The sequence below is a fragment of the Cryptomeria japonica genome, chromosome 10 (assembly GCF_030272615.1).
Source record: "Cryptomeria japonica chromosome 10, Sugi_1.0, whole genome shotgun sequence".
Taxonomy (NCBI): Eukaryota; Viridiplantae; Streptophyta; class Pinopsida; order Cupressales; family Cupressaceae; genus Cryptomeria; species Cryptomeria japonica.
Genome location: NC_081414.1, coordinates 289,668,830 through 289,740,918, shown reverse-complemented (window position 1 = coordinate 289,740,918; position 72,089 = coordinate 289,668,830).

Sequence of the window (72,089 nt, the reverse complement as noted above, 5' to 3'; positions counted from 1 at the left end):
AGTGAACTGATCATAATGTGGCCTTTCATCTCATTGAGCATCTCCCTTCCAATGTAGTATATCTACTCCCTCCTGTAGTCAATAGCAGCGCGATCAATCGATACCTCATAGTCTCTCCTTTGATAGGTAGGCGGAGTATGTGCTACACATCCTCTAGAGTGACCATCATCTCTCCCACAGGGAGGAGAAAGGTGGAGGTATCTACATCCCATCTCTCCATCAAGGCCATCAGCATCGTAGGGTGGAACTTGATGGCGGGCATGGTCATCACATACCATAGACCTACTGCACGTAGCAACTCTCTATCCTTTGGTGTAAGCCTCAGAGTCTGACTCTGGAGGCTCCGAAATGTATGGCTGACAGTTTGCTCTCGCATGTAGGGAATACTCTGCAAAATGAAACAATCCAATCATTAGTAATCGCTCATTGATCATCATCATCTAATCAAAAACATCATTCTATCTATTCTAAACATTAGACGCCTAATCCCATGCAACCCTTGGTCACCCCAAGTAGGGACCAGAGCACCCTGGTAGGATGGGGGCACTCCTCTAGGACCAAAGTGCCTTGGGAGGACCAGGGCACCTAGGTGGGACTAGGGTGCCTAGGGAGGACCAGGGCATCCTTGTGGGACTAGGGTGCCCAAGGAGGACTAGGGCATCCCTATGGGACCAGGGCACCCTAGGAGACCATGGTGCCTAGATAGGGGGCATGCGCATGATTATTGATGTTGACATCATCGACATAAAAGTCAAAATAAATAGAAAAGCTAAAAAAGAGTCAACGAAAGGTCAACTCACCTCATCGAGTGGTCTATCGATTAGGACGACCTGACACATGATGTCCATCCGCGTGGATCATTCGGGTTGATGTCAAGGCATGATGGTTGACGTGTGGGTTCCTCTTTAATAATAGTCCAGAAAGTTAAAAAATGACAAATGAAAGTGTCACTTTCATATTTATGAGGTATGCACTTTTTCATTATTATAATTTTAAATTAAGAAACCCTAATTTCGCTCTTTTCACTTAATCTATCATAACTTGAGCTAGGGAGTTCTGATTTTTGCACTGTTGGTGGTGTCAATATCATGAATTCACTCTCTTGCTCCACACTTATTCCATGAAATGCTTTGATGTACAATCGAGCCTTGTTGTGAACATGTTTCATCAAGGTCTTTATCACAATTTTCTGTGGTAAACATGATACCTTGTTTCACCTCACTAATAAGCAAGCTGAAACATCGGAGGCATATAGCTACCCGCGAATTTCATTACGTTCCTTAGTAAGCATTAAGTGATTTTGTGATCTAACATGTGTTTTTGTAGGGTACAGTTCCTAACTGTGTACTACAGATACCGTTGGGGGCTTCGTCCGACAACTTATGGATATATCCTTTTTCAACTAATATTTACTTTTCTGTACTTTAGCTTTCATATGCATGTAGTGTCATATGACTGCTAAAGTGGGGGCTAAATGTAGCATCATAAATTATACACCCTTTCTAGGTTGGTAGAATTCCACGCTTGGTTTAGCACCTGCCTTTGTGTTTTGCATCTTGCATTTCTAATTCCATTTAAGCATTTAATTAATTAATTTAATTAAATCTAAATTCATATTTCATCACTTCACACATTATAAAGTTGGGCCCTTTACCTTAAGCGTGCCCCTTTTTTATTTGATTCCTTCAAGAAATCATTAAATCATAAACCCTAATTATGTCCTATTTCAACCTTTAAGGCTCGATTTCACATATCAAAACATCTTGAAATCAGCTATAACTTTGGGATTCTCTCTAATATCATCATATCTAACGGCCCTGAAAATTTGGTGAAAAGTTGGTTGGACCAGGTGCAAGTTGCACCTAGTCCACGATATTTTCCCCAAAATTTTGGGAGCATAATTCTATGATATTATAATGCCTAACCCCAAGAAATTGGTGAGAAGTTCAAATCCTAGGTCGGCCTAAAGGTGAAATTAAGATCTAGGGTTTCATACATAAGATCTCTGTTTCTTTTGAGGAAGATTAACTGATGCACTTCAACAAACTTTGAAATTTTGAGGGGAATTTTTGATAGCTATGGGCAGTGTTCAGGGAGGATTTTGTTTCTTGCAACAACGTTTTTGTTTTTTGATGACATGATTTACATTTATGGCTGCTCCCTTTGTCACATCCTTTTGTGCTCCAAAACAGCAATATGGATTGACTAACACACATGTTAGTCTCGGATTTGAGGGGAATATTTTACAGCTACAGACAATGTTTGGAGAGGATTTTGTTGCTTGCAGTAGAGTTTTTGTTTTTTGATGACAATATTTACATTTATGGCTGCTCCCTCTGTCACATCCTTTTGTGCTCCAAAATGACAGTATGGATTGACTAACATGCCATAACACCATTCTCCTGAGTCATATTTTGGCATAGTTCCTTAAGGGCATTTTTCTCTTCATCATCCTAATTTTGTAACAATTCTTTCCTTTTGTCTTGAGAAGATGACAACCTCTCTTTCAGGGTAAGAATGATTTCTTTTACAGCTCTCAGTTCATCTTTTGTTGAATTCAGCTCATCTTGCAACTTCATGTTCTTCAATCTTTCAGCATACCCTTATTCAAGTGCTACTTCAAGTTCTTTCTCTATACTCATCTCCATGGATTCTGGATTTAGGATCTTCCTCAAGCTATTAGACTTATTATGAGGCACCAAGCTCTGATACCAATTGTTAGAATCCAATAACACTGAGAGGGGGGGAGGTGAATTAATGTTCTGCTAGTTTAAGTATTTTTAGCCTTATTATTAGATCCACTTATTAACCAATATGCATAAAAGGAAATAACAACAAGTAATAACAATGTAACCACGATGATCAACACCATAACATATAAATTTATATGTGGAAAAACTCAAAGAGGAAAAACCATGATGGGATTTGTGACCCACAATATCTATCCACTGGCCAGTTGAATAAATATTACATAAATGAGGGGCCTGCACATGTAGGAAGACACACTTCCTAGAGCTCATTGCTCAATACAAAGGAGCCTCACTGACTATAGGATCAAAATGATGAATTACAACAAAAATTTGAACTCTGAAAGTGCATCTGCTATGCTAGATGTGTTCTGGTTGAAGCACAAACTATATCGGTTAATACTTCTACTTGCCTTTACCGGTATTCAAGTTTTCTTACCAATCCCTTGAACAAATACTTAAGACTGATTACATATTATTACATTCGCATAACATCTATCTAGATCTTGCTCACACAATTGCATATATCCTATCATATCCCAAAATGATCTAATAGACCGACTTATATACCCTTACATACATGAATGCCTTATGTCGGGTTACAATCATATTACACAAGATAAAAGACATGCTGACCCAAATAAAACATAAAACTATATGACCGTTGATGATTCCACGTTTTCCAGATCAATCTCTTATGTTGACCTTAGAATACTAGTTCCAAGTTTGTTGATTAACATGCCTACCGATTCCCTGAATGCCGATGATCTGAATGTCGGTGCCGGTTTCCTTGATTACCGGATCTTCAATGAAGTGTGTTTCCATCAATGACAACACCTAGAACCTGGATGAGTGTCAATTGCCAATAATCTCCCCCTTTGGCATTGATGGCAACACTCATGTGAAAAATGAAACAATGCCTATTGTTGTTCCGGTTCTAGTCCAAAAACTGATATGAGATTACTCCCCCTAAGCTATACATTACTTCTTATACACATTTTTCTCCATTGAAACTTTTCACATCCAACCTCCCCCCCTTTGACAGCAATGCCAAAGGCCGAGGAAATCAGTATCTAATGAATTAAATTCTGTACAAAAGAATTGAGTAAAAACTGATATTACCGGATCAAATGTGCTTGAACACATCTGGATAAGCACTCTTCAAGAATACTAAATAAGTATCCCATCCCGCCTTCATTGTTCTCAAAATTGATACAAAACTGTTGAGAATATAAGCATGTAATTCTACCTTAGTAAGGGTATCTGGAGTTGGTTTACCCATCTATTCCATAAATTCCCGCTTATGAAGTAACAAAGTATTTAACCGAGGACTTACTAAGCCTCTCAATTCTCTGGCCCGCTAGATTATCTAGTCCTTATCCTTCTCCAATGCAAAGATTTCAGATTCAAGGAGCAAAATTTGACCATCCACTATGCTGGTCAATGATTGAGAACCATCAAAACTATTTACAATCTGCTCAATTTTGTCTCTGGCTGTCTTTATTCTGTTATCCAGGTCTACTGTTAATTTTATTGTGTTAGTGAAAGACCGATAAATAATAGTACATTGGGTAAGTGCTTCATCAATCCTCTTTATTCCATCAGACAATGTGAGGCCCTACCCTGACCCATCCTATCTTTTCAGTGATTTTCATTTGGAACTATTATGGATGCTTTATTTTTATACATTATGGATATAGAACTTTATATGGTCCCACGATTTTGATAACATTGATATATATTGATGCTTCATTTCTATGCTTTGAGAATATAAAATTTTATATGATCCTAGGATAGGGTAACATTGAGACGATGTATGTCATTATTTGATTTGGAGGACTTTAGTATGATGCTAGAAATATGTTTACATATCTTATGAATGGATAAAATTATGAGGATTATGATGAATTGCTTATGTGAATTGCTTTGATATGTGGCAACTATTATCTATGATGTCAATTCTATGCAGAATGATTGTATTGTATTCTTAATTATGTGTTTTATATTATATGAGGCAATTGGAAAGTACTAATGTTTAAATTGAGATGCGCAGGAAATTATCCATGTGACCATGTAAATATTATGGAGAATCAAGCCTAGGCCTATGTGCATTCGTAAAACCAGGGGTTGTCTATTTGGAGAGACAACACCCCATATGTATTGTATTTTATTCGTAAACGTAAAATGTTGCATGATTGTAAATTGTATTTATTGAATTGTTTAAATCATTCAAGGGACAATTGCCATGTGTGTATTTGTGATGTGGAATTATTTTGTAGTGTCACTTGACACCTATGTTGTATGTTGTGTTGGCAATTGTCATGTCACCTTTTTGGAAAGATTCATTTTTGTTTAATTGTTATAGTTCCTAATTATCCTTGAAGAAACCAAGAAATCTAGGTTAGTGAGCCACAAGGAGGGTCAACTCAGAGTTGACCCGTAGGTTAACTTTAGGTGGAATTTCTAAGGGTTAAATCAACTCCTAGAGTCAGTTTTAGAGCATTTTTATTAGGCCTCATGGGGTACCTATGGGTGAAGGCAAAATTTGGCCATGTGTCTTTCCCCTAGGGGTTGTTTAACCACCCAAAAAAGTGGTTTCCCAAGATGGACGAATTTCATCTATAGGAGTGCCATCCTTGGGTAGGGAACCTTCTTGGGTTGTGTCATTCCTCTTCCCCATTTCTTCCCTCTTCTTTAGGTACCTTGGTTAGGGAGTGTATAAGACCTAGGGAAGACCAACCAATGGGAGTCCCTCACTCTATCCAAGAGGTTGAAAGGAGTGAGAGAAGCCTTCTTAGGCTAGAGATTGAGGCTTAGTGAGAAAATCACCCACTCTCCATTTTTGCAGATCTTGGACAATTTTTGGAAAAAAAAAAACCAGTTTAAGGATAGGAAAAATTTGGCTAAGTGTTGTAGAAAAGATTGTGAATTGGGCTTCTCTTCTCCAAGCTTTCCCTAGAATACCCTTGGCAGATTTCAAGGTTAGTGTTTTCTTACTTGTTCATTTGAAAATCTGTTGGTAGAATGCTTGAATGTATATGTTGTATCTTGCATTGTATTTGTGAAAGTTCTATGTGACTCTTTTTCTATTTTTGTTTATGCATTTTGTTGTGTTGGGAGTATCCAAGACTATCTTACCCTTGGGAGGGCAAAATGGTCTTGGGGGTGGAAGGCATATGACAGCCTTAGAGTGAGAGGCTCTCATTATGAGAGTGATCTCAAGGGTTTGTCCATGTGACACTTGCTGCATATTTGTGTTATTTCATTTGGGGGTCATAAGGGGAGCAAATATGGCATGTTTTCCTTTTGGGGGTCATAAGGATGTGGGGGTTAAGAATGAGTTTTGGTTGCATTTTCTTGGATGCCATGAGTTGGCTGTGAGTTACTATCTAGCAAAATCTCCTCTAGGGTACTTGATCCACTTCCACCCTGGTTAAACATCACATTATGTGATGAAGTTTCAGCTTGGGAAGGGAATATGTTGTTGTGTTTTGTTTTCCCCTTGTCTGTTTGTGTTTGCTTGAGTGTAACCTGTCTAGGACTTGGTTCTCCAAGCTCAGGGGTGGCTTCTAGTAAGCCTAGGTTGGGAGGTGAGCACCCCATGGTCACAACTCTAAATTTTTAAATGCAGGTTGCTTGGGAAGGAGAGCTAGGAGTTGTTGGTTTCAGTTTAGTTCCAAAAAAAAAATAGAATAGGAAAAGCAAAATTGTATTTTGTAGTAGAAATGTAAATAAGGAGCTTTATGTTGTTTTTATTTCTGCATAAAGAAATGTATTATTTTAGTTAAGTCCTTATCCTTTAGGGATGAAAGACTAATTGGGTATTTTACCCATTTGTAAAAGTGACTTATTGTATTCAGATTTTTCTTATAAACAATGCACTTCATTTTTTAGTTGAAATTGCAATTCATGAATAAATGTATAATAGAAGAATAAAAGTTTCTGCATTCTTTTTTTTGTATGTTCTAAGTTTTTTCTAGAGTGTAATATGTTGCTATCATTTGTTTAACTCTGTCATTTATTTATAAAAAAAAAGAGATGTAGAAAGTATAAAGGTAGTAGTAGGGAGTAGTAAAGATGAAATGTTAGTAAAATTAAATTAATCACTTAGTTCCAGTTATTTATTCATTCCTAAAACAGAATATGGTTAGATAATTTTAAAAGTTCATCTCTAAAGTTATTGTAAATGATTTCGAGGCTTACGGAGTTGCTGTTTTAACTTTTAAATTCTGTCATTTTTTTTCCTCTTTAGTATTGCAGAAAATGAACCTAGATGTAATAATTTTTATGAAATGAACTATATGAAATATTTAGCATGCTATGTATTTTAGATACTGTCATAAACTCCTAATGTTGCATATTAAAATAAATCATACCTAGGAAATGAAACATAAAATCATTGAAATGCTGCCATTATTTTATCAACTCTTGCAAGCTTTAAAACAAAAAAATATGTATTATTGTAGAAAAAAAAAGGATTGCATGCTAGTGTATAAAACTACTTCAAAAAAATCCTAACCCTAAGAACTGGATATGCATTGTAGTTTATATATATATATATATATTAAATAAATAAAAACAAAAAAAAAATAATAAACAAAATGAGGGGCAAAGGGCCGAACCACTGTGTGTTAACACAGTGGATGACTCACGGGTCGAGCCACTGTGTTTACAGATAGTGGACGACACGGGAGGTGCTGCCACTATGTGTAGACACAGTGGATGGCCCACGGCTGCCACTGTGTGTGCATATAGTGGACGACATCGCTGCCACTGTGTGTACGCAGAGTGGCATCCGAGGGAGCCCACGCCACCACCTCCGCCACTGCAACCCCCTTCCCCCTCCTTTGGCCTTCGCCTTTCCATGGCCGCCGCCGTGCCCTAGTTCGGCCCTGCACAAAACACACATGACATAAGACACAACACCAAAAAAAAAAACCCTAACCCAACTCAGATAGGGTAAAGGGAAATAGATGAAGTTTAAATTTGTTTTGGGTAAAATATGCAACCCTAATCCAAATTCGGATTAGGGTTTGCATACAAATAAAAACAAAAGAATATTAGGGTTAGCCTTTAATTTAAAATTAAAAGAGAGGCGGGGAAATGCTTTTCAAATTTTGAAAAAGATTTCCCCCATATAATTTTATTAAATTGAAACTCCTTATTCGATTTGGAAGAGAATTAATTTTAATATAGTCTATTTTATAAGATTTAAAAATGGAAGATTAATGTTATATGGATACATTATTTGCATAGTTGATTTAATTTATTCAGTGAGGGAAACTATATAGTTATTTAATATATTCGATTAAATATGGACGTTAAGTTATATTTAAAATTGGAGAAAAATTTATAATTGAAAATTATTAATTATTTTTATGAATTTTTAGCCCTTGGGGCCAATGTTGGCTAGATTCATTATTTTGTCAAATTTAAAGGTTTAGGGAAATATTAAAATTGGATTTATTTGACAAATGACATTGTGGAAATTGAACCCTTATCAGTTAGATTTAAATAATGAATTTGCATGCGTTCGATTAATTAATTTTAAAATTAAGATAGCATTATCATTGTTTGGTCGGGAATGATTTAAATGCATTTGAGATATCTAATTATCCCTCGATTTTAATTAGCAGCAATTTAATTAAGATAATTAGATTAACTAACTAAATTGCGACAACCCTCTTGGGATTAATTAATCTCCATTAATTAATGTTGCTTATTTGAGTTGGTTAATTAATCCAACCTTAGGAAGAAAATCTATTTACATCTTAGTTAAGACAAAACTCTATTGATTTCTTTTTAATGTAGATCATTTTGTGAGTTTATGTTGTTCAAAAAAAAAATTGTTCCGTTTTTAGCCAAAAATTTTGGGCATGACATTTTGGTATCAAAGCAAGGTTTCCAACACTAGGAACCTTTCTGCATTATGTTTCGGTTTAATTATTTAATTAATTAAATTTTTTCCCTGAAAATTATTTTTTTATTTTATTTTTCGTTTTATTTTCTCACAAGGATGCCCCCGATTATGCGACAAGCTCGCAAGCATGGAAGGTGTCCTAAGCGTACACATATGGCACGCGAGGATGTTGATAGGGAGGAACCAGTTCCAGAAGGGAACCTGGAAGCCCCTCCCGAACCATCGGTTGACCCAAACTGAGACATCTTATTAGCACTTCAAAACCTGATTGGGATAGTGCAGGATAGGCTTCCAGCAGTTGACCGTCATTCAGAGAATTAGAACTCAAGGAGCCATAGGTCAGTAGATAGGGAATGAAGTAGGATTCCACCTCCTAATCCCATAGAGGGTCAGGCTGAGCACGAGCCTGAGTCTGTTCATCTACCTAGACCACCTCCGGTAGCCGCACCTATTTATATTGAGAGGACACGTCGAGAACCAGGGGATCTGATCAGAGAGGTTTTGTGCCTCTAGCCACCATCTTTTGGGGGATCTACTGATGGGGTAGAGACTGAGGCTTGGCTTTTGAGCCTAGATCGGTGCTTCACATTGCATTCTTACGAAAGCAATCTGAAGGCACGAGTTGCAGTCCACCTTCTCAGATCGATGGCCTCCACATGGTGGAAACAGGAGGAATTCAAGTGTGGTCTAACTGCAGACACCCTCACATGGGAAATATTCACAGAGAGGTTCAGGGAGAGGTACCTGTCAGAGCACTTCATGCAGCGTAGGATCAATGAGTTCCACGACCTCCAGTAGAAGGGTCTCTCAGTGACCTAGTACGAGAGAAAGTTCATTGAGCTCCTACCTTATGTAGAGTACTTGAAGGACGAGAAGCTTCTCGTCAATCGATTTATCAGGGGACTTAATGCCGAGATAGTAGGACCGGTGAGGATGGCTGCTCCAGGGAGCCTTTCGGTTTTTGTGGAGAAGGCCTTGATAGCCGAGGAGATCCAGGCCAGGCCACAAGATACAAGGGATCGGTTTCAAAACCAAAACCCGACACCCCAGTCTTTCAGGTTTCATAAACCCCATTGGAAGGGCAACCAAAGAAATGCATCAGGGTCCTATAAACCCCCTCCTCCACCGCAGGCACAACAAAGTCAGAGGTAGAGGCCCCTTCAGGGACAACAGGGCTTTAAGCCCAAGTAGTGGCAGTCACAGGGTCCTAGATGTGACCAGAGGGCACAGGGTACATACACACCTTTGGCATGGACTCGATAGTCCTCCAGAGGTGGGTACAATGGTTCTAGCAGGACAGGTGGGTAGCCTTACTCTAGGCCCCAGGGCACATAGTTTCAGGCACACGTTGCTTGTTTCACATGTGGAGCCATGGGACACATGGAGAGAGAGTGTCCACAGGGTTAGATGGTAGGTAATCAGAGGATGGCAGCATCGGAGCCTACAGTTGGAGATATGGGCAAGTCCCATAGGGTCTTCGCAGTGGTTGACAATCGCCAAGCAGAGCACCAGGCCACAGTCATTGAGGCTGCAGGTATGATTACAGGTATTGGTATTTCTATATTATTTGACTCAGGAGCAACTGACTCCTTTATATCTCCATTGGTTGTGGAGCGTTGCGGGCTAGTGGCAGTTAGGCAGGGTGTCAGTTGGGAAGTGGAGTTAGTATCAAGGGCTAGAGTGTTAGTGGATTCAAAGGTTAGGGGATGTCTGCTCCAGATTGGTAATACCACCACCGTAGTAGACCTTAGAGTTATGCCACTCGGATCTTATGGCGTCATACTTGGCATGGATTGGCTTTATGCCCATAGAGCCAAGATGGATTGTCACCTGAAAAAGATCAAGTGCGAGGATGATCATGGTGCTCCCATAGTAATCACTGGGATTTAGAGACCCGTGTCTCTTCGTATGATATCCGCTATGCAGCTTAAGCGGAGCATACGAAAGGGATGCCAGTTGTTTGCTATCACCATCAGTGATAGAGAGGAAGACAATGAGAAGGAGCCTTCCATAGATGATCATCCCATCCTTGAGGCTTTTACAGATGTGTTTCTAGCTGAGCTACCTGGTATGCCACCTAGCAAAGAGATTGACTTCCACATAGATCTAGTATCAGGAGCTGAGCCAGTTTCGAGAGCACCTTATAGGATGACCACACATGAGCTTAATGAGCTCAAGATGTAGCTAGAGGAACTTTTAGAGAAGGGTCACATTCATCCTAGCATCTCCCCTTGGAGCGCACTAGTCATCTTTGTGAAGAAGAAGGATGGGTCCCTTCGGTTATGCATGGATTATAGGCAACTGAATAAAGTAACCATCAAGAACAGCTATCCCTTGCCCAAGATTGATGACTTGTTTGATCAACTTCAGGGTGCTAAAGTGTTTTCCAAAATAGATCTGAAGTCAGGGTACCATCAGTTTAGGATTGTGGAGAGTGAAATCCACAAGACTGTGTTTCACACCAGATATGGCCACTATGAGTTCACTGTGGTCCCATTCAGTCTTACGAATGCTCCACCTATATTCATGAGTCTCATGAATGGGGTATTCCGCACCTTCCTCGACCGATTTGTGATTGTGCTCCTCGATGACATATTGATATATTCTTAGAACGAGAAGGAGCATGAGGAGCATTTAAGGTAGGTTTTGCAGTGTTTGAGGGACAACTAGTTGTTCGGCAGTTTGTCGAAGTGTGCTTTCTTTAGATCAGATGTCAAGTACCTGGGGCATGTTATATCCGATGATGGGATCTCAGTTGACCCATCAAAGATCAGAGCTATCATAGATTGGCTAGAGCCAACCAATGTGATAGAGGTCAGGAGCTTCATGGGGCTAGCAGGGTACTACAAATGCTTTGTTGAGGGATTTTCTAGAGTTGCACACCCCATCACATCCCTCCAGTGAAAGGGAAAGAAATTCGAGTGGACAGTGAAGTGTGAGAGGGATTTTCAAGATCTGAAAAGGGCACTCACTAGTGCAGCTATTCTTATTGTGCCAGACCCCATGACCGATTTCATGGTATGCACGGATGCTTCCTTAGATGGATTAGGAGCAGTCCTTATGCAGGAGGGTAGAGTTATAGAATACGAGTCTAGGAAACTTAAGACTCACTAGCTTAACTACCCTACACATGACCTAGAGCTTGCATCAGTAGTACATGCACTTATGAGGTGGAGACACTTCCTTTTGGGTCATCACTTCGAACTTCATTCAGACCATCAGAGTTTGCAGTACATCTTCACCCAGCCAAATCTTAATGCCCATCAGAGGAGATGGATGGAGTTCCGTTGCGAGTATGATTTTGATGTCCACTATATCAAGGGGAAGGAGAACATAGTCGCAGATGCCTTGAGTAGGAGACGACATGAGGTATACACCATATCTATGAGCACAGATTTGAGAGACCATATATTATAGTGGTTACTAGAGGATGGATGGTATCTAGAGGTTTGTCAAAGGATTTGATCTCAGGAGACCTTGGAAGGGAAGTATGTGGATTATTCATTAGAGTCTGATGGACTATTATGCCATAGAGGGCACATCTATGTACCTTCTCCCAGGGGATTGCGAGAGTTCATTATCATGGAGGCTCACAAAGCTCCTTATGCAGCGCATCCCAGGGTTAAGAAGATGCATGCAGGCTTGAGGCAGTTATATCATTGGCTAGGTATGTGATAGCTTATCGCGGAGTTAGTAGCCTGATGCCTTGAGTGTTAGAGAGTCAAGGCAGAGCATCGCCATCCTGGTGGGTTGCTCCAGTCTCATGCTATACTAGAGTGGAAGTGGGATATTATATCCATGGATTTCATCATTGGTCTCCCCATGTCATCTCATCGCCATGATGCTATCTTGGTGACAGTTGACAAGTTGACCAAAGTGGCCCACTTCTCACTAGTCCGGACTACCTTCATAGCTCTAGCAGTGGCACAGGTGTTCTTGCAAGACATTGTCAGGCTTCATGGTGTTCCACACAAGATTATTTTTGACAGGGATTCCTTCTTCACTTCTTCCTTTTGGAAGGCATTATAGGCAGCTATGGGCACCAAGCTCAATTTCAGCACAGCCTATCATCCGGAAATGGATGGACAGATAGAGTTGGTTAACCGGGTGTTAGAGGATATTCTCCGCATGTACGTCATGGATCATCAGACCAGATGGGAGGAGTACCTTCATTTAGTAGAGTTTGCCTATAATAATGGGCATCACACTTCTTTGGGGATGCCACCTTTTCAGGCTTTGTATGACAGACCTTGCAGGACACCTTTGAGTTGGGACCATATTGAGGATAGAGTGGCCATAGGCCCTGAGATGGTTCGTGATATGGAGTAATAGGTAATTTTGATTAGACATTGCCTTAGAGAGGCACAGGATAGGCAGAAGAAATATGCAGATGCAAAGAGGATAGACTGGAGTTACATGGTTGGGGACAGAGTTTTTCTAAGAGTGCGACCGCATAAGAGTCCAATCCATTATGGAAAGGGTTCTAAGCTCGCACCTCACTTTGTTGGACCTTTTGAGATCCTTGAGAGGATAGGACCAGTTGCTTATCATCTAGCTTTGCCACCTAGCTTGTCACGCATCCACGATGTGTTTCATGTATCAGTTTTGAGGAAGTATATCTATGATGAGTCTCATATTTTAGATTGGAATGCCTTGCAGGTGGAGTCGGACGAGCAGCTAGCTTTGGAGCCCATTCGCATTTTGGCTCACTGGATGTTGGCCCTTCGAGGTCAAGAGCTAGACCAGGTTAGGGTCTAGTGGGATTGCTATGATGAGGTTACAGCTTCATGGGAGGATGCAACACGTATGAGATCACAGTACCCTCATCTTTTTGATGAACTCCAGGAGGATGTTCATGCCTAGAGGGGGAGGGTGTGAGGCCCTACCCCGACCCATCCTATCTTTTCAATGATTTTCATTTGAAACTATTATGGATGCTTTATTTTTATACATTATGGATATAGAACTTTATATGGTCCCACGATTTTGATAACATTGATATATATATTGATGCCTCATTTCTATGCTTTGAAAATATAGAATTTTATATGATCCTAGAATAGGGTAACATTGAGATGATGTATGTCATTATTTGATTTACAGGACTTTAGTATGATGCTAGAAATATGTTTACATATCTTATGAAAGGATAAAATTATGAGGATTATGATGAATTGCTTATGTGAATTGCTTTGATATGTGGCAATTGTATTGTATAATGTCAATTCTATATAGAATGATTGTATTGTATTCTTAATTATGTGTTTTATATTATACGAGGCTATTGGAAAGTACTAATGTTTAAATTGATATGCACAGGAAATTATCCATGTGACCATGGAAATATTATGGAGAATCAAGCCTAGGCCTATGTGCGTTCATAAAACCATGGGTTGTCTATTTGGAGAGATAACACCCCATATGTATTGTATTTTATTCGTAAACGTAAAATGTTACATGAGTGTAAATTGTATTTATTGAATTATTTAAATTATTCAAGGGACAATTGCCATGTGTGTATTTGTGATGTGGAATTATTTTATAGTGTCACTTGACACCTATGTTGTATGTTGTGTTGGCAATTGTCATGTCACCTTTTTGGAAAGATTCATTTTTGTTTAATTGTTATAGTTCCTAATTATCCTTGAAGAAACCAATAAATCTAGGTTAGTGAGCCACAAGGAGGGTCAACTCAGAGTTGACCCGTAGGTTAACTTTAGGTGGACTTTCTAAGGGTTAAATCAACTCCTAGAGTCAGTTTTAGAGCATTTTTATTAGGCCTCATGGGGTACCTATGGGTGAAGGCAAAATTTGGCCATGTGTCTTTCCCCTAGGGGTTGTTTAACCACCCAAAAAAGTGGTTTTCCCAAGATGGACGAATTTCATCTATAGGAGTGCCATCCTTGGGTAGGAAACCTTCTTGGGTTGTGTCATTCCTCTTCCCCATTTCTTCCCTCTTCTTTAGGTACCTTGGTCAGGGAGTGTGTAAGACCTAAGGAAGACCAACCAATGAGAGTCCCTCACTCTATCCAAGAGGTTGGAAGGAGTGAGAGAAGCCTTCTTAGGCTAGAGATTGAGGTTTAGTGAGCGAATCACCCACTCTCCATTTTTTGGAGATCTTGGAAAATTTTTGAAAAAAAAAAAAAAACCTGTTTAAGGATAGGAAAAATTTGGCTAAGTGTTGTAGAAAAGATTGTGGATTGGGCTGCTCTTCTCCAAGCTTTCCCTAGAATACCCTTGATAGATTTCAAGGTTGGTGTTTTCTTACTTGTTCATTTGAAAATCTGTTGGTAGAATGCTTGAATGTATATGTTGTATCTTGCATTGTATTTGTGAAAGTTCTATGTGATTCTTTTTCTATTTCTGTTTATGCATTTTGTTGTGTTGGGAGTATCCAAGACTATCTTACCCTTGGGAGGGCAAAATGGTCTTGGGGGTGGAAGGCGTATGACAACCTTAGAGTGAGAGACTCTCATTATGAGAGTGATCTCAAGGGTTTGTCCATGTGACCCTTGCTGTATATTTGTGTTATTTCATTTGGGGGTCATAAGGGGAGCAAATATGGCATGTTTGCCTTTTGGGGGTCATAAGGATGTGGGGGTTAAGAATGAGTTTTGGTTGCGTTTTCTTGCATGACATGAGTTGGCTGTGTGTTACTATCTAGCAGAATCTCCTCTAGGGTACTTGGTCGACTTCCACCCTCGTTAAACATCACATTATGTGATGAAGTTTCAGCTTGGGAAGGGAATGTGTTGTTGTGTTTTATTTTCCCCTTGTCTGTTTGTGTTTGCTTGAGTGTAACCTGTCTAGGACTTGGTTCTCCAAGCTCGAGGGTGGCTTCTAGTAAGCCTAGGCTGGGAGGTGAGCACCCCATGGTCACAGCTCTAAATTTTTAAATGTAGGTTGCTTGGGAAGGAGAGCTAGGAGTTGCTGGTTTCAGTTTAGTTGCAAAAAAAAATAGAATAGGAAAAGCAATATTGTATTTTGTAGCAGAAATGTAAATAAGGAGCTTTATGTTGTTTTTATTTCCACATAAAGAAATGTATTATTTTAGTTAAGTCCTCATCCTTTAGGGATGAGAGACTAATTGGGTATTTTACCCATTTGTAAAAGTGACTTATTGTATTCAGATTTTTCTTATAAACAATGCACTTCATTTTTTAGTTGAAATTGAAATTCATGAATAAATGTAAAATAGAAGAATAAAAGTTTCTGCAGTCTTTTTTTTGTATGTTCTAAGTGTTTTCTAGACTATAATATGTTGTTGTCATTTGTTTAACTCTGTCATTTATTTATAAAAAAAAAGAGATGCAGGAAGTATAAAGGTAGTAGTAGGGAGTAGTAAAGCAAAAATGTTAGTAAAATAAAATTAATCACTTAGTTCCAGTTATTTATTCATTCCTAAAACAGAATATGGTTAGATAAATTCAAAAGTTTATCTCTAAAGTTATTGTAAATGATTTCTAGGCTTATGGAGTTGTTGTTTTAACTTTTAAATTCTGTTATTTTTTTTCCTCTTTAGTATTGCAGAAAATGAACCTAGATGTAATAATTTTTATTGAAATGAACTATATGAAATATTTAGCATGCTATGTATTTTAGATACTGTCATAAACTCTTAATGTTGTATATTAAAATAAATCATACCTAGGAAATGAAACATAAAATCATTGAAATGCTACCATTATTTTATCAATTCCTGCAAGCTTTAAAACAAAAATATATGTATTGCTGTAAAAAAAAAAAGGGACTGCATGCTAGTGTATAAAACTACTTCAAAAAAAAATCCTAACCCTAAGAACTGGATATGTATTGTATATATATATATATATATATATATATATATATATTAAAAAAAAATGCTCATAAATGAAAAAACATTAGTATATGTTTAAAACCTGATTGTATATATATATGTGTGTGTGTGTGTGTGTGTGTGTGTGTGTGTGTGTGTGTATGCCGAACCACTGTGTGTTAACACAATGGATGGCTCACGGGTCGAGCCACTGTGTGTACACACAGTGGACGACGCGGGAGGTGCCGCCACTGTGTGTAGACACAATGGACGGCCCGCGGCTGCCACTGTGTGTGCACACAGTGGACGGCACCGCCACCACTATGGGTACACACAGTGGCGTCCAGGGGAGCCTGTGCCACCACCTCTGCCACTGCAACCCCCTTCCCCCTACTTCGGCCTTCGGCTTTCCATGGCCGCCGCCGTGCCCTAGTTTAGCCCTACACAAAACACACATGGCATAACACACAACACCAAAAAAAAAAAACCCTAACCCAGCTCGAGTAGGGTGAAGGGAAATAGATGAAGTTGAAAATTTGTTTTGGGTAAAATATGCAACCCTAATCCAAATCCAGATTAGGGTTTGCATACAAATAAAAACAAAAGAATATTAGGGTTAGCCTTTAATTTAAAATTAAAAGAGAGGGGGGGAAATGCTTTTCAAATTTTGAAAAAGATTTCCCCCATATAATTTTATTAAATTGAAACTCCTTATTCGATTTGGAAGAGAATTAATTTTAATATAGTCTATTTTATAAGATTTAAAAATGGAAGATTAATGTTATATGGATACATTATTTGCATAGTTGTTTAATTTATTCAGCTAGGGAAACTATATAGTTATTTAATATATTTGATTAAATATGAACGTTAAGTTATATTTAAAATTGGGGAAAAATTTATAATTGAAAATTATTAATTATTTTTATGAATTTTTAGCCCTTGGGGCCAATGTTGGCTAGATTCATTATTTTGTCAAATTTAAAGGTTTAGGGAAACATTAAAATTGGATTTATTTGACAAATGACATTGTGGAAATTGAACCCTTATCGGTTAGATTTAAATAATGAATTTGCATGCGTTCGATTAATTAATTTTAAAATTAAGATAGCATTATCATTGTTTGGTCGGGAATGATTTAAATGCATTTGAGATATCTAATTATCCCTCAATTTTAATTAGCGGCAATTTAATTAAGATAGTTAGATTAACTAACTAAATTGCGACAACCCTCTTGGGATTAATTAATCTCCATTAATTAATGTCATTTATTTGAGTTGGTTAATTAATCCAACCTTAGGAAGCATATCTATTTACATCTTAGTTAAGACAAAACTCTATCGATATCTTTTTAATGTAGATCATTTTGTGAGTTTATGTTGTTCAAAAAAATTTTTTGTTCCATTTTTAGCCCAAAAGTTTGGGCACGACAGACAACTTCCCCATATCAGATGATATCATATTAGTACATGTAACCTTCCTAGCTGCATTATACCTATCAATTAGCTACTAGTTTGACTCTTGTTGGAGAGATTTAAACTCTTTAGCAATATGCTCAGTCAAACCTCTGAGCTTATCGGAAGGGCTAGCTACCAGACTAGTGTATTCTAGAACTAGTTGCAACAAAACTGGTATAGCTTGCACTATAACCTGTTTCTCTTCCGATCCTTCCTTCAAAAGTTTCTGTGTAACTACCATCATCAATTCTGAGCTGCTGAATTGTTCAATTCTCTTCTTCCTAAAATATACTTGACTAGAAGTGTCAAGTGCCAACAATGAATGACTATCCAAAATTTTGCCGGTATCTTCAACCTATTGACTGACACTGGTGGCTTTGGAACTTGGTGCAGTAACTTGCTCTACCTTGACCTCTTCCATATGTACACTTATTGCCAAAGTTTCAATATACACAACCTATTTATTAAATGCCTCAACATCAATAACCTTTACATCTGGAATGGTCTATTCTGGTGTGACCTACTCAACCTGTACAAGTTCAATTGCCGGTAAACCTGCCTCAACATCTTTTACAATTGGTTCATCGAGAGGAATGTCCTCAGTTATTTTTTGTTCCAAAACTGGTGGGGCTTCACTTAATATACCCTTGCCCTTAGCATCTACCGGGATGTTTGGAATATGAGGGACTTTTGGTGATGTAAAGAATTCCAGATTATCAATGATGAATTTTTCTTATGCTTCATGAGTTTCTTTAACAATTTAATTCACCCTACCAACCATTAGACTGACATGCCGGTGCCTACTCTGGAAAATTATTTTATTAGCAACTTCTAGGCACTTATTCATCTCTTTCTCTGAGATTGCTCCACAAATGGTTAGTAATTATTGAATTTTTATCTCTTTATCTTCCTCTACAGCTAATAATTTTCTAGCATCTAATTTATTATACAAATCTGCCAAAATATGTTTTTCTATCTTTATAAGGGCTTTCTTATATATATCTAAATATAACAAAACTGTTTCTTCTATTTCTTTCTATTCACTATCATCCATATGTACATAATAGTGCTGTATGTTACTCAAAATTCTATCTTTAGTTACTTGATCAATTAATTCAGCAATAGAAAGAGGAGGGATAACCTTTATACTTTAATTGGATTCCAAAGTTTTTTCCAACTCTGATTTCATCTCCTTCCCAGATGGTGGAAGAGTGTCCTTTACCAGTTTCTTCTTCTTTGTTGGTTTCCTCTCCTTCAAAATTTGCTTCTTGGGTGTTAGAGGGGTTGTCTTGGTTTTCTACTTTGGTTCCTTAGGCTTCTTTCTTTGGATTCTCATGTATGTTTTGGGAATTTTTGAGGGTTCATCTTCTGTTTCTGATTTAGAAGCAACTGGGGCAATAAATGTTTCAGGTTTCTTCCTTTTTAGTACACCTTTGCTGGTTGCTGTTGCCGGTAAGGACTGAACTGTTGTTAGAGAAGATGACTTTGTTAATCCAATGATCTATTTTATTTCAAATGACATCTTCTGTACAACCTATCAAACCTTCTTAATTTGTCCTTCCCTCTTCTTCTTGCTGAAGCCTATTTGCACCTCCAATTCCTTTTATTTTTCTGTTCCAAAGGCCTTCTCTGATTCATCTACTGGAGTATCCAAAAGCATTTTTGCATACAAATCCAAAATTTGGGCATCAACTTCATAACCCATTTTTGTAACCCATACCGTTCTTGGTTTAACAATCTCCATGAGGGTTTCATCCTTCTTAACCATAAAACAAATTTTAGTGAAATATTTATCTACAATATGTTTAGGTACCCGGTATCTCTATTTCATTGCCTTTTGAAAAGCTTTGAAATAACCCCATAAAATGGATTCCCTATCCTGTCCTATATTTCTTAGGGCGTCCTTTATTTGCTTCCCTAGAAGTATGTCAAAGGCCCATTGCCTTTTACCAGATCCCAGGGTCTCATTCAAAAAGAATAGCATTAAACAAACAATAAGATTGCCATATCGAAAAACTCCTTTCTTTTCTCCCTTTATTTTACCAAGATTCAAAATCAACTCATCACACATCCATTGGCATAGATCATACTTTTCATTTTCCTTAACCATTTTATGAGCATAGTATATATAAGAGCTAGAAATTGAATTCATCTGGTTGGATCGCGTTACCTTGTACCCAATGATCATATTGGCAAGTTGCATGTCCTTGTCCCAGATAGTGCTTATTCTCATTGACCGGTTGTTGAAAGTAGCACCGATTAATTTATTGACCTCATTGTTTGAAATTTTCTTCTTTCCCGGTGTCTATCCAACTTGGTACAAACTAGTGATTGCACGAATAGCCTCCTTAGTGATCTTGTAAGGCCGGTCTATCCACATGAATTTTCCATGGACACGACTCAACAAATACCAAATTATTTCATCTTCAAAATCTGGCATCTCCAAAATATCAGTGAAACCCCGATCCTTCAGATTTCTAAATTTTGGTTTGATCATGCCATTCTTGTCCAACAATGCAGTCATATACATGGTCTTGATCTCTGATGTCCCTAGTTCCTCCAAAGTGCAGTGAATATATGCCCTGACATCCTCGCTATAGAGTACGCCATCGAGATTCCTAGAAAAAGAACCTACCGAATCATCAACCTTTGCAATCTGGGGATACCTCTTGAAAATTGGGTGTGGATGATCCTTGATGTTGATCACAATAGGAGTTTACACATCTGCTGGAGTGGGAGAAGATCTAGAAGCCATTGTGATTGCAAAAAGATAGCTTGAAAATTGAGAAAATACCTCACAAACTTCGTCGGTGAAAACCCTTGAAAATTTGCTTTGAATGCACTGGAATTCACTTGAAAATTCTCTTAATTGCCTTAGGTCACCTTAAAATCACTCTACTTCACTCTGCTTCACTCTAAATGTTGTGTGATAAAAAATAAAATAACTTTTCCCTTTTTATTCATCTAAACCCTAATTTCTCATTGACATAAATGCATGCCGAAATATCATACCGGATCCTAGATCCATTATTTCAGTGCCGATTAACGTTCAATATAACTTCTCCAATGTATAAAACAAGCTTTCAGACCACTACTAGGGGTAATGCAAGATCTGTCATCAATTTGCCTCCCCCTAAGGTTGATGCCTTAGTTAACAGATGACTTCCTGCCAGCGCAGGAACATTCTGCTCTATCGGTTGAGTAATCGGGGTATTTTCCTTTGTTGGTTGATCTTCAAATTTCTCAACCCACTATTTAGCATGAGCTTGCCAGATTTCATCAACCTTTTTCTTTCCCTTCTCATAGGATGTGTCATTCCTTGCTGGTGAATTCGTGCTTCTGCAATATTTGGCAATGTTTCCTGTTTCATTGCATGCATAGCAAGTGACATTGTTCTTCTAAATTTCCTTACTGTATCCTTGATCATTCCTTGACCTACATTGATTATCCATATTTCCAAACTTTCCACATGCATGACATCTCACATTCATTCTACAATCTGTTGTCCCATGACCATACTTTTTACAATTGGAACACTGATCGGTAAATGAATTGTTATTCTGATTGACTCTATTTATTCATTGACTTTCCATATGACCAAACTTATTGAAAACAAAGCATCTACCATTAAATTTATGTGCATTGGGTTGTCTTATCAACGATCTTTGATTCCAGTTGATTGGAGGATTCTTTTGATTGTTCTCTTGACCGGATGCATCATCCTGATTTTCAGTACCAGAGCTTTCTCCATGCTCAAATACAAGACCTCTAGTGTCTCTATTGTGCCTTTGATTCTCCAGTAATTGATCAAGCCTTATAGAACTGACCTTGAACTTGTCCTTGTACTCATTTGTAGCATCTAGGTCACTTCTTAGGATTGCCATCATTCTTTCCAACTCTTTCTCATTGTTTTGAGATTGCACCAATTCAGTTCTCAACATGTCAGTTTTGTGTACCAACCTAATGCATTCCTCAGATCTGTCTTTTAGAGATTTGGCAAGATTTTCTTCATTCTTCTTTCAGTCTTCAATCTCCTTGGACATTCTCATGGTTAGGGCTTGCATTTCATTCTTCATGACACCATTCTCCCGAGTCTTATTTTGACATAGTTCCTTAAGGGCATTTTTCTCTTCATCATCCTAATTTTGTAACAATTCTTTCCTTTTGTCTTGAGCAGATGACAACCTCTCTTTCAAGGTAAGAATGATTTCTTTTACAGATGTCAGTTCATCTTTTGTAGAATTCAGCTCATCTTGCAACTTCATGTTCTTCAATCTTTTAGCATACCCTTATTCAAGTGCTACTTCAAGTTCTTTCTCTATACTCATCTCCATGGATTCTGGATTTAGGATCTTCCTCAAGCTGTTAGACTTATTATGAGGCACCAAGCTCTGATACCAATTGTTAGAATCCAATAACACTGAGAAGGGGGGGGGGGGTTGAATTAATGTTCTGCTAGTTTAAGTATTTTTAGCCTTATTATTAGATCCACTTATTAACCAATATGCATAAAAGGAAATAACAATAAGTAATAACAATGTAACCACAACGATCAACACCATAACATATAAATTTATATGTGGAAAAAATCAAAGAGGAAAAACCACGATGGGATTTGTGACCCACAATATCTATCCACTAGCCAGTTGAATAAATATTACATAAATGAGGGGCCTGCACATGTAGGAAGACACACTTCCTAGAGCTCACTGCTCAATACAAAGGAGCCTCACTGACTACAGGATCAAAATGATGAATTAAAACAAAAATTTGAACTCTGAAAGTGCATTTGCTATGCTAGATGTGTTCTGGTTGAAGCACAAACTATATCGGTTAATACTGCTACTTGCCTTTACCAGTATTCAAGTTTTCTTACCAATCCCTTGAACAAATACTTAAGACCGATTACAGATTATTACATTGGCATAACATCGATCTAGATCTTGCTCACACAATTGCATATATCCTATCATATCCCAAAATGACCTAATAGACCGACTTATATACCCTTACATACATGAATGCATTATGTCGGCTTACAATCATATTACAAAAGATAAAAGACATGTCGACGCAAATAAAACGTAAAACTATATGACCATTGCTGCTTCCACGTTTTCCAGATCAATATCTTATGTCAGCCTTAGAATACTGGTTCCAAGTTTACCGGTTTACATGTCTGTCGGTTCCTTGAATACCGATGATCTGAATGCCAGTGCCGGTTTCCTTGATTACCAGATCTTCAATGAAGTGTGTTGCCATCAATGCTAACACCTATAACCTAGATGAGTGTCAATTGCCAACGTCATGTTGTTTCCATGTCTTTGTATGAGCTTTATTACATCAATTTGATTGACTTTCATGCTTTAGATCACTTTGCATCATTGATTTAGAGCATTTACTTTGTCAATTACAAGAATTTAGGGTTTACTCTTTAGAGTTGCTCTAGATTGTTTGCATTCATCTTAGGGTCTTGTACAAACACAAGATTCTTGTACACACTATTTTACTATACAAATTAGCTATTTGTTGAGATGGAAATCACCAAAATAGGGGTTCGAATAAGGCAAAACCCTGTATAGCCACCCAAAACCCTATTTTTTAGCTACAAGTGCAGATTTGGGATCCAAGCATCATTGCAAATTTTAGGACTGGCAAAATACACAGACACAGTTTGAGGGAGAAAATTTGAACAGAAACCACTAGGGCTAGGGCATGGCACCCTGGTCCTGCCTAGGATAGGGTCGTGGTTCCCTGGTCCTCCCATATTTTGGTAGGATAACAACTCACAATCTTCAGATCTCAGTCTGTCAGGTACAACTTCCAGTTTGTAGAATTAGGAAAGGGGTGTAGCACCCCTGTTCCAGACATTTTGGCTCATATTTTTGGCATAGGTACACATCTGAACTCATCCCCTAATCTATACTTTTCAGCTACATATCAATCATTTTCAATTCTGCATTTCTGGATTAGGGTTTGTCGTGTATACTTGCATTCTAGGTTAATCATTCAAATATGCACTTTGCATCACTCCTATCTCTCATTTGCAGCAAAGGAATAGAAACCTTAAGAGGTAATCCTTAGTTCTCTCTTCCTTGCAAGAAGTAGCCGAAGTGTGTTATCTCCCTAGGCTCTTTCGTATTCCATGAGTGTGTACATAAGAGTGGGATTAGGGTTTGTTCACTTAGTCTCACTTTTCTCCCTACAGAAAATGTATGTAATAAGACTCTACAGATTAAACTATGTTTTTATAAACTTGTTATCTTGTGGATGAATAGTATCTATTGCTTTATGTCAAATGAGTTATTGTTTATATTTCATTTTCAAGTGTCTGGGCATGTAGATTGTTGAATGGGCCTCAAAGCTACATGTTTATGAAGTTCTCTTTGTGCCTTAGTTCTAAACTTATCTCAACGCATCGCTATAGTGTAGTTTTGCTTTCAGCTATTCTTTCTATCCCTTTTCACCCCCCATATATGAAGAGCTGGCTTCTAAAATTCTAGAGGTCACTTAGTGAACTTGCATAGGTCCCCCATCATTGAGTTTCCCATAAGGCTATATTCATAAAAGCATTTTTATCAATCAATGGGAATAAAAGACAACATATTGAGCGATAGCAGAGGAACAAAAAAATGGTCAATTAATTCCATTTTAAAATTACAATATGCTAATAGAAATATGAAGATCTCAAAGTATACCCCATCCATTATTTTTAAAAATATTGCATCCACTTATCTTCAACACAAGACTAATACTTATGAATAATATTTTATCGGTCAAGTTTATATATTAATATTAGATTGCATGGGATACCTCATATTATTATATCAGATAGAGGTCTCGTATTTACATTGACATTTTGCAATGCGTTAGAAACACTCAATCCAATTTTAGCATAACTTATCACCCATAGATAGACGAAAAAATAGAGAGGGTGAATATGGTTTGAGGATATGTTGAGGATGTAAATTATGGATCATTAGACTAGATGTGAGGAGTATTTATATTTGGTTGATTTTTTATACAATAATAGTCATCATAGTTCTTTGGGCATGTCACCATTTCAAGCATTATATGGTAGACCATGCAAGACATCATTAAGTTGGGACAAATTTGAGGATAGAGTGGTAATTGGACCAAAGTTGTTATAGGACATGTATTTTTAGGCATTATTGATCAGAAAAAGGTTATAGGAGGCTTAGAATCATCAGAGGAAGTATGTTGAAACTAGGAGGATCAATTAGAGTTTTTCAATGGGTCATAGAGTGTTCATATAAGTGTGAAAACATAAGAGTCAAATCTATTATGGAAAGGGCTCTATGCTCACACCTCATTTTGTGGGTTCTTTCAATATTTTAGAGTGCATAGGGACAATTGCCTATCATCTAGCATTTACACCTAACATGTCATGCATTCATAAAGAATTTCATATTTATGTATTACAACATTATGTTCATGATGCATTTCATGTTCTAGATTGGGGTGCTCTACAAGTGGAGATAAACAAACCATCAATGTTAGGGCCCATTCACATATTAATTCATTAAAATTTAAATCTTTGTGGATGCGATTTGGACCAAATCAAGGTTTAACAAGATGGATATGCAGAGGTTTCTGCCACATGGAATGATACTTCATAGATGAGGGTGTTATATTCTCACCTCTTTGAGGACTTTGAGGAGGAATTTTGGTCCTAGGGAGGGAGGATGTTAGTTCTATTTTGTTCTTGAGGTGGATATGCATTACTATTTGTGATGTGGCATTTTGTTCAAGACCTTGTACATTTTAAGATTCTCATGTGTAGACATAAATCTAGATACATTCATTTTTTTGTTAGCATATACATGCTAATATGATGTTAGTCATGTCAATTCATACATATATGAATACGAGAGGATCATTTTATCTTCTTTATTGCTTTCATACATGCTTAATATCATACTATGGTGATTTAAGCATGATTGTATATTATGGTTCTTAGATTTTATGTTGTAAAGTGTGATTCAACAATAATAAAATGCAAATGATTATTTATTATATAATTTATACAGGTATATCTCAATTATATTATAGAGCTTCTAGATTTGATTGTGTTAACAAGTTTTTTTATCATCAATGTTTTAGATCACACTCTGTGATCCATCATTAGGATGAATGAGAGCTCAAGGATGTGAAATGATTGTTGCAGACCAAAAACACCCCTAAAAAGGAAAGAGGAGGAAGATAAGAGGGTGGGGGGGGGGTGTTCACAAAAACCAAGGAGGACAAAAAAACAAAAAGAAAAGAAAATTAATAAGAAAAAAGAACTAAATAAATAAAAAGGAAAGAGGGTTAAAAAAAAAATTATAAACAAAGAATACCAAATGAAAGCAATAAAAATGAAAATAATAAACAACAATAGCAATGCTACAAATTTAAAAAGAAAGACAAGAAGTAAATAAGAAGAGAAAAAAATTAAAATATAGAAAAACACAACTGAACTTACAAAATTGATTAACAAAAAAAAATCAAAAAACAAACCAACAAAAATAACTAAAAATAAAAAAGATTAAAATTAAAATAATAAGCCAATAGTTATAAATAAACATATAAATATATGTTAAAAACTAAATATATCTAAGTATAAATTGATAAATGTATATGAGTTTAAATTTATAAAAATGAATAAATATAATGATTATATCTATTTATATTTATAAATTATATCTATTTATACTTATAAATATAAATATATATAACAATTATATGTGCTAAATTGATAAATATATATGAGTTTAAATTTATAAAAATGAATAAATATAACGATTATATCTATTTATATTTATAAATTATATCTGTTTATACTTATAAATATAAATATATATAACAATTATATGTGCTATATTTATAAATGAGAATAAAAAATGATACATATGTTTATATTTATAAACATAAAAATATAAACAATTATATATGTTTATATTTATAGATATAAAGATATCTAATCAATATATATGTTTATATTTATAAATAGAAATATATAATATATATATATATATATATGTTTATATTTATAAACACAAATATATATAACAAAGAAAAAATAACTAAAAAATATAAAACTAAACAAGAAAAGAAGCAAAAGAGGAAACAAAATGCACAAATAAAATGAAAACACAAAATTAAAAAGAAATAATAAGAGAAGGTAAAAAACAATCAAAATTAGAGGAGAGAGAAGGAACCATAAATAAAAAAAGATGAACCTAGAGAAAACAATAAAGAAGAGGGAAAGAAGAATGAAAAGAGAGAAGGAGGAAGAGACAAGGAGAGAACAAGAACCCTAGATGGACAACTCAACAACAAGCGAGAAGGATGAAAGAAAAGGAGCTCCAGGGGAGAGAGGAAGAGAGGAGGCGGGGCAAGTAGGTGGGGGGGGGAGATGGAAAAAGGAATCTAGTGGAGCCATGAGACATAAACAAGAGGGAGAGAAAAGGCAAGGAGGGACAAGAGGGACAAAAAATGGGAAAAAAACTAAGATTGGGGACATAGACTTGTCAAGGAGGAAAGCAGGGGCGATCAAGAACCGCTCAGGCTCCACCCATCATCACAATTGAGTTTCAAAGGGTGGTTATTGATTTCTATGGCTTCTTTGAGATTTCTTTTGAAGAAGTTGTCTTCCTTGAATAGGATTTGAGTATTTTCCAAATAAATATGGTGTTTGGTGGAAGTAGAGTGCTCGGCTAGGGCTGACTTAAGATCACGTTCATGTCTGATGTCGAACGCTCTTTGATTCTAGTGCTAAAGGAGCGGCTTGTTTCACCTATATAGGGTGTGCCACATGAACAAATAACTTTGTAGACTCCAACTTCTTGAAAACAATACTTGAGTCGTTAAGAGAGGGGATGCACTTATTTATTGTGGAGAGAGGCTTGAAAGCACAACAAATACCTTTTTTAAGAAGAATTTTGGAGACCTTCTCAAAAGTGCCTTCAATATAGGGAAGAGATGAAATAGAGGGGCTTGTGATAGGGTTAACCACTGAGCTGGAATCGAAATGAGAATTATCTTGGTTGATATCTCTAGAGTCTTAACTAGAACACTACATAAACCATATAAATATGTCCTCCAAGTTGAAACACTAAATCACCAAAGAAAAGCAATGCAAAAATATCCTCTAGACTAGTCCTGATAAACAACCTCACTATTAGGAAACTACCACAACTAATTACATTGTCTAAGAAACTGAGAAGATAAAAACATGAAAGTGTAACATCCACTAAACATAGACATTATATATATAGAACCACAATCCATGAACATGAAGAACTAGAGGAATGCAATATATTCTTCCATGTAGACATTTAAATACTATTACTGCGTATTGAAACTTCCACTACACTAGCCTTCTATAAACACCTCATACTTACTCAATATCACCATCAGATCACATAAAAAAATATTCAAAACTCATTTCTAGACTATCTACAACATCCACACAACTAAAAAAAATCAAAGACAACACCAACAAGTTAGACATATATGAAAACACAACACACATTTCCAACAATTATTTCTAAATTGTTTGAGCTTTGATTGAGGTATGAAGTTTACCTCAAATGAATTTCAAGATTTTTGTGAAAAGCATGGGATAAGAAGAAAATATTCTACTATAAGAACTCTCCAACAAAATGGATTTGTTGAAAGAAAGACCATGACGATACAAGAAATGGCAAGAATAATGTTGAATGAGTCAAATTTGTTTGACAAGTTATGGAAGGATGTTGTCCAATTAATAAAGTTTGACAAGTTATGGAAGGATGTTGTCCAATTAATAAAGTCTAGTTAAGAGTCAATAGTAACAAGACACCATGTGAGTTATGGATTGGAAAATCTTCTTCTCTTAGTCACTTGAAGGATTTTGGAAGAAAACACTACATCAGAAGAGATGAAAATAACCTTGGGAAGTTTGATACAAGGTCTAATGAAGGATACTTTGTTGGATAATGTTCAAGAAGTAAAGCCTATAAATACTATAAGTTGAGACTATAGAAAAGTATTGAAAGCATAAATGTCAAAGTAGATGAAGGTTCTTATCATGTGACACCATTTGATACTTATTTAAATGTTCATCAACTATAACAAATGAAGAATCTATTGAAGAAAAAGAACCGAAAAGGAAATATACAAAAACACCTGCAAGGCATGTGTAGAGAGATCATTCCAATGATTTGATTGTTGAAGACAAATATTCTAGAGTTCAGATCAAAAGAAATACAAATGATTAAAATCTAAAATATTCTCTCTAGTATCCAATGATTGAATCTAAGATTTTTTTAGAAGTTAGTAACTATGATAGTTGGGTTGAAGCTATTGAGAAGAATTGAGGCAAATTGAAAAGAATAATACTTGGGAACTCTATCCATCTATCCCTCTTTCTCTATCTCTAATCCTCTTTCTGTCCTCTACCCCCTCCCCTCCTCTCTCTCTCTCTCTCTCTCTCTCTCTCTCTCCCTTCCTCTCTTTGCCTCTCTCCCTCTTTCTCTATCTCTCTCCCTCTTTCTCTCTTAAATTCCTCTCTTGCTTCTCTCTCTTTCTCTATATATATGTCCCCCTCTTTCTCTCCTAAACCCCTCTCTCTCTATCAACCTCCCTTCCCCCTCTATCTCCCTCCTCTCCCCCCCCCGCTCTCTCTAGTGTGAAAGTTTCGATTAGGTTTTGGTCACTATAGACTCTCATTTTCTCTCTTTGTTTATAGTGTCAATACCCTGTACAGGTTTTTATGATTATAGATGTTATAATGCTCTCTATTTGTCTATAATGTTGATACCCCATACGACTTTTTTTTCACTATAGACTCATATCTATAGTGTAAAAACCATGACCGAGTTATTACCACTATAGACTTTACATTATGTCTATAGTGTACAAACTGTGATTGATTTATTGCCACTATAGAATTTCCAACATTCCCCCTCTCTTTGTCTATATTGTCAATACCTTGTATGGGTTTTCAATAATAAAAACACGAATAGGTTTTTGTCACTATAGTTAAATTCATAGCAACCAAAAAAACACAATTTACGGTGATGGACTCACTGTAACTGTGCCTTCACTTGTGACATTCTTAGATAGTGTATGATTCTTTTTTGTTTTATATTATTTTAAATGATTGAAATGCATTGTTAGTTTGATTTTTCATTTTTTTTTTTGTTTCTTTTATGCTTTTGATTGTCAAATTCAATGATTTTCATAATTTTTTGAAATGTTTTATTTGTTTAATTTGTATAATATTTACTAACATATATGATATTATTTAGAATAATTCATATTCACGATGGGAAGGAACAAGAGAGGAACCATTGAATCACAAGAGGCAACAAAGGAAAGGCAGAGGAAGTGCATGAAAAGACTACATGAAATGAGAAAAATGGGAGGAGAAGGTATGCCATGTACACCTACTCAGTTACATGGATCAAATGAATCAAATGCAAACCAAGAACAAGTGCTAATAAATGATCAAATAAATGTACTTAATGCAAGACAGGAACATGCAACAATATTAACACCTCCTAGAATTATTCGTAGAAACCAAAGTATATAATTGACACTGATGAAAATATTTTGAAGCCAATGCTCGATAAAATTTCATAACGAACTTGTCAAAGAATGACTAATAAGATATGGAAAAATTGTTTTCAAAGATTAAATCAAATTGCAAGATGCCAATTAATTGTTGAAATGATAAGAAATATGAATCTTAGAGAGACAATGAAAATTATTGGCTTAAGATCATTTGTAAATAATTGTGAAAGAAATATAGTAATAAATCTATTTGATGCATATCAAGAAATTGGTTCAATATGTTATTATGAGGATCTAGTTAGTATGAAGAGGGGGGGGGGTGGGTGAATTAGTAATAAAACAAATCTACAACACTTCACCAAACTGTACCGGTAACTACTCAAACAATCTTCTAAGTTGATTTAGCAAACCATTCACTCAAGTGTTCATCAATATGCAAACAAATTAAAGATATGAAATGCACAAATCAACAATGCATCCACCATATGAACACATAGATTTTTAATGTGGAAACCCAAATGGGAAAACCACGGTGGGAATTAGCACCCACAATATATATTTGCACTCTTTTGAAATGTGCACTGTTAAAGCCATAGCCCAGTTAAGAGCTTTACGATATGCCAATTAAGAGAAGACCCTATTAGGAGTCACCCAGTCAAGGGATTTTGCCTTAGCCCTGTTAGGAGCTCTACCCTATTAAGAGTAACCTTGTTAGAGGATTTCAAACTCAAGTTAATGAGCCACCCGGTGAAGGGATTTACAATATCAGACCTATTAGGATCTACCTGGTTAAGGGATTTCAAACTGCTGTAACTATTAGGGAACAACAGGGCAATTGATTTGATTACAACACTTCCTTGCTTGCTATTACAAATCCTTTTCAACACAACTCTGCTACACACATGCAGACACTCAAATTGGTTTGACAATACCTGATAACTCAACGATGAATGAATAGTACTAGACTGGTACTGAGAGGGGGGGTGAATCAGTACAGACAAAAATATCTCTCCTAAAACCGATTAGACAACAAACACTGCAAATGACTGACAAACAGTGACACCGGTTTGAAACAGAGTACAACCAGTAAAGCTAAGAATGACTGAGACAAGCATTAACCAGTACTCACTTACCTTTCCACTCAACTCAATACTACACTTCCATTTCACCCTTATGCATGAACATGTAATCTATATTAGAAATATAATAGCTTGCCAACATAATCATGATTCACTGCTTGACAGAAAATAACAAAGCATCACATGAAAGAAGCATCACACATGACACACATATTTTTCACGTGGAAACCCAACTGGGAAAAACCATGATGGGGATGAATACCCACAAGCTATTTTTGAACTCTTTAGAAGTCCGCTCTGTTAGGAGCCTTGTCTGGTTAAAGACTGATACAATGGGTTCTGTTAGGAACCGATCCTATTAGGGATCACCCGATTAAGGGATGGCTATAATAGCTGGTTAAGGGTTAAACCTTGTTAAAGGTTACCTTGTTAGAGGATTTCAAGAACTCAATGGTTTTGAGTCACCCTGTTAAAGGATTTATAGTAAGCTGGTTAAAGCTACCCTGTTAAGGGATTTACCAATTGTTGAAGTGGTTAAAGATCAACAGGTATTACAATGATCTGGTAACAACACTCAATGCCAATGTAGATCCATTTTAGCTCCTCTTCACCTTCTGCACTTACACTCTGCAGGTATCACTTCTCTCCTCTGGTTTGGCAAGAATCACGTATCCCTTCACTTGGATACACACACACAACTTTTGCCAACAACCTCAGACAGAAACACAACCTCGATCTTATAGGAAACAGATAGGTCAGTAGCATAAACCCTAAACCCTAAACATCTTAGGTTGAGAAATTCAAACGGTTCAATCCCGACCATTGAGCACATTGCATTAAATGCAATAGTCTTGAACCGATCTCAAGATGTTCTCCATTGTTCATTTGCCATTGCTTTCATGGCGGCTGATAACCCATCACGCATTTTCACCGTTTACAGACTTCGCACATTCCCGAGGTAGATAGGAACAATCTCCTTCATGCAAGATCCTTCATGCGCACAAGGCTGACTTGGCAACACAATTTGTTCTTCGTTACAATGCTAACTCATCACACAAAGTCATCGGTTGAGTCACACAGGCTTGAAGTACTTCAATTGGAAACCCCGAAGTTGAGACTACCAACCCGTAGTCATATCACATTCCATGTGCCGGTTCACATTCCACCATACCGGTTCTTCTTCACACACATACCGGTTCACCTTAACACATATACCGGTTCACAAGCATACCGGTTCTCTTGCCTGTTGCAAACTTCATTATACCAGTTCAGCAAATTACCGGTTACTTCAATATATTGACATCAATGACAACATACAATGTCATCTGGTCTTCATACCGGTTCCCATAATGCCAACAATCTCCCCCTTTGGCATTGATGGCAATATACAAAGATATCTCTCCGCTTCACATCTTCTCCCCCAATTTCTACAGATATCTTCTCCGCTTCACATCTTCTCCCCCTTTGACAACAATGCCAAAGTAGAGGCACAAGCTTCCCTGATCCATTATGCTGCTCCCCCTGAGGAGTAGCATTCTTCAGCAGATCAATCTTGGAAAGATTTGATAGTGCAATACCTGACTAATGTGGAGCACATACCTTAGTTCACCTCCTGAAGGGGAAACACCCCTAATTCACCTCTTAAGTGGTTAAATGTAGCCTTTGGGAGAGGCTTGGTGAATATGTCTGCTAATTGCTCCTTGCTGGAAACATGTTCCAGTGCAATCGCTTTGTTCTGAACCTTTTTCCTCAGGAAATGATACTTAAGCTTGAAGTGCTTGGTTCTAGAATGCAAAATTGGATTCTTGGAAATATTGATAGCACTTGTGTTGTCACAAAATATGCTTACTGGTCCAGAGACAGGAACTTTAAAGCCATTTAGAACATGCTTCATCCAGATTGTCTGAGTACAGTTCATGAAAGCTGCAACATACTCTGCTTCTGCTATAGACTGAGAGATACAACTCTGCTTTTTACTCATCCATGAGATTAGTCTACCACTGAGAAAGAATTCACCACCGGTTGTGCTCTTCTGGTCGTCCACATTACCAGCCCAATCAACATTTGTGAATACTTTCAAGTTGAAATCATTGCTATAAGGATACCACAATCCATAGTCAATAGTTCCTTTTAGATATCTACGAATCCGCTTGACTGCAACCAAGTGGGATTCTCTTGGGCTTTTCTGGAACCTTGCAGTAATGCCAAATGCATGTGTAATATCCGGTCTGCTGTGCACTACATAATGTAACTTACCAATCATTGATCGGTATTCTTTCTCATCAACCAAGGCCGAGTCATCCTCTTTGGATAGTTTACAACCAGTCACCATCGGGGTACCAACCGGTTTACTATCTTCCATGCCAAAGGTATTCAACACCTCTTTGACATACTTGGACTGAGTGATAAAGATTCCATATTTCATCTGTTGAATCTGTAGTCCAATGAAGAACTTAATCTCCCCTATGAGTGACATTTCAAATTCTTTCTTCATCTCATTTGCAAAGTCTTGACTCATCTTGTCATCTCCACCAAAGATTATATCATCAACAAATACCTCACAGATCATAATTTGATCTTCTTTTGATTTCAAGTAGATATTGCTATCTTCACTTGTTCTCTCAAATCCAATCTTCACAAGATGGGAGTGCAGGTGTTCATACCATGCTCTAGGGGCCTGCTTTAGACCATACAAGGCTTTATGTAGTCTGCACACCATGTCACTGTCTTCAAATAGGGCAAACCCATCTGGTTGCTCTATATATACCTCCTCTTCAAGTACTCCATTTAGGAATGTAGATTTTACATCCATTTGGTATACTTTGAATCCTTTAAAAGCTGCATATGCAAGAAGCATACAAACTCCTTCCAATCTTGCTACCAGAGCAAAGGTTTCTCCATAGTCTTCTCCTTCTTCTTGAGCATACCCCTTTCACACCAGTCTGGCTTTGTTCCTTATCACTGTGCCATCTTCATTCAGCTTATTTCTAAAAACCCATTTAGTTCCAATGACATTTTTATGCTCCAGTCTGGGTACCAAGGACCATGTACCATTCTTTTCTATCTGATCAAGTTCCTCCTCCATTGCCTTGATCCAGTCTTCATCTTTATGTGCCTCTTTGAATGATTTAGGCTCAAATTCAGAGGTCATGCATGAATCTTCTCTAACCTTTCTTTTGTAAGAATTCTTGCATCTTTGTCTCCTATGATCTGCTTTGGATCATGATTGAGTTTGACATACCTGGGTATGTTCTTAACAGTTTCCTCTTCCTTTTCTTCATCATCCTCATCTTCATCAGCATCAGCATCTACCAGTCTAGGAGCATTGTTACTAGTGCTGGGCTGATTTGCAACCGGTTCCTAGAAGGTTACTACTGGTTCATCTCTCACTTTCTCACTGTCGGTTTCCTCTGGTTTCTTAGAGTTTTCATCAACCCTAACATTGATGCTTTCAATGATTCTTTGAGTCCTATTATTGAAACATTTGAGAGCTTTACTTTTGGTGGAATATCCAAGAAATATTCCTTCATCACATTTTGCATTGAACTTGCTCTGATGTTCACTCCTCTTGATATAGTATTTGCTACCAAATACTTTAAAGTAGCTTACCACAGGTGTCTTACTGGTCCAGTACTCATAAGGAGTCTTATCCTTTCCTTTCTTGGTGAGTACCCGATTCATTGTGTAGACGGCAGTGCTCATCGCTTCTCTCCAGAAGGTGTGAGCAACCTTTCCTTAGATTAACATAGTTCTAGCTGCTTCAACCACAGTCTGGTTGTTCCTCTCTACTAAGCCATTCTGTTGTGGAGTCCTAGGGGCAAACAATTACCTCTTGATTCCATTCTCTTCATAATATTTGTTGAATTCATTGGAAGTGAATTCCCCTCCTTGATCAGTTCTAAGGCATTTGATTCTCCTACCGCTTTCCTTTTCTACCTGTGCTCTGAAAGCTTTGAACTTTCCAAAGGCTTCAGACTTCTCCTTCAAGAATGTGACCCACATCATTCTTGAGCAATCATCTGTAAGAATCATAAAATACCTATCTCCCTTCACACTCCTAGTTTTCATAGGACCACACAAATCAGTATGCACAAGATCATGTAAATTGTTAGCAGTGAAAGGTTTACCTTTAAAGGTTGAGGAAGACATTTTCCCTAGTTGACACTCTCTGCACAAGGTATTTTCTAGTTTTCTCAACACTGGCAACCCTCTAACTGCCTTGATCTTACTGGCCTTCACAATGTTATCAAAGTTTACATGGTAGAGTCTCCTATGCCATATCCAGCTGTCATCGAACTTGGCCATAAGACATGTATAGATATTTGCATTGAGCTGAAATAGGTTACCTTTGGTCTGCATGCCGGTGGCCACCAATTCACCATTCTTTCCTTTGATTCTGCACACTCCATTTTTGAATTCCAGAGTGAGACCACTATCATTCAGCTGGGCAACACTCAGAAGGTTATGTTTGAGACCATCAACCCAATACACATTGTCAACACTACTTTTTCCATTCAGAGAGATGGACCCTCTGCCCTTGACCATACATGGTGCATCATTACCAAAGCGAACCACACCACCATCATACTCTTCCAAGGATAGAAAATTTCTCCGGTCACCAGTCATATGGTGAGAACAGCCACTGTCAATAATCCACTCATTGGAATTATCAAAGTGGGAGAAAAGAGCCTTCTTGTCTGACACATCTTCCTTGACAACAACAAACACAATATCTTCATTTTCTTCATCTTCTGATTCCTCATCTATGACACCTTCATCAACTACCACAAAATAGTTTCTCCAGTTTCCTCCTTTGAATTTCTTGAACCTTTTTGGTTTGTCCTTGTTGTCACCATTAGAACAATTTACAACAATATGTCCTATCTAGTTACAAGAAAAGCATTTCAAAGGGAGATTACCTCTGTATTTACTAGTTCCTTTAGGAAGTTTCCTGGCAAGAAGAGCTTCAAATTCCATTAGAATATCCTCATCATCCATTTCTCTGCTCTGTCTTGGTTCACCGTTGGTGCTTGCTTCTTTGCCTTTTCTAGATGGTGCAGCTGATGCTCTAAAAGCTGATTCAGTCTTCTGCACACTACCATCAAAATTGTTTAACTCATAAGCAGTCAACTTTGCAATGATGGAGTCTAGGGATACCTTAGTCTTGTCTATTGACCTCAACTCCTGAATAGCTACAACCCTTATCGCATAGGCTGGTAATAAGGATCTCAAGACTTTGCTTACAATAGTGGAGTCTTCTATTTTACCTCATGCACTCTTGATGTCTCCAACAATGGTTTTGATTCTTATTCCATATTGTTGAATGGTCTCTCCTTCAACCATCCACATGTCTTCAAACTTACCCCTAAGGCTTTCTTCTTTAGCGTGTTTTACATGCTCATCTCTGCCATAGATATTTTCAAGAGTATCCCATACTTCTTTGGGATTTACTTTAAGTTGGACATCAATAAACTCAATGTTAGATAAACTACTAATTGGGGCTTCCATGACTTGCCCATTCTCCTGCATCTCTCTCTTTTGGTCATCGGTGAGAGTACCAGTAGGTACAACATAAGTTTTCTCAACATAGCTCCAGTGTTGAGAACCCATGCTTTTCAATATAAATCTTCATTCTATCCTTCCATATTTTAAAATTATCCCTGTTGAACTTTGGACCTTCCCTCTTCATCATTTCAATAGGATCTTTCCCTCGAGCGGTTAAGCTTATAATACAGAGGACCTGGAAGTTTGCTCTGATACCAATTGATAACTCAATGATGAATGGATAGTACCAGACTAGTAATGAGAGGGGGGGGTGAATCAGTACAGACAAAAATATCTCTCCTAAAACCGGTTAGACAACAAACACTACAAATGACAGGCAAACAGTGACACCGGTTTGAAATAGAGTACAACCGGTAAAGCTAAGAATGACTGAGACAAGAATTAACTGGTTACTCAGTTAGCTTTCCACTCAACTCAATACTACACTTCCATTTCACCCTTATGCATGAGCAGGTAATCTATCATCAAAAATATAATAGCTTGCCAACATAATCATGATTCACTGCTTGACAGAAAATAACAAAGCATCACATGAAAGAAGCATCACACATGACACACATATTTTTCACATGGAAACCCAACTGGGAAAAAGCACGGTGGGGATGAATACCCACAAGCTATTTTTGAAATCTTTAGAAGTCTGCTCTGTTAGGAGCCTTGTCGGGTTAAAGACTGATATGATGGGTTCTGTTAGGAACCAATCCTGTTAGGGATCACCCGATTAAGGGATGGCTATAATACCTGGTTAAGGGTTAAACCCTATTAAAGGTTACCTTGTTAGAGGATTTCAAGAACTCAATGGTTTTGAGTCACCCTGTTAAAGGATTTACAGTAAGCCGGTTAAAGCTACCCTGTTAAGGGATTTACCAGCTGTTGAAATGGTTAAAGATCAACAAGTATTACAATGATCTGGTAACAACACTCAATGCCAATGCACATCCACTTTAGCTCCTCTTCACCTTCTGCACTTACACTCTGTAGGTATCACTTCTGTCCTCTAGTTTGGCAAGAATCACATATCCCTTCACTTGGATACACACACACAACTTTTTCCAACAACCTCAGACAGAAACACAACCTCGACCTTATAGGAAATAGATAGGTCGGTAGCATAAACCATAAACCCTAAACATCTTAGGTTGAGAAATTCAAATAGTTCAATCTCGACCATTGAACACATTGGATTAAATGCAATAGTCTTGAAATGATCTCAAGACATTCTCCATCGTTCATTTGCCACCACTTTCATGGTGGCTGATAACCCATCACGCGTTTTCACCGTTTACAGACTTCGCACATTCCGGAGGTAGATAGGAACAATCTCCTTCATGCAAGATCCTTCACACGCACAAGGCTGACATGGAAACACAATTTGTTCTTCGTTACAATGCTAACTCATCACACAAAGTTATCGGTTGAGTCACACAGGCTTGAAGTACTTCAACCGAAAACCCTAAAGTTGAGACTACCAACTGGTAGTCATATCACATTCCATGTGCCCGTTCACATTCCACCATACCGGTTCTTCTTCACACACATACCCGTTCACCTTAACACATATACCGGTTCACAAGCATACCGGTTCTCTTGCCTGTTGCAAACTTCAATATACCAGTTCAGCAAATTACCGGTTACTTCAATATATTGACATCAATGACAACATACAATGTCATCAGGTCTTCATACTGGTTCCCATAATGCCAATAATACCTTCTTCTCAAACCACCGACACACAATCTCTTCTCCAAGTAGCCCTAAATACACTTTTCATTTTGGGCGGCTACAAAACCTAATTACATCAACAAGATTCAATGAATTTACATTTAGTGTGACAAAACACTCTGTCAAAATACATTATAGATCATTACAGATCATTACAAAAAATTTCTAGATGATTTCCACCATTGAATGATCACTGCACATCGATTTGATAAGTAATCAAACCCTTGTTTCATTCTTTTAAGAACTTTGTTGTTTCCCTAGAAATCCGATCCTTTTACATGCTCAAACACCATCTTATCATTACACATGGATTATGACACATCATCACTAAGTTATGATCATCATAAGATCCACCGCCAAACCTTAAATCATTACCGGTTAAAGATCTGATACTGGTATTCATTCTTCTTCATAGAGTTCATGACAATCAATTATAAATGTGCTTTTCGGTTATCCAAACTTGATGCAATTTCAATCAGAGACTCTTGCCAATGTTATGAACATATATTCTTAACCGCAACACCTGAATCTTCTCCAATCGCCCATAGAAATCATCGCATTGTTCCTATTTACTTGTTGATAACAACTTAGCAGTTTTGTTGTCTAACTGATTCCACTATCAGTTAGGGAATACCAGTTGGTCTAAATGATCTAGATGACTAAACAAACATGTTTTCCATCAATGAAAACACAAATAAAGTCATCAAACATCCTATTACAATTATATCATCATCATCAAGCCAACAATCTCCCCTTGACAACATACATATGATAATATCAACGTTATTGGTGATCTTCTCATCTCATCCTAATCTCCATCAGTTATGCCAACAATCTCCCCCTTTGGCATTGATGGAAACAACACCAAAAGCTCATCATGGAAGACTGGAACTCTAACTATTATGACTATTGTACTATTGTTTTATTCTTCTATTCTATTTCACTTATTCTTCTCTGGGTCATGATTTCTTCTCTTTTTTCTCTTCATACTATTCTTCTCCCCCTTTAATTTTCTTCTCCCCCTTTGACAACAATGCCAAAGGTGCAAAGTGTCAAATTCATCTTCTATTGCTCCCCTTGAGGAGTATCCCTTTTCTCATCAATCCACAGTGAAAGGATCTTCAATTACTCCACTGGATTGATGTTGCAAAAACATCTTAGTTGACCTTCTATAGGGGTATAACCCCTAGCTTACCTCGGAGATACTCAAAGGTAGTTTTAGGCAATGGCTTAGTGAAGATGTCAGCCAGCTGCTTCTTGCTTGACACATGATCCATCCTGACTTTCTTTTCCTGCACTCTTTCTCTCAAATAATGATAATGTGTGTGATGAAAAGTGGATAATGGAAACACCAATATTGAAAGACTAAAATAGATTCAAACACCAAACCCTAGCCTAACAATGAAAGAAATCCACCATAAACAATGAAGATTACCTAAGATCATGCAAATCAACAAAACCAAAAAGATTATACCATCACATGTCAAATAGGGTTTGAATCTCCATTGATCTTTCTTGATATGATTGCTCTCAGATTTTATCTGTGCACAAGAGCTCAACAAAGAACAAAAAATGTGGTTGATAGATTGATTGCATAAGAGATTGGACAATTAGGTGATTAGGATGCTCATTAGCTGATTAGAATGATTAGGGTTGATAAGGAAGAGGGCACCCTCTTATATAGAGAACACTATAGGAAATGGAGGGATACGATTAAGAGGTGTAAAAGATAAATGGTCAGCTAGGATTAAAGGGTAGGTAGAGGAAATAATGAAATGATAAAGGGGGTAGGTAAGAGAATAATTAAGAGACGAATGACATGTGTCATGGGTAGAAAAGGATAATGAATTAATTAAATAAATAAATATTTATTTAATTAATAGAGGAAGTGGGATCAATTAAATAAATAAAATATTTATTTAATTTAAGAAAAAGGACAATTTAAATAAATAAAAGTATTTATTTAAATGAGAAAAGGATTAGAAGAGGATTAATGAATAATTAAATAAATAAAGATTTATTTGATTAATAGAAGACTTAGGATAAAATAATTAAATAAATTAAAATATTTATTTAATTAGACACAACAATTTTGGGTGTCTACATTTGCCCCTCTTTGAGACAATGCATCTTGTCACGTTGGCTCAAAGAAGATAAGATAAATTGATACAAATTACCCCATGATGGGAATGATATGCCCCTTCGAGAGATTGGATGGAAAGACTGAAAGGGGTTGCAGACAATCTCTTAATAAGAAAGAAAGCCTAGAAAGGACTGACAAGAGAGGATGACAAGGACGCAGAAGAAAAAGACTGACTTGGGAAGAAGACTGACAGGAATAACAAGGGGTAGGAAGCCTATAAGATAAGGCCACAAGGAAAACATCCTCATTTGCATCCACACACCTTAGAGTTTAGAGTGCAGAGAGAGAGCTTAGAGCAGTCAGAGCAGCCAAAGATGATGGATAGAGTTCATAGATTCGATCGGGTCTGATGATATCAAAGGCCAACGACATGGGTGAGCTGGTAAGTACCTTGAAGCCATGTTGTACTTTATGTTTGCATTTATTGTTTTCATTAGTGCATGCTAGAGGAGATAGACAAAAATGCGAAACTGGTGTTTTGCTGGGAAAACGTGTATAGGTTAAGTTTAGGCATGTCTAGGATGAAATGACACGTCTAGGTCTAGGGAAAATATGCTTATGAATATAACCACGTCTAAGGTAGGTTAAGGCACATTTGTGTCATGTTGGCACCTTTGTAATGAAATTCTGCATTTAGGTTGAGCAGTGGAACGTCTGTGTCATTTAGGCACATCTAGGGCAAAAAGATGAATTTAGGTAGGCTAAAATCACGTTCCTATATTATAGGGCACAAGTCAACAGTTCTATGATGAAAATACACTGTTATTTGGATAAACCGCCGAGAGGATTCACTTGAGCAGGTGACCTAGGGAAGACAAACTAAGAGAGAGGCATGAACTGACAATTCTATGATGAATGTACGCTGTCAATCGGATAAACTATTGAGAGGATTCACTCAAGTAGGGCCTCCAAATAGGATCAAGTGCAATGTGATGAACATATACACTAGGATGTAGTGCCATGTGATAGACATAAGCACTAGGATAAGAACTTGATGAGTAGCACCATGTGATAGACATGAGTACCACTAGACTTGACATGATTGGTTTGATTGTATGCAGGAGTACTTGCCCATGATTGAGACTAGAGAGAGGTTCCCTATGACATAGAGGTTGTAGCTAGAGTTGACATTTGAGGAGCGACCAATGATCGAGGGCATGGTTTTAAGACATATCATGTATCTTCCTAAGATTCGGGTGAACGGAGGATTGTTGATTGCTCTAGGGGAGCAATGGCACTCTGAGACATGTTCATTTCATTTGCCAACTGGTGAGATGATAGTCACTTTAGAGGATGTCTATCGGATATTGAGGATACCCATGCATGGCACGCTAGTGCCATATGACAAAGAGAGAGATAGGGATACACTGAGACGAGTCTTTGGAGACCCTGAGCTAGAGATGAGAGCAAGTCACGTCAGCTAGGACGTGATGCTTTCTATTGGATAGAGGCTACCAACAGTGGTCAGAGGAGTTATCAGTAGATACTTATGTTTAGATCAAGTGACATGAGGCATGTCTATTGGCTGGGGGTGGACACTAGAGACATTGGTTACAGAGCATACCAGGTATGCATGGGGTCCATGTGTCTTAGCACATTTGTACCATGAGCTACACTAGTTTGTGTATCTCGGTGGTTATGGATTAAGGTGCAGGGTGACGCTACTGTAGGTATGGTCGTATGAGCACATTGTAGTGACTAGGCATGTTCACTTCAGAGGGAGAGGCCACGGACAATGATTTTCTCATTTGCACAACATGATTGCTTCCCATCCACGGATTGGAAAGGTGGACTATTGGAGATGGGTGATGGATGACATAGATAGTGTCATATGGAGACCCTATCTAGACTACGAGGAGTGGGAGAAGGATGAGATAGAGCTGCCATATAATTCTAGAGTAGGTACTTGATTAGGTGGATGGCATATATCCTAGACAGGCATCTAATAGATAGGGTGTGCAGGTAGTTTGGATGGCAGTAGAGGATGCCTCGGGCATCAGGCTGAGTTTGCTCGAATAGTACGAGAGCAAGCTCATTGGGGGCCAATTTTGTCGTATGATGCTGCAGTGACATAGTTTGAGCAGATGGTTTTTGATGCCTTGGGATCTATGCAGGGATGTTACAAATGTAGGTATAGATGCAAAGTATGATATATATTTTGAAGCACATCTAGTGGTGAGACTAATAGATCCAGATGAGCCTTTGGGGGGAGAGGATGATGATGATGATGATGATAGAAGGGGTGGAGGGAGACAAAGGAGAGGAGTAGCCAGGAGGGTGGTGAGGGGTAGGGGTGGACAGAGGGAGGTTGGAGAGAGATAGGAGCTAGAGGCAGGGAGGCCATTGAGATCACTTAGGGGCAGAGGAGGACAGATGTTGCAGGGACAGGGATAGGGACAGATACAAGGACAGGGCTAGGTACCCGAGGTAGATGCACTAGGATAGGGATAGGAACAGGGCCAGGCTAGATAGGAGGGTGCATAGGGTGGGGATGAGGAGGAGGATGAGCTGCTAGCGCTGCAAGAGATTGCAACATGATAGGCTGATGAGATCGAGGATCTCGAGAGAGATGTGACTCAATTGAGGCGACCTAGTAGAGATGCAGCATGAGAGGGATCAGGACATCCAACGGTATACTAAGGCTAAGGAGGCATTGAGAGAAGGGAGGAGAGTGGAAATGGACACTGGGGCTGGCTATTCATATGTCCTACAAGTAGCGGAGAAGATAGCCTACTGGAGAGATCTATATTACGCAGCAGTACCTCCAGAGCTGAGGGATAGGAGTTTCAGGGGAGCATCTTAGACTACTATGATAGGGGGATGGGATAGATGACAGGCATCCAGTGGAGGAGTTATGGGTCCACCACTAGAGAGGAGAGACAGATGGGGTGATCCTAGGGCATGATCATCAAGGGCTTAGATTCCTTCGAGATTGGCTAGCTCCAAGAGAGGGTCTTCATCACACCTCTCTTGGATCCCATTTTGTATTAGTTTTTTGTATGATGATGTAGACACCTTTGGATGATTTTTTAGCCTTATGATATTTGACATCATTGTATTATGACACTTCTTCTTATTTTGATATATATATGAGATGATCCATTCATTGTGGCAGCTATATGCATGTGTACTATGTGATGTTCTATATATGCTATGATGATTTTATGATGCTTATGATATGGATGCAAATATGTACATGATGAAATGCAATATATTTTTGTTCTTTTATGTTTTCATATGACATGCATGATGCAAATGTGAATGTATTATAGATGGATGTCATGATTATTTACATAATGAGAATGCATGATGTGTATATGATATGCTAATTAGTGGTGTGTGCAGAATGTGATGCAATTGTGATATCTATATGTGTGTATGAAATGAGATATGCTAACATGTGATGATGCAAGTGCAATATACATGAAATGCAAATATTTTTGGCATGTCATTATACTCAGTCATGTGATAGAGGGCTACATGGAAGGACGATGGAGGTCAACCAAGAAAGGGGAATTGAAGGTAGAAGATATGGAAGTGAAAGAGCTTCTTGTGCTTTATCATCATTGAGATTTATTATGGAAAATAGGTGATGGCAATCAAGGTATAGGTTTGACCCAGAAATTCATTGTACCCATTTGCATGGAGATTAGATAGTTGCAAACAAGGAATGCCCTAGTTCACACTAGACTCACAGTGTCCTCATATCCTTGACAAGTCATAACATTACTAAGAGACAATCCACAGAAAAAAAAATGATAGGTGAACATATCCCATCCTCACCTTTCTAGTCAAAGACATCTTGGAGATAGAATCTCTAGTCAGAGACATCCCAGAAAAGCTAAAAGACATGTCACCAAAAAGATGAAATCAAAAGAAAACCAAGACTTGACACCAACACACAATTAAATCATCAAGTTATTTGTGTTTCTTGCCACATATGTTAACATGTTTGATTTGGTCACCATGTTGTCATCCTGATAAAGGACCAATCATGCTAAAAACCATGTTGTTACGAAAGTCTACTAAAAGATTTGATTTGTTGAAAGCCCACTGTTGCTTGTGTTTCATCTGAAACTGATACTTTACTATGAAGAAGAACAAAACTTTATTGTAGATTGGTGATGCGAAATGACCTTTTATTGCAGATTGTGTGTGAAAGGAGGGAGGAATGAAAAGATGATTCTCCTCAAAACATGCGATGCTTAGGGTACCACTTCCATCACTAGATTTAGGATTTTTCCCCAGTTATAGATTGGATCTAATTTATTATTGATGAAAAGGGAAAAAAAGGGGATTTATTATGAATGGCTAACCAATATTAGGTAGATCAATAACAAGCCATGATGGGAATGGGTAAGTTTATTATGAATGGATAGGATGTGAGTGTGTACAAAGTGAAGTGAAAAAGTGATTGAATATTGAAGGAGGGAGGAGTAATGTCTCTATACATGGTGCCAATAACCTGGTTTTCACCATGGTACTTGCCCAGGGCGCCACCAAAGTGGTTTTAACCATTGGAAGAATTTATTTCTCTTTAACTTTTTCAATTTTTCAATTTTTTGTGTCACAAGGCGCCTGTTTACTAGATTTTCACCAAGTAACGATTTTTTCTATTTTTATGATTTTTTTGTATTTTGAATTATGATATTCTGAAAAGCTATGTGTGAAACTTGCGAAGGTGCATGCTATTGATTGGATCTTCCAAGGGTTCTCCTTTTGGTGTTGAGAGATGATATGCACCTTATCCATAGGCTGTTGTGATGACACAAGGACCAAGCCAATTTGGTTCGAACTTGCCTTTCTTCTCTCAGTCCTGCTAATTTCCAGGATTCTCCTTGAGAACTAGGTCACCGACCACAAATGTACGAGGCTTAATCTTATGATTGTAGCTACGAATAATTCTTTGTTGATAAGCCTTGAGATGATTAAAATCACTTTGTCATCGTTTATCCAATAGTTCTAGTTCTTGTAAGTGAGGGACCCTGTAATCTTCATCACTGATGATGTTGCACAAAGAAACTTGCAAAGATGGTAACTCAACCTCAATAGGAAAGATAGATTTGGTACCATAGACAAGGGAATGAGGTGTAGCTCCTATAGGTGTGTGAACACTTGTGTGATAGGACCAAAGTGTAGGATTAAGTTGGATGTGCCAATTTCGGTCAGCGTCATCGACTATCTTTTTGAGGATTTTAAGAATGGTTTTATTAGACGCCTCAACTTGACCATTACATTGGGGGTAGTATGGAGTGGAGAAGCTATGGTTAATATGGAAGCAATCACAAAGTTCATGAACATCCTAGTTCTTGAAGGGACGTCTATTATCTGTGATGATGGAAAGAGGGACATCGTAGCCACAAATGATATAGTTAAGGATGAATGTAGCAATATGTTTTCCAGTGACTTGGGTGAGAGGAACGACTTCAATCCATTTAGTAAAATATTTTATGATAGTAATAATGAATTCATGGCCATTGTCAGAAGGAGGGTGAATCTTGCCTATGAGATCGAGTCCCCACTAAGAAAAAGGCCAAGGAGTCGCAATCGGTTTTAGTTCTTGAGATGGCGCATGAATAAGATCTCCATGAATTTGACATTGCTTACATTTCTTGACAAATTGATATGAATATTTTTCCATACTGGGCCAGTAGTATCCAGTCCAGATGAGTTTCTTGGCTAAGGTTGGACCACTAGAATGGGCATCGCATATACCTTCATTAACTTCTCATAATGCAATCCAATATTTTTCCCTTTCTAAAAGTCTAAGAAGAGTTCCATCTAGATCTCAATGGTAAAGGGTATCAGCTAAAATGACATATCAGGAAGATTGGAATGGGGACCAATGACATATATCATCTTGGCAAGAGTGATCTCATATGAGGGGACCAAAAGGTTGTCCACCAGGAAATCATAGCGAGTTTCATTCTGCGGTAGATCAATCAGCGAAGCAATAGTAGCCATGGCATTTGCAGCTCAATTGTGTTCTCTTGGTATCTGCTCAAAGATTATCTTTGTGAAGTATTGTTTGAAATCATCTACCATTTTCTTGTAAGGCAGTAATTTTTCATCTTTTGTTTGGTAGTCATCATTTGCCGGATAAATTACAAGTTTAGAGTCCCCAAAAACATGAAGTTCTAGGATCTCCATTTGAACTGCAATTCGTAATCCTGTTGTTAATGCCTCATCTTTTGCTATGTTATTAGTTCAAGGAAATGACAATTGATATGATTTAGGAATGGAATCCCCTTGAGGTGTGTTAAAGAGGATGCGAGCTCCTACACCATGCCGCGTGTATGATTCATCAAATTATAGTTGCCAAGGCTTTGTATGTGATACCATCAGAATGTATTCATTTGGAAATTTGAAGTTAGAGGAGCATCATCAATCATGGGCACATCTACCAACTAATATGCAATAGCTTGTCCTTTGATTGCTTTTCTATCCACATATTCAATGTCGAATTCACTCAAGATCCTAACCCATTTAGCTAATATGCCTATGAGCATTGCCTTATTGAGAAGATATTTTAGTGGATCTATCCTTGCAACAAGCTTAGTTTTATGAGTTAGCATGTAATGTCATAATTTATGGGAGGCAAAACCACGATAAGACATGCATGCTCAATTGGTGTGTAGTTAAGCTCATAGCCCACCAAAGTGCAACTGATGTAATATACTACTCTTTCTTTGCCTTTATTGTCATGTTGCGCTAAGAGTGCCCCCAATCCTGTTTGTGTAGCTGATATGTAAAGTAACAAGGGTTGTCCTGTAATTGGTGGCATCAAGACTGGTGGATTTAGAAGATAATCTTTGAGTGTTTGAAAAGCCTGCTGACGGTTATCATCCCATTTGAATTTGATGTTTTCATGTAGTAAATATTGAAAAGGATGGCATTTATTCACGAGCTGAGCTATGAGTCTTCATATAGACTTGAGTCTTCCTTGTAGAGAGTGAAGTTGACTGATATTCCTTGGCGATGGCATTTCTAGTATAACTCTGACTTTTGTTGGATCGACTTCAATCTCTCTTTTTGAGACAATGTATCCAAGGAGCTTCCCGGAGGTTACCCCAAAGACACACTTCTTGGGATTTAATCTTAATTTTTTTCTAACTGATCGAAGACCACTAAAAGGATGTCCAAATGTGTTTCTCTTTCTAATGATTTTACCAAGAGGTGATCAACATAATCTTCCACAGTTACATGCATAAGATCATGAAAGATAGTGGTCATAGCTCTTTGGTACGTGGCACCCACATTATTTAGTCCAAAAGGCATGACATTCCAGTAGAAAGTTCCCTAGGGACAAGTAAATGTTGTTTTGTGTTGGTCCTCAAGTGCAATTTTCATTTGGTTATAGCTAGAAAATCCATCCATCAAAGATAACATCGCATGACCTGCTGTGAGATCCACTATCAAGTCTATGTTTGGCAACGAAAAGTCATCTTTAGGACAAGTTTTGTTGATGTCTCTAAAATCTGTACATATTCTGATGCTGTGATCTATCTTATTAACTGGTACTAAGTTGGAGATCCACTCAGGGTAATCAATTGGTCTTTTGAATTTGACATCCAATAGTTTCTCAAGTTCTACCTTTATTAACAATGCCACTTGTGGATGTATTTTCCTTAATTTTTGCTTCACTGGCTTTGCTCTTGGCTTAATTGTCAAATGGTGCATTACCAAATCAGGGTCTAGTCTAGGCATATCAGCATATGACCATGCAAAACTGATTTGTCGCTCTGTGAAGAAATTTATAAACTTCAATCTTTCTTTTTCTATCAGTGATTGTGTCAGGAATATGTTATGTGGAACTTCTTTTGTATCGATGTTTGTTTTGATAGTATCTTCTACTAACATGGATGATTTTTCCTTGTATGATGTTGGGAGAATGTCAAGCCTTCCATCTTTGGGCGCCTCACCATAAGACCCATGATTTGTTTTTATTTTTATATTTTTGCAACTAGAAGTCCCAACACCCTCACTGAAGTAAGCCACACTGTTGAGTTATATAGTGTATCCTTCCTTATGGTCCTCAAGTGGAAGATCATCTTGTATGCCCAAGTAGTCTATGAAAGCCTCATCATTTTGAAATGTGTCTAGTTGTAAAGGTCCTTCATAATCCCAATCAATGAGTTTTGAGTGAACGAGGGGAAGGCCAACAATGTTTTCAAAGTCTATGGGAGTAAGGGTAAAGAAACATTTATCTTTGGGTATATTGAGGTAATTATTGAGGTCATCACTAGCACTCTCCTCATTTGTCTTGATTGTGAACGAATCCAAATTGACATCATGGTGCAGGAGCACCTAGTTGAGTAAAACTCCCATTTTTGAGTATTTAATGCTTTTATGTTTGTAAAGTCTTGTGTTAGGTTGATTATGTTGTTTTAGGTTGTTATGAGTCATGTGTAGTGGTTTTGATCTCATTTTGGGCTCAAGAGATCAAATTCTACATTTCAGGCTTTGAGTTGACAATTTTTGGCAAAAAGTGCAAAATTGCTAAAAAGGTCTTCTAATGCTTTCAAAAGCATTGAAACATGTTTTATAAGTGTTTTTAGGCATGTCTAAGTTTATTAGACAAGTTGATAAGGCTAGATTGTCAAAAATGCCTTTTTGAGCAAGAAACGTTGTCATTTGGCTCAAAAAGTTGTCATTTTTGTGTTTTTCTTGGAAAACGTGGTTGTGGAAGCCTCCTATCCATATTGAGCTTGATAACCAAATTTTTGGGCTATAAAAACACCTCTCTTTTCTTTGAAGAAGGTTGGTGATTGTTTAAACAAGAGTTTCTTCAATAAAATAATGAGATAATGGCTTTATGACTGGTTTTTGTATCTTTTAATGCAATGATCCCTACTGTAGCTTCTTAATCTATACTATACCTTTGGGAAAGTGTGCATAGTACTTGTATAATTTTCTCTAGTTGATTGTTGCATTGGTTTCTTCTGGAAGTTTAATTGTACAAAATTATTTCCAAACTGTGTGCTCGCTGCCCTGTCAAGGGTTTGAAGTTCCAAAATGACTCCACTTGACTAATCCATGCTTGGGATCCCACAATATTGATTTAGTCAAGTTAGAACTCATGTATATATTGTACATATGCTTTTTTTTAAGCCAAAATGGTGGTTGGAAGAAGGATTTGAGTGAATACTAGGCAAGTATTGATTACTCGGCTAGTAGTGTGTTTAAAACTCAAGATTTGCACCCAAAGTCTAATTTGGAGTGAACAAATACATGAGGCAAAGGTCTGGACATATGGCCAATGGTGTGTAAGATCACATTTTCTCATTGGTTTAGCTTGATCCTATTAAACTTTATCTTTTTGTAAGCAAACAGTGAGTTCACTATTTTTATGACTTGTATTTGACAAAATGCTCATGGAATGCTTTAAGAGCATAATCCAAGCCTTGAAACATGAAGGCAATGTAATAGGAGGTTTTTTTAATGTTTGAAGACCTCATTAAGGTTCTGTACAAGTTGATACTTCTTGTAAAACAGGTCCAAAAAGTGCAGCAACAGTCTGACTAGTAAAGGGCAGCAAGTTGACAGTCACAGTGACATTTCTCTCCATTTTCAGTTGCTTGCCAAGTGTTTGGAATTATGCTTGTGTGTCAAAGGCAAGGGACACATGTCTAAGATAGATCAAATTACCTAAGAAGGTCTAGGCACTTGCTTTGATGGACAACAAAGAAAACTAGGTGGACAAGCTTCAAAACCCTCCAAAACCCTACAATTAGGCCATAAATGGTGGACAACCCTCATATTGCCCTAACAACGGCCTAAAGCATGAAAATCATTTAGTATATACGTCTAAACCATCAACCAAATCAATTTTGTTAGAGGAGAAGCCCATTGTTGGGCAGGGTGAGCAAATTCAGGCCAATTAGGCCTTCACAGGCTAGTAGCCCTTTTTGATAGTTTTGACAAAATTTCAAATCCGATTTCAAGGAGGACTTGGGGACTCATGGGAGCTTATGAGATCTCTCCAAAACCATGAAATTGAGCATCAAATAGGCCTTTGTATAGTGTGTAGTCCCTTTGGAGGTTTTTGACCTTTGGTTGGAGTTTGAGTAGCTAAGGGCTATGAGCCTAAAACCAAATTGTGAGCATCAAACCTTGAAGAAAACTTTGCTGCCCCTACATGTCCATGTAGAAGACTCCTAATGCATTCTAAAACAATGTGTTGAATGCCAAGGGAATAGGGTTTGAGTATGAGTAGTTGGGTGGAGTGAGAAATTGAAGTAAGTAGAGCATGGGTGGGAGCCATCACCAAAAGGGGAGTGTGTTAGGGAAGTGATACATGAGATGCTTGGTACTATAACCATAAGAAGGACTTTATAAACACATACAGTAGACTCAAACAAGTTTTTGGGTAACAAATTGAACCTCTTGAGCAAATTGGCCTTTTGAGCACTTTCCTATCAATCTCCCTATCACATCACTAAAAGTGCATTTGGAAATGGGAGTCCTCATTCTTTGTGATTTTGACCTAGAACCTAGAAACAAAGACTGTTTGGGATCCTTAGGAGTTTTTCCTTCATTACCCTCCTTTTCAGTTGTATGTTCTGAAGAAGTTTGACCAACTCTGAATTTTCTATAGAATTCCTCTTCTTCTGTAGGTTCTCCGGGTTCCTTGAATGTTTTGATGAGTTGATAATCACTAGATGATTTATCTGAACCCCATTCCCATTCATTGAAGTGGATAGAATAGCATTTTTCTTGTTTATCATTGGGAACTTTGATTTGCAATGCTTTTTTCCAATTTGTGAGTGCTTAGCCTACAAGTTATGAAACCAAGCCCTTTTGAGCACTGATTTTTGAATGTCAATTATGGTTGCAAAGGTTGAGTGATACCTTCTTTTCGTAGGCCAAGAGGAATTTTACCATTGTAGCCAAATTTTTGTAGGATTTTAAATCCTTTGCCATATTTTTCACATGGTATCTTAATGTGATCTTGTATATCTTCTTCAGGTTCTTTGTAAAGAATTTTGTACAAGTATTATTCTTCCATCTCACCCCACTTTTAAAATATGGTAGGATCCCATTTTAGTGTAATGATAGATATCTATTTAGAAGGATGTGGTCATCCATATTCTTTCAGAGAATCCATAACTTGTCTCAATTACATGGTTTGATTTAGAGTGTACTCACCCATGCCTTTATCTTGGTATCTTCCCTTAAGCTCACCTTGTTTTGATGTTAAAGGTTTTAGTGACTCAGGATCAATATATGCGGATGATGGGATTGCCTCTCTATTGATTGGTATTATTGTTTATGACTTTGACCGTAAGTTGTTGCAATATATAAATGGATTCCGATCACCATTAATAGTCACTTCAATCCCATTATGTGGAACTTGATACACTGATGATATGTTGAAGGAACAGATCTCATCTCATGAATCCATGGGCATCCCAAGAGTATATTGTATGTAAGATCTAAGATAATGAGTTGACAAACCACATCCTTTGTAACTGGCCCAACTCTAAGAGGTAAGGTGATTGTACCCTTGGATGAAAGCTCATCGTCATCATATGCCTTGATAGTGATTGCATGTGTAGAATTCACAACCTTTTCAGAATATCCCAATTGTTTAATAGTGCTCAATGTACAAATGTTCAGACCCGCTCCTCCATCTATCAGGGCTCATTTGATGTGGTTTTTATAGATAAAGGATTCACTTCCAGAAGTGTCACCTTTGGGTTTTTGATTCTTTAATAAGGTACTGAGTTCTTCTGAGCTTTTCTTGAATTTTTCTTTGTGTTGATTTGCAGTTTCCAATTCCCTTTCCAAGATTTCTTTTTGTCTCATTAGTTCATTTGAGTCATTCTGAGTATGCAACAGATTAGTTTTCAACATGTCATTTTCATAGCTAAGTCTTGTGTTCTCATTTGCTGCATCACTTAGTCTTCTGGTCAATTCTTCTTCATTCTTCTTTCTGTCCTCAATCTCTTTGCAAAATCTCATAGTCATATCCTGCATTTCATTTTTTGTTGTCATGATCTCTTGTTTCAATTTGCTTATCATATCATTTAGTGATTCCTTTTCATCATTCTCATTTTGCATTTTTTCACAAAGTTCTTTTCTCTTATTTCTTGTAACAGTAAGATTTTCTTGAAGTGCCTGAATAATGTCTTGAGCTACTTTTAAATCATCTTCTAATTTAATATTTTTCAACTTCTCTGCATCATATTCAGTAAGAGCTCCTTCAAGTTGCTTCATCAGATTTTCCATCTTTACCGGTGTCAAGATCTTCCTCAAGCTGTTAGGCTTCTGAAAATAGAGGACTAGGCTTTGATACCAATTGTTAGGGTTCCCACAAATACTGAGAGGGGGAGGTGAATCAGTATCTGACCGGTAATGTAATTTTCTTAAAACTGAATATGCAGAACATAAAGTAACAGTATACCAGTATGTAAGAATTAATGTAAATAACAGAATAAAAAACATCCACATGAAAAGAACACCATAACACAAGATGTTTAATGAGGAAACCCGGTGTGGGAAAAACCTCAGTGGGATTTGTGACCCACAATATTCACTTACTGGCCAATAAGAGAATATTACTTACAATAGGGGCCTGCACATGCAGGAAGGCCAACTGCCTAGAGCTCACTGCTCAATAAGAAGTCACACTGACTTACAATGAGGATTTACACAAATCCAATATTCTGTACTGCTTTACAATAGCATCTTCAATTCCAGATTCAGTATCGGTTCTTGCTTTGTTCTTTACATATACCCTTGACCTACAATTCGCACATTAGGTCTGCCTTATAATTTATTTATGCTTTCTATCCATATCCTACAAATGTCTACAATGATCTCTTTTATATACAAGAGTCATTTTACAATTTGCCAAGTCGGCTTACAATAATAAACAAAATATTACATATCAAAAATCCTGTCGGCCTCTGTGCCGGTATACATGTTCTCTTCTGTGCTGGTGTACATCTTCTGTGTCTGTGCTGGTGTAGATTGATCTTGCTAATGCCAGTGCATTGTCTTGTTTGAATAATTCTTTGACGGTATAATATCTTGCTGGTGCCATAGGATTGCAAGGTTGCTTGTGTAATGCTTAGCTGGTATAATGTCTTGCCGGTGCCATAGGATTGCAAGGTTGCCATCAATGACAAAACCTTCAATCACAAACAATGTCTAATTGGAGTGTCCATATGCCAACAATTATGAGGTTAGGTAACAGATGCATCATCAACTTTTGTAAATGTGAGTGTATGTGGAATGGAAAGGTATCCTACCATGGCTTGAAACTGGTCCACGTTCAAATTAGTGGGTACAAAAGTCTCTCTCAAGGTCTTATCAAGAATGGCCTTATGTGCAGGGGATATGCGTAAAAGATCAAGGATGGAAATGAGGGCGAGTGTCTTCCCTAGCTGATCTACAAGGTCATACTCATTCTTGGTAGATGAAGAGGTTGTGGGATTGGATGGAATGCCTTGCAAGGTGACTTTACCTCGACGGGTTGTGACATTACATTCAGATGTTTCATTTTTGGAGAATGATGAAGATGGTCCAATACCTTTTAAGACAACCTTACTCTTTTGGGTAGGGCCTTCAGGAGTTTTATCTTTGATAATGATGGTTGATACACGGTTGTCCATTGAAATGTGATTAATAGTAGAATCACAGTCATAGGGCATCTTGGTATAATTGGCTTGATTATCTGTAGTTTTAGCTTTTCCCTTGTCATGTTTAGGAAATGTCTCCTTAAACATCACATGATCTTCATTGGAGGTATATCCATCCACTTCTATGTCACCTCTATCAATGAGATCCTGTATGATATTCTAAAATATGTGACAATTGCTAGTTAATTGACCTTTTCTCTTGTGATATTGATTCCATCAATTTGGTTTTAGTTTTGGCTCATATGGTGGATTATTTGGTAGTGTTATGAGCTTGTTGACCACTAACTTATTGAATTTTGTTTCAATTGGCTCTCCCAATGGGTGTATTTCCTTCAAGGTTTTGATGGCCTTTGATTGTTCACTTGATTATTTGAACTCAAAGAGATGGTACCAGGGAAAGTCATTTTGGGTTTCACAACATTTGTATCTACTACCCCATCATTGACTGTGTTCTTATTCTTGTTGCAAAAATGGGGTTTGTCTTTCCCATTTGATTCCTCTTTGTTCTCTTTGAATATCTTAATGACTCCTTGTTCAATAAGGACTTTTTCTATTGCCATTCCTTTCTCAATGACCTCTTTGAAGGTAGACAAGCATGCTTTTCTTAGCTCATATCCGATATCCTTGTTGACATTTTGTGTGAACATTTCTACCATTGGTTTTTGTGGGATATCACAATAGCATCGACTAGCAAGACCTCTCTATTGCTGTAAAAATGAAGAGAAGGATTCCCCATGTTTCTGCTTAGTATTGCAAAAGGGAGCTACTAGCACATCTGTTTCAATGTTATATGAGAAATGTTGTATAAAAGCCTTTGCTAGATCACCCCATGACTTAATTCTAGGTGGAGGTTGGGAGAATCATTCCATAGCTTGTTCACCTAAGCTTTGTGGAAACAATATCATCAAGTATGTTTCTTCTGCTGCTACCTCAATGCAAGCTATGAAAAATTGTCTTATGTGTGCCTTAGGATCCCCTTTGCCTTTGTATTTATCAAATTTTGGTGCTACAAAATGTGGAGGGAATGGAGGCATTGGAATGCTTCTATCAAATAAGTAAAGACATATATCTCTCATTGTATACTATGGATTTGGTGTATTTATGTCTATCATTTTCTTTTGTAGGTCCTTTATCTACTATTGCAAGTCGTTCTTGGGTGGTGTCCTTTCTCTTTGAGCTGGTTCCATGCCTGAGCCACCAGGTGGAGGAGGAGGGACATAGTGCATATATGAATGGTATTGATAATAGATTTGTTCATATGGAGGAGGAGGATAGTTATATCTTGGATATAGACCACTTGGTATGGTATTATAGTGAGGAGCACTAGGTCTAGGTCAATACATGTCATAACCATGGGGATAGGAGGTGTCATAAGAATGATCTTGGATATTGCCCCCAAATCTTACATGGGGTCTCCTTGTGTCATAATTTTGAATGTTCAATTGATTGTAATTGTATGCATTAGTATCATCATGGTCATGCATAGTGGTAGTTCTTCCCCATGGGAAAGGACGACTGTGGGGTTGTTCTTGAGATGTTCTATCATAACTAGCATGAGAATAAGTGTAATTGTTTGGAATCTTAGGTTTTTGTAATAGGGCTGAAGGTGACTCAGGCATGAGGTGCTCTTTCTTACTTCCACCACTATTGGGCCTCCTTTGTCTTGTATTAACTTGATTTGTTTGGTTTGGATCATCCTCCATAATTTGTGACATATCAAATCCATGAGGTATTCTTGTCCCACTTTGTGTGATGACTTGTAGGAAATATTGTCTATCCCTCTTCATGATATCTTGAACCAATCTATTAAAATGGGGATCTATGATAGTTTCCTCAACTTCTATAGAATCAATGGATGCATTGTCATTTTCATTGTTGCTATTGTCACTGTCTAGCATATTACTATGATTTTCAAATGGACTGTAGAATTCGTCTCCATCAAAATCATAGGTACTCATGTTTAAAGACCTTAAAGCTTCTTCAGCTTCCCTTCTATACCTTTGTGAATGGGTTTCAACCATGGACTAAAGTCTTGACCCAAAAATGAAAGGTAGGATGAAAATGCAAAGACTATGGAAGACCAAAAGGTGTATGAAATGTAGATGAATCTAGGGTAAAATTGCAATGTCCAAAAGTGTAAGACCAAATCAGGAGAGTAAGGTGTGGCTTCCAAAGAGATGATGAATCTCTTGATGAGGTAAGTTGACCTTGACTCTAGGTATGTATGTTTGAGAGGAAGGTGTGGCTTCCAAAGAGATGATGGATCTCTTGATGAGGTAAGTTGACCTTGACTCAAGAAGACCAAATGAGACCCTAAGATGATGGATCTTGATATGGGAATCACCTAGCATTGTGTTATAGTATTTTTGAAAAGTTTTATGATGACAAGCAAAGTAACCTTTTGACTCAAATTTGGAAGTATGTATGAGGGAAATGTAAGTGAAGGAAAATGATTGACTATGTGTGACCAAGACAGGTTGACTGAAGAATGAAGCTCTATAGGAAGCAACTTTAGAAGCTCTTTAGATCTGAAAACTTAAGTCCTTATTGTTCTCTAGAATTTCTTGTGATTTCTCAACTGTGATCACATACATAGTTTTAATGAACCCAGACGTGTTTTCTGATAAAAAATGCAATTTTAGTTGACACAGATGCAGTTTCAGTAATGACAATGACAAATTTTGCACTGGGAATAAAGATGCTTTTCTACCCTGAACAAATGCGATTATCTGACAAAAACGTGGTTATAGCAGACACAGACAAGTTCATCGACAGTTCCTTCATTGAAAATTTCAATTTCTAAATGCAGAGACGCGATTTATGTAGACACAGACACGTTTTATAAATTTTTGCACAAGTCTGTCCAATTTGTAGGATGTTTAATGTGACCAAATTTTGATGTTTTGACTCCTTTTGTGGCAAGAAAACATAATAATAGTGAAAAGTCAATGCATGAATATGTCTTGTCTATGGTGTCAAAAATGTTTACAAATGTGAAGTGTAATGTGAAATGTTTTATCATACACTTGAAAACATGACAAACACAATGTTTCTTTTGTTTTTTTTCTGAAAATTGTTTAAGTGTTTTGGTCATGCAAGCACAAATCCTAGGGCTGGTCGGGACAATAGTTATTGAATCGCACGTGTGGTTTCCCCCAAGCTACGCAATTCTGAGTGGATACTTAGATGCTTGACCCCACTGGCTCCACCCTCAACACTCACTTCTCCAGGTTAGCCAAGCACCAGTCCCCATGAAAAACTTCTCGTGGTGAACTTTGTATCTCTACTAAGAACTATAAGAATGTGATCCGCTACAGAGGTCCAATATCCTATGCCAACAACTAGAAGGTTTTGGGATTCTAACACAAAATGGTATCTAGTAAGGGAATCCATTTGGGTGGCTATAATCAGTAGCATGTTACGCTCTGTTAAATGGAAGGCCTCCCAGCCTATAGAGGTTGCGCTCTATAGGGTTTATCGGGAGTCATAACACCATTATAGCAACATGTAACACTTGTTGCTTGCAACTTTCGTCACAAACACATTTATTTATAGTGGCTTGGAAGATCTTGGCTTTAGATTGTTACCACCTGGGTCATTCCCTCTCATTTGGCCTTATGGGCTACTTGTGAGATAGACCCTCTAAAAGGAAACACAAAAGACACTTGTTAATTTTAGAGCACCAATTGAAGTGTTTTCTAGACTAAAGAAGACAAAGCAAGTAATTTCAAAATAAAATCTTTGCCAAAGATCCTGCACCAAACTTGTTATTAGTTTTGAGATAATACCCCTTCTGCAAGCACACAAGTTAGGTAAATTTTAGATCCCAAAAGTCTTTGTGAAATAGGGGCCTTCGACAAAACATTTTTCTCCTTTTAGACAGCTGCACCACATCGTTACTCAGATCAAAAGATATTAGTGCTCAAAAATCAAATCTAAAAATCCTGATCAAGATCAAAATAAGAAAATCTGAAAAACAAAGATGCAGATATACTAGACGCAAACACAGGAATAGATTCCAGACGCAGAAATACGAGACACAGATGCAGTTTTCCAGATATGAACCTGCAACATCAAAATGCAGAATAAAAATGTGACAAACGCAAATTCAAACACTATTTCCCAACAAAAATGTGATAATGCTGATCACAAATGCGGTTTTAAGACCTGCAAATACAAAAAATATCCAAAAACTGCAAAAAAAATAAAAACGCATTTTCAAGAATCATAGACATAGTTTTACAACAGAAACATGATTTAATCCAACACAAACGCGATTTTAGGATATCAGATCTGCAAGAATAACACAAAATTAGAAATGTGAAAATATCAATCTTAGACACAGAAATAGAACGCAGACACGGTCGGATTTGTTGTGGATGAAGAAAAACACATAATCATCACAATGGCAAACCTATAATCTTGAAAAACACCCAATCTGCAAAAAAAATGTCAAAATAAAAGGACAAGAGTCCCACCAGATGTGCCAAAATGTGTTTGGTGAAAAATGGATAATGGAAACAACAATATTGAAATACTAAAATAGATTCAACCACCAAATCCTATCCTAACAATTAAAGCAATCCACCATACACAATAAAGATTACCTAGGATCATGCAAATCAACAAAATCAAAAAGATTATACCATCACATGTCAAATAGGGTTTGAACCTCCATTCTTCCTATCTCTATTGATCTTGCTTGATATGATTGCTCTCAGATTTTATGTGTGCACAAGATATCAACAAAGAACGGAAATATGGTTGACAACTTGATTGCATAAGAGATTTGACAATTAGGTGATTAGGATGCTCATTAGCTGATTAGAATGATTAGGGTTGATAAGGAAGAGGGCATCCTCTTATATAGAGAACACTGTAGGAAATGGAGGGATAAGATTAAGAGGTGTAAAAGATAAATGGTCAGCTAGGATTAAAGGGTAGGTAGAGGAAATAATTAAATGATAAAGGGGGTAGGTAAGAGAAGAATTAAGAGATGAATGACATGTGTCATGGGTAGAAAAGGATAATGAATTAATTAAATAAATAAAGATTAATTTAATTAATAGAGGAAGTGGGATCAATTAAACAAATAAAATATTTATTTAATTTAGGAAAAAGGACAATTTAAATAAATAAAAATATTTATTTAAATGAGAAAAGGCTTAGAAGAGGATTAATGAATTAATTAAATAAATAAAAATATTTATTTAATTAGACAAGACAATTTTAGGTGTCTACAGATACTTCAATTCAATATGCTTTGTTCTAGCATGCAATACAAGATTATTTGAAATGCTCATTGCACTTGCATTATCACAATATATGACCACTGGTTCTGTCATATTCTCCTTGAATCCTTCTAATACATGTCTCATCCATATTGCTTGAGCACAGTTCATAGATGCAGCCACATACTCTGCTTCTCTTGTAGACTGAGAAATGCAACTTTGTTTCTTACTAGTCCAGGATACTAGTCTTCCTCCTAGAAAGAATGCACCATCGGTTGTGCTCTTCCGGTCATCTACATTACCTGTTGAATCAGAATATGTGAACACCTTCAAAGAGAAGTTTCCTTTTTATGGATACCATAATCCATAATCAATAGTTCCTCTCAGATACTTGAAAATTCTCTTCACTGCCACCATATGAGTCTCTTTAGGACTTTTCTGAAATCTAGCCACTATACCAACTGCATGACCAATGTTCGGTCTTCATGAACAACATAGTGTAGTCTACCAATCATTGATCTATACTCAGTTTCATCCATTGGATCTAAACCATCTTCCTTGGATAATTTGCAACCAGTAACCATTGGGGTTCCAACTGGTTTAGAGTCTTCCATTCCAAAGGTTTTCAATACCTCCACATATTTGGACTGGCTGATAAAGATTCCTCCTTTTATTTGTTGGACCTACAAACCAATGAAAAATTTAATTTCACCTATCAAAGACATTTCAAATTCCTTTTTCATTTCTTTTGCAAAAGTTACACTCATGTCATCATCTCCTCCAAATATGATATCATCTACAAACACTTCTGCAATCAATAAGTTGCCTCCTTCTGTCTTCAAGTAAATGTTCTTGTCCTCACTAGTTCTTTGAAATCTAATCTTTATCAGGTGTGAATGGAGTATCTGATACCATGCCCTTGGAGCTTTCTTTAATCCATATAAATCTTTATGAAGTTTGTACACAAATTGAAGTTTTTTCTAGACTAAAGAAGACAAAGCAAGTAATTTCAAAATAAAATCTTTGCCAAAGATCCTGCACCAAACTTGTTATTAGTTTTGAGATAATACCCCTTCTGCAAGCACACAAGTTAGGTAAATTTTAGATCCCAAAAGACTTTGTGAAATAGGGGCCTTCGACAAAACATTTTTCACAGAGAAGAACTCATTAACTTCTCTAATATGATTTCACCTTGAACTTCTCTCACAGAGAAGAACTCATTAACCAAGGGATTTCACCTCAAACTTGACTAATAGAGAAGAACTCATTAAACAAGGGATTTCACCTTGAACTTATCTCGCAGAGAAGAACTCATTAAATAAGGGATTTCACCTTGAACTTCTCTCTCAAAGAACTCATTAAACACAGGCAATGTATCACTGAAGCTAAGACTCTCTCTCATCAAGAGCATCATTCTCCATCATACCAAGCTTTTCTCGGAAGTGTCTTGGTGAGAATGTCTGCAGTTTGAACCTCTATAGAAATGTACTTGAGTTCAACTACTTTTCGCTAAACCATGTCTCTCAAGTAATGATATTTAATTTCCACATGTTTGCTTCTATCATGAAAAATTGGATTAACTGAAAGTTTCACACAACTTTGATTATCACACATAATCACAGTAGATTCCAAAGGCTTTCCAAATAAGCCTACACATAATTTACAAAGCCAAACAACTTCTCTTGCAGCCACACATGCTACAACATATTCCGCTTCAGCTGTACTCTAAGCAACACAAGATTATTTCCTACTGCACCAATAAATCATAACTAAACCTAGGCTAAAACAACAACCTGAAGTTATTTTCCTATCAAGCACACAACCTGCCCAATCTAAATCTATAAACCCTTGCAATTTCAGATTTGCACAAGAAGAAAATTTTAAGCCAATTCCAATTGTACCACGTACACATCTCAATATGTGTTTGGCTGCCACAAGATGAATATGCCTTGGTTCACACATGAACTGACTCAAGGTATTAACTGCTTAGCATATATCAGGCCTTGTGTTAATCAAGTACATTAAAGAGCCAATTAATTACCTGTACTTAGTAGGATTAACTAAATCTGAATTTGTTACATCATCATGTAATTTTTTTCAGATTTGCCTCCATAGGAGTCACCATAGACTTACACTCTAAAATGTTAAATCTTTTCAAAATATCAATTGCATATTTTCCTTGACTTAATATGATTTCATTGGGTCTTTGTCATATTTCAAGTCCAAGAAAATAATGTAACAAGCCAAGATATTTCATTTCAAATTTTGAAGCTAACTCCTTGCATTTGACAATGAGATCATCATCACCAGTGAGAAATAAATCATCAACATATAGCACTAAAATAAGCATCTTGTCATCACATACCTTTAAGTTTAAATTTGGATCAACATCATTCTTTAGAAAACCCAAGCTCAAAAGATAGTGATCTATTCTCTCATACCAAGCATGAGGGGCTTGTTTAAGGCCATATAAGGCCTTTTTCAACATGCATACATGTGAGTCTCTATTATGAATAACAAAGCCCTTTTGCTGCTAAACGTAAACCTCCTCTTCAATTTTACCATTCAAAAAGGTTGTTTTCACATCCATTTGATGAAGTTTCCAACCCTTAACAGTTGCAACAATTATAATAGTAATGATAGAGGTGTAACGTGCTACAAGTGCAAAGGTTTCTTCGAAATCTATGCCTTCCTTTTGGGAAAAACCTCTAGCTACAAATCTGGCCTTGAAATTTTCTATACTCCCATCAGTTGCATGTTTGATTTTAAACAACCAGTTAGAAGAAACCACTGATTTGTTTTTAGGTCTTGGAACAATATTCCATACATCATTTTTCATAATAGATTGATATTCCTCCATCATGGCATCCTTCCATATTTTCTCATAAAAGGCCTCTTCAACACCTAAAGGCTCAGATGCTAAGATATGACTCATCAAAAATACATAGCCAGTAAACTTGTGAGGTCTTTTACTTTCTCTGAAAGTACCATGAGGGGCTACATATTTTTCAGCATCTTCCATAGTGTGTCTAGCCCACAAAGGTCTTTTCTTATTAGCTATACTATTATTGGGACCTGCTGATGTAACTATAGTGTCAATTGGATCAACTAGATCAGCTGGAACAACTAGACAAGTAGAATCAACAGGATCTACTACATCTAGATTCTCCCTCTGAATATCTGAAGATGAATTTGGATCAGCCATCTCTAGATCTCGAGAATGCTCAAAATCTTCTTTATTAGATACAATGAAAGATTCCTTGGATTTTTTGCAAGCTACATCTTCATCAAAAGAAGCATCCCTGTTGATCTCAATCTATTTTTGTCTTGAAATATATATTCTATATGCTTTTGAAGATTCACTATAACCAACAAAGATGCCTTTCTTGCCTAAAAGTTCTAATTTAGTTCTTTTCTCTTTTGGAACATCAATATAAACAGGGCATCCAAAGATTTTGAAATAACTAACATCTAGTTTGATACCTAAAAAACTTCTTCTGGAGTCAACTTGTCTAGAATCTGATGAGGACTACGATTCTAAATGTAAACTGTTGTCCTGCAAGCCCCCAACCAAAGAAATGTTTGAAGACTTTGATCATGAATCATAGCCTTTGCTGCCTCAACAATTGTCCTATTCTTTCTTTCTACCACATCGTTATGTTGAGGATTATAAGGGACACATAACTCCCTCTTAATCCTAGCTTCAACACAAAATTTATGAAAAACACTAGAAACATATTCTCCTCCATTATCAGATCTAAGAACTTTTATTTTCTTGCTAGATAGATTTTCAACTAGAGTTTTGAACTCTTTAAATCTAGACAACACTTCATTAGACTCTTTAGATTTAAAAAAATAAATACAACATTTATGAGAAAAATCATCAATGAAGGTGACATAATACCAAAAATCACTAAGAGAAGCAACTGGCATAGGTCCACATAAACCAGAATAAATTAATTCTAGAGCATCCGTTACCCTAATTTCACTACTATGAAAAGTGCTCTTAATGTTCTTACCTAAAGCACACCCCTTGCAAACACCTTCATGATTTTGATTCAACTTTGGAAGACCATTGACAACCTTCTCCATTGTAGACAAAGTTTTGAAATTCAAATGATCAAATCTCTTATGCCACAACTCACTTGAACTTGAGGAATCATGAGCTAAGACTTGAATGATATGAGCTGAAAGTTTATAAAGACTATCATGACAAACACCAATAACACGAGTTGATTGAATACTTAAGTTCTTCTTCCATGCAAGTACTTTTCCATCAACAAAAGAAACATGATAACCTTTGTCTTCTAATGCAGAAATAGAAATCAGATTCCTCTTAATACCAAGAAAAAATAGAACATCACTTAAATTAAGAGGAATACCAAAGTCCAACTGAAAAGAAGTATAACCAGTACTCTTCACAGAATAGCATGCATCATCACCAATAATAACTTGAAGATGAGAGTCTTTTTCTTTAAATTAGAAAGGTGTTCACGATAACCAGTGATATGACGAGATGCTGCACTATCTATCAACCACATATCACTGTTAGTAGGAATATTACTAGAAAGTGCAGAGATAAATAAGAATCCTTTAGATTTTTCACTTGACTCTCTTTGAGGAGAAGGATTCTCAATATTTGTAGCAGTTACTTGAGGCTTAGATTTTGAAACACAATCTCTAGCAAAGTGACCAAATTTGGCACACCTAAAACACTGAATTCTAGAAAGGTCCTTCCACTTTTTCTTGGAAATAGGGGCTGACTCATCATTCTTATCTCTGAATCTTTTGAAGTTACCTTTCTTTCCTTTCCCCTTAGATGCATGGGCAGAAAGCACATGATCATCTTCATGTCTGCATTCTTCCTGAATGCAATATGCCCTTAACCTATCAAATTTAGGAAGATCATCTCTTCCACTAATGCCTTGAATGAAGGATTCCCTGGAGATGGGAAATCTATTCATAGCTAACATAACCAAGTCTTTATCAACAAAAGTATCTCCAATTGCACTGAGCTAATCTTTTAACTCAGAAATCTTCATGAAATAAGAAGTAACATATTCTCCTCTAGATATTTTCACATGTAGTAATTGACACCTAAGGGCTAAAGCTTTGCTGGTATTGTTGTTGAATTCATAAAGATCCTTTAGAGTCTGAAACATTTCCTTAGCTAAATCTAACTTAGAGATGATAGGCACCAGATGATCCTTAACAGAATCAATCATAATTTTTGTAGCCATTTTCTTGTTCTTTCTCCATTGAACTTTCTCTACATCAACAAAAGGTTCTTCTACATCTTTTGAGACATAGTCAAGGAGATCATTCTCTTCTAGAGTGATTAGAATTCTAAATTTCCAAGAAGAGAAAATTGATGAACCATCAAGTTTATCTTCTACTTTCAATCCATTCACCATAATGAATGACTTAGGCAAACAACTGAAAGAAATAAAGAACTTAAAAATTCTGTTTTTGGATGAATCTTCTAGACCCACTCTGATACCATGTTAAAACTTGAATCAGAATATATAAAATTTGAGAACAAAAAATAGAGAATGAAACACAAAAGAACAAGCTCTCTTATCCCAGGAAAACCCTCCACCTGAGGGTGAAAAACCCAACCCACTCAAAATTAACTTTATTATATCTCCAAAAAGAATACAATTGATGATAGTCTCCGAACACTATCAATCATAATAATATGAGTTCGATTATCTATGAATCAATCATAAAATGAACTCAGATGATACAAAATGAATACAAACCAAAACCTTCAAATAACTAAAACTCTATATGCAGAAAGAGATACACAATATTTCTGATCTAACAAATATGATCACAAAGAAGAAGAAGCCTATATATGAAAACTGCCAAAGAAGAAGAAGACGAGACAAGGAAGAATAATGGATATAATATATCGGAATATCAATGAAGAGTCACATGAAGACAGAGGTAGAGGCTTGGACAGTTACTTCTGCACGGACAACCTCATCACCTTCACCGACAACCTCATCACCTCCTCCGACAGCTGTTGTAACATGAAGAGTCACCGATAGTAAACAAGGAAAGGAAGGAATGAAAGCTAAGAGGCCGATACTAGACAAGATAAATAAGGAGCCGATAATCTCTATCGAAGCTATATCTTCAATAGTTTTGTCACTACCTTTCTTGACCAATATCCGGTTCATTGTGTATATTGCAGTGATGACTTCTCTCCAAAATTTTTTAGGTACATCTCCTTGTATCAACATTGTTCTTGCTACTTTAACTATGGTCCGGTTCCTCCTTTCTACAATCCCATTCTGCTGTGGTGTCCTTGGTCCAAATAGTTGTCTCTTGATTCCATTCTCATCACATTATTTCACAAATTCAACTGATGTGAATTCTCCACCTCGGTCAGATCTCATACACTTTAGGTTCTTACTGGTTTCTTTCTCCACTAAGGCTTTTAATGCCTTAAACTTGTTGAAAGCATCAGACTTCTCCTTCAAAAATGTAACCCACATCATTCTTGAATAATCGTCAATAAATATTATGAAATATTTATCACCTTGAAAACTCCTAGTCCTCATAGGACCACATAAATCAGTGTGCACCAAATCTAAAATATTTTCAGAAGAAAATGATTTTCTTTTGAAAGAGAAAGTAGTCATCTTACCCAACTGACACTCCTTACAAATCACATTGTCTGGTTTGACTAGTTGTGGCATACCTCTAACCATACTTGACTTGCTGACCTTGACCAAGTTATCAAAATTTACATGACAAAATCTTCTATGCCATAGCCAACTGTCCTCAACTTTTGCAACCAAACAACTGTTAACATTAGTATTCAGATAGAATAAGTTACCTTTTGTCTATTTACCAGTAGTAATCAGTTCTCCTTTGCTTCCTAAAATCCCACACACTCCATTCTTGAACTCAATATGATAACCTTTATCATTTAGTTGACCAACACTCAACAAGTTATGCTTTAATCCTTCAACCCAATACACATCATCAACATTAATTTTTCCATTTAAGGAAATTGAACCTTTACCTTTTACCATACATGGTGTAGTGTTGCCAAATCTCACTACTCCACCATCAAATTCTTCAAGTGAGATGAACTTGTTCTTGTCACCGGTAATGTGGTGTGAGCAACCACTATCAATGACCCACTCATCACTGCTGTCAATATAGGACACTAAATATTTCTTGTCAAAGAGATCTTCCTTAACTGCTACAAAAAAAATTTCCTCATTATCTTCATCCTCTGATTCCTCATGGGTAACACCTTCATCTACTACAACATAATATGGTTTCTTACCTTGTCCCTTAAACTTTCTGAACTTTTCTTTCTGATCACTCTTAGGAAAATTAGTAGCAATATGTCCTATCTTGTTACATGAGAAGCACTTAAGAGGAAGCTTGCCTTTGTACTTACCGGTGCCTCTAAGAAGTTTCTTTTCCAATAAAGCCTCAATTTCCATCAATTTATTTTCATCATCGACTTCTTCATTACCAATGCCATGATGACTTGACCTATATTCATAGTTATGATAGACATCCTTTCCTTTTCTTACCAGTGCATTAGATACTGATGCTTCAAAAGAAGATTATACTTTAGGTACACTATTTTCAAATCTATTCAATTCAAAAGTAGTAAGCTTTCCTATCAATGAACCAACTGTAACTTTATCTTTGCTGACTGACCTTAATTCTTGGATAGTAGATACTCTAATAGCATAAGCAAGTAGTGAGGTTCTAAGCATTTTACTTACCACTATGTTTTCTACTATGGTTCCACCAGTACTTTTGATATTCCAACTATTTATTTTATCCTTCTCCGTATTGGGTAATGTTCTCACCTTCCATCATCCTCATGTCATCAAACTTGCCTCTTAGGCTTTCTTCTTTATCTTTTTGCACATTCTCATCTCCACCATAAATCAACTTCAACTTTTCCCAAACTTCATAAGTGGTTTCTATACCATGTGTTGGCAATTGATGATGAATAATGATGAACAACAGATACCCTGACTAGTACTGAGAGGGGGGGGGGGGGGGGGTGAATCAATACATAGAAAAACTTCTCCGCAACTTACAATGATAACTAGTTGTCTTTATTACTGGACTTAACCATGGTGATACCGGTTAAACAAAGTAAGACTTTAGACATCTAAACCAGTAAATTGAATTCTACAAATATCATTCAACTCTTGATAGCTACTTCACCAATAAACAGATGCCTATATTGTATCAAAAATACCATAACTATTATCTCTACATGCATAATCACCTAAACAAAGAATACTTAATCATCACATGAAAAATGCACAACTCATGACACACAAATTTTTCACGTGGAAACCCAAATGGGAAAAAACCACAGTGGGGATGAATACCCACAAGCTTGTTTTGAACTCTTTTGAAGCTCGCTTTGTTATGAGCCTAGTCTGGTTAAAGACTTTTACAATAAGGTTCTGCTAGGAATCGATCCTATGAAAGATCACCCAATTAAGGGATGGCTATATACCCTGTTAAATGTTGAAACCGTGTTAAAGGTTACCTTGCTAGAGGATTTAAAGAACTCAATGAACTTGAGTCACCTAGTTAGAGGATTTACAGTAAGCCTGTTAAAGCTACCCAACAAAGGGATTTTCCTTTTGTTGAAATGGTTAGAGGACAACAGGTAAAACTCTGATCTGATAACAACACTATATGCCAAGGCAGATCCTTTTCAGTTCCACTACTTTGCAATCACACTCTGTAATTTTCACTCACTGGTCTAGCAAGTATGTCATCACTCAGATACATACACAAATTTTGCCAACAACTTACAATAACAAACATCATTGACCTTATAGACAACAATTAGTTTGGTAGCATAAACCTCAAACCCTAAGCATCTTAGGTTAACAATTACAAGCAGTCCAATCCTTACCGTACAAAACACTTAGCGTAGATTGAAACAATCTTAAGTAGATCACATGTCATTCAACATCATCCATTCTTCACCGCACATAGAAATCAGTAACCCATCACTCTTTCTTCTCATACCGCTAAGAAGAATGTTCATTCCCAAGGTAGACAATAAATGCAGTCGATCTACACATGGAAGATCTTCAAGGAAATCCTTCACGTGCACAAAAATGATGTGGCATCTTGATCTCATCCTCATTTCTTAGCTAACTCATGATAGAGTATCATCGGTTGCATTGCACAAGCTAGATTGCCAAACTGGAAACCCCCAGAGCTAAGACTACCAACTGGTAGTCACACTTAGTGAAACCCCGACACCGGTTCACTACTTCTCTTCATACCGGTTCTCCAACCTCCTCCAATCTTCATACCGATTGACCTGAACTTATTGACATCAATGACAACATACATTATTATCATATCATCATCTGCCATCATACCGGTTCATCAAATGCCAACAATTGACACTGAATTGGTTGGTTTCACTATGTTGTCATTGATGCCAACATGGTATTGTGTGTCGGCTTCATGTTTTGGTTCAGTTGTGTACTGACAGACACTTCACAGATTCTACACCGACACCGGCATCGGTACCGACAGGACATAAGGATTTCTTTGGTAACCGGCAATGTAGGCCGACATGGGTTAGTAAAAGGTTATCGGTATTGGAGGCCAACATCTCTTGGATCTGACATCGGCAATTGGTTTTTATATTTATGCATTTATGTTATCTGGATGACATATAATTTGATATTGTACATATCTTTGTAAGCTGACATAAGGCATGATAATATGTATAGGGTATATAGGTTAGTTTGATAGATCATTTTGATGAGAGACATGCGATAGGAGATTATAGATATGCAAATGTAATATGATGCAAAATATTTTAGAGAGATTATGTATGTGAGGAAATTTATGTAAGGGTTATTCGGGTAAAGGGTTTTTGGTTATAGACCGAAATAGACAGAGCTTAAACCATAACTTTATTCTGGAATAGAAGATGTTATCTTAGCAGTTCAACACTTCTTCGAATTGTAGTTTGTATTTATATGTAGTCAGTGAGGGTCCTTTTTATGATTGAGAAGTGTGCTCTAGGCTGTAAGCCTTCCTACAAGTGCAGGTCCCTCATATTTTATAATATCTCTTCATATAGCCAGTGGATTGATATTGTGGGTCACAAATCCCACCGTGGTTTTTCTTCTTTGAGGTTTTCCACGTATAATTATTTGTGTTATGGTTCTCATTTATGTGATTGGTTTATTGACTGCTTTACTTCTTTCAATTCTATATGTACTGGTATACTAGTTGGTGTATGCATGTTTTAATAAGGCTAAAATTGATCATTCCGGTACAACACTGATTCACACCCCTCTCAGTGTTATTAGATTCCAACAATTGGTATCAGAGCCTTGTGCCTTAGAGGAAGTTTAACAGCTTGAGGAAGATCCTGAATCCTGAATCCATGGATATGGCTTTGAAGAAGCAACTTGAGATGGCACTTGAAGATTATGATGCTGAAAGGTTGAAGAACTTAAATCTACAAGATGAATTGAATTATTTTAAGGAATTCATTCTTGTCCTACAAGAGAGGCTATCTTTTGTTCACGCTAGAAGGAAGGAACTTTTGCAAAGTCAAGATGATGAAGAGAAAGATGCACTTAAGGAACAATGCCAAAAATTGAGTCAGGAGAACATGGTTATGAAAATTCAAATTCAAATTATAACTATGAGGATTTCTAAGGAGATTGAGGACCAGAAGAAGAAGGAAGAGAATCTTGCTGTATCCCTGAAGAACAAATTTGAAGAATGTGGTAGGTTGGTTCATGAGAATGATATGTTGAGAACTGATTTAGTACAATCCCAAAGTAATGAACAAGAACTTGAGAGACAAATGATAATTTTGAGAGAATATGTAACTATTGCAAGTGAGTATAAAGAAAAATTCAAGATTAGCTCAACACAGTTGGATGAGTTATTGAAGAGACAAAGGCAGATTGGTGATTCCAGTGGACTTGGATTTGAGAAAGGACATATTTTTGGTACTGCTAATGAAGATCAAAACCATAAGGCATCGGTAAGGCAATTTAATGCTTGCAAATTTAATGGTAGATGTTTTGTTTGCAAAAAAATTGGTCACATGGCTAGGCAATGTAGAAACAAAGCAAATCAGAACCTTGATTATGCTCCTGGTAAATGTTCTAAATGCAATAAGTATGGTCATAAGACAAAGGATTACATAATGAATGTTAAATGCTATGCATGTGGAGGATTTGGACATATGGCTAATCAATGCAGGTCAAGCAATTTCACTAGTTTTAGCAAAGCAATTCAAAGGAACAATATTACATGTTATGCATGTAATGAGGTTGTTATATTGCTAAATTTTGTAGACACAAAAAATCACCGGTTGGTAATTGAGGATAAAATGAGAAAGGGAAAGAGAAGGTTAGTAAAATATGACAAGATCATACTCAGAGATGGGTTAGGAAGACTGAAGAACAATCATTAGATGAAAATGCTCTGATTACTTATCCAGTAGAAGAGGCTGCTCCTGCACCGATAGGTAGCTCATCCGGTAATTGAGGCACATGCCTTAGGGGTAGACAAAATTCATGAAGATGTTGCATATGCCCCAAGAAGAGGTTCTGGAAGATGTTCTAGACATTGAAGATGATTATCCGGCATGGATATGTTCTATGTGAGATCCGATATCTTTCACTGGCAGTCATTTATGTCAATGGAAGATTAGGGTTTTTCATGGAGGATAAAGGGTTGAATTCACTTCATTAATGATCACCTTGCATTCAGAGTGATTAGGAGTGACTAAGAGTGGTCAAAGGAATTACAGAGCAATCAAATTTCTTCTTGAGTGATTTCACCGACGTCTGGAAGAATTTCTTGAAGGTTTTCACTGAGAGCAATCAAAAGGTATTTATCTTTAGACATGGAAGCGGGGTCATAATCTATTCCTACTTTTATTGCAAACCCGATTGTAGTAGAGGTTAAGGACCATCCTCGATTAATTTTCAAGTGGTATCCATATGTAGCTACCCTGGAACATTTAGTTGGAGCATTCTCTCATGTTTCAGAGGGAGTTGTCTATGTAGAAGATGTTAGGGCATATATTCACTGTCACATTGACAACTTGGGAACTTCTAAAATTAAGGGCATGTATATGAGTGAGCTGATGGGAGAATCTGGAAAGGTCAAACCGATATACAAACACATTGAAGACTTAGGGTTTATTGATATTTTGGAT